General features: G+C 37.4%; 4 protein-coding genes across 4 annotated transcripts; all 4 read left to right on the top strand.

Annotated features, from left to right (window-relative positions):
- The first annotated feature begins 20,589 nt into the window (after positions 1-20,589).
- Positions 20,590-26,180, top strand: LOC143631996 (ABC transporter G family member 25-like). Its single transcript, XM_077100599.1, has 2 exons — positions 20,590-21,516; positions 25,032-26,180. The coding sequence occupies exons 1-2, from the start codon at positions 20,607-20,609 to the stop codon at positions 26,045-26,047; spliced, it is 1,926 nt and encodes a 641-aa protein (XP_076956714.1). The 5' UTR covers positions 20,590-20,606; the 3' UTR covers positions 26,048-26,180.
- A 1,754-nt stretch (positions 26,181-27,934) lies between these two features.
- On the top strand, positions 27,935-31,702 carry LOC143631992 (replication factor C subunit 2-like). Its single transcript, XM_077100595.1, has 12 exons — positions 27,935-28,016; positions 28,118-28,196; positions 28,495-28,574; positions 28,851-28,970; positions 29,079-29,148; positions 29,323-29,396; positions 29,602-29,722; positions 29,825-29,887; positions 29,966-30,025; positions 30,652-30,777; positions 30,847-30,930; positions 31,564-31,702. The coding sequence occupies exons 1-12, from the start codon at positions 27,973-27,975 to the stop codon at positions 31,666-31,668; spliced, it is 1,026 nt and encodes a 341-aa protein (XP_076956710.1). The 5' UTR covers positions 27,935-27,972; the 3' UTR covers positions 31,669-31,702.
- Positions 31,703-40,844: 9,142 nt separating this feature from the next.
- Positions 40,845-43,597, top strand: LOC143631994 (pentatricopeptide repeat-containing protein At1g77405-like). The gene is made up of 3 exons (XM_077100597.1): positions 40,845-42,322; positions 42,844-42,914; positions 43,447-43,597. The coding sequence occupies exon 1, from the start codon at positions 40,930-40,932 to the stop codon at positions 42,277-42,279; it is 1,350 nt and encodes a 449-aa protein (XP_076956712.1). The 5' UTR covers positions 40,845-40,929; the 3' UTR covers positions 42,280-42,322; positions 42,844-42,914; positions 43,447-43,597.
- Positions 43,598-47,771: 4,174 nt separating this feature from the next.
- Positions 47,772-63,269, top strand: LOC143631995 (beta-galactosidase 16-like). Its single transcript, XM_077100598.1, has 18 exons — positions 47,772-48,076; positions 59,256-59,351; positions 59,456-59,568; positions 59,654-59,720; positions 59,812-59,904; positions 60,009-60,152; positions 60,246-60,340; positions 60,432-60,540; positions 60,700-60,903; positions 60,990-61,148; positions 61,223-61,404; positions 61,595-61,686; positions 61,776-61,885; positions 61,984-62,076; positions 62,165-62,266; positions 62,346-62,491; positions 62,582-62,915; positions 62,989-63,269. Exons 1-18 carry the CDS (start codon positions 47,909-47,911, stop codon positions 63,097-63,099), a joined length of 2,418 nt encoding a protein of 805 aa, XP_076956713.1. The 5' UTR covers positions 47,772-47,908; the 3' UTR covers positions 63,100-63,269.
- The last annotated feature ends 8,820 nt before the right edge of the window (positions 63,270-72,089 follow it).

Below are 72,089 nucleotides of genomic sequence, written 5' to 3'. Positions count from 1 at the left end.
ATACGAGTCGCTTCTTCAATTCTTCAAAACTCTTTTCTCGCTCCTCATTCCAGGAATACTTTACTCCTTTCCTCAACAACTGCGTAAGGGGTGAGGCAATGACGGAAACTCCTTCTACAAATCTTCGATAGTATCCAGCCAGGCCTAAGAAACTTCGCACTTCCGTGGCAGAAGTGGGTCTAGGCCAATTTGTAATTGCCTCAATCTTGGCAGGGTCCATCTTGATCCCTTCTGCGGATACTATATGACCAAGGAATGCAACTTGGTTGAGCCAAAAGTCGCATTTTGAAAATTTTGCATACAACTTTTTTTGTCGCAACGTCCCAAGCACTTTATGTAGGTGTTCCTCGTGCTCTTCTTTACTTCTAGAATCTACCAAGATATCGTCGATGAAAACAATAACAAATTTATCCAAGAACTCGTGAAATACTCGGTTCATCAAGTCCATGAAAACTGCAGGAGCATTGGTTAGCCCAAATGGCATAACCAAAAATTCATAATGACCATAGCGAGTACGGAAAGCAGTTTTAGGAACATCCTCATTCTTGCTCTTTAGCTGATGATAACCTGACCTTAGATCAATTTTTGAGAAGAACTGAGCGCCCTGAAGTTGGTCGAAAAGGTCATCTATACGAGGCAGAGGGTACCTATTTCTAATAGTAATCTTATTCAACTCGCGGTAGTCAATACATAAACGCATGCTACCATCCTTCTTCTTTACAAACAAAACCGGTGCACCCCATGGTGAGACACTTGCTCTTATGAATCCCAATTCTAGCAATTCTTGCAATTGCTCCTTTAGTTCCTTTAACTCTAACGGAGCCATACGGTATGGTGTTTTTGAAATCGGCTCGGCGCCAGGGATTAAATCGATAGTGAACTCAATCTCACGATCAGGTGGTAGTCCTGGTAGCTCTTCCGGAAATACATCAGGGTACTCGCAAACAACAAGATGGCTATCAATGCCTTTTTGGATAACAGAGGTATCTTTAATCGAGGCTAAGAATCCAGCACAACCATGCGATATAAGCTTACGAGCTTTAAGCGCAGAAATAATCTTAAGAGTCTTATGGGGTACAATACCCTGATAGACAAGTTTAGGACAACTAAGATCACCAAATATGACACGTTTAGAATAACAATCAATAGTCACACGATGATGGGTTAACCAATCCATTCCAAGGATAACATCAAAGTCAGACATATGCATCGGAAATAGATCCGCGTTACACACGACGGATTCAATACAGATTGGACAATCTTTATAAACGTGAGTGATTACGATCGAATTCCCAATCGGAGTGGAAATAGTTAGAGTGGGATCTATCGGGGTTGGTCTAATCGGAAGGTACTTAGTAAACGACATAGAAACTATGAGTGTGTTGCACTCGTATCAAATAACACATAGATACTACGTTCACCAAGCTGAAGGGTTCCAGATACAGTACCTTGAGCATTAGCAGCATCAGTAGCAGAAAGTGCGAACACTCTTCCCCCAGTGTTTGGTGGTGCAACTTTTCCTCCAGTAATCTTCTTAGTATCCGGTTTAGGACAATCTTTAATCATATGCCCCATCTGGCCACACCTGAAACATGCACCCATAGCTTTATGACAGACGCCCCCATGTTTCTTGCCACAAATGTTACATGGAGAGCTCGTGGTCTGGTTCGGGATTCCATATTGATTCAGTGGTTGAGCTCTGATCGGTCCTGTATACGGCTGAATCTGATTCTGAGCGGGTTTCTGGTTTTGGGTTTTAGGTTGCCATGGACGTGCTTGATTGCCAAGGTTTCGATTTGCTTGAACCCTATGGTCCTGATGTTGCACAACGGTAGAGGATGATTGGACCATAGCCTGCTTGGGTTGCCCGTCTCGATCTCTTTTCTTATTTTCCCCAGCTCGAGACATGAATTCCTTTCTCTCGAATTCAAAGGTCTTAACTGCATCGCATACATTAGTAAGGTCTTTGAACTTCATAAACATGATTGACTTTCGAATGCGATCACAGACTGCCCATTTACATTTTTCTGCCTGCTCCTGTGCTAAGCCAACTGCACTCCCAATAATACCAGCCAATCTTGAGAATCGAGTCATAAACTCCGAAGCTGGGTCATCATCCCTCTGTCGTAAAACAGCATACTCCCTTACGTAGGCTTCTTTGTCAGCAATAGAGAAATACTTCTCATAAAAGAGGGTACAAAATTTAGCCCATGAAAGAGTAGCCGTATAAGTGTCTCCTCATTTGACTTGCTTATGTCCTTCCCACCAAGTTTGTGCATCATCTTCTAGTTTGTAGGTGGCTAATCTGACCTTGTACTGATCCGCAGCTCCTAATACTTCAAAGATCTTCTCAATGTGTGCTATCCAGTTTCGTGCTTCCAAAGGAGTAGCAGCATGACTAAAGGATCTGGGCTTCTGTTTTTGGAATCTCTGGAGCCACACATGGATGCCTTGAGCAGAACCATTCTCATCAATCACAGCTCCAGAATTAGGAGTAGCATTAGCGCGTCCTTCTGAACGAGTTTGTTGCATAACTGCCTACACGGTTTGTGCAACAAGGTTCGAGAGTAGTCCGGCAAAAGCTTGATTAATAGCAGAAACCATGTTTTGATCAACCGGAGTTTCATTCGAAGCTGAATCATTAGTCGCGCGAGTGGTCTTGCAGGTTTGACGACGAGGCGACATCTAAAAAGATGTCAAGAGGGTTAGAATATAAATCGGAAGGAGAGAAAACAGAGATACCTAATGAGGTTCCTAACCTATTAGGATTAAACCTAAATGTCTACCCAATCCTTATAGGTTTTAACTACCAACGCTTATATTTTCTACAGGAAATAGTCTTTGCTCTGATACCATAGCTGTAACACTCCAACCCGGATAGGCTGACGTGTCACCATGTACGGAGGTATAAAGAGACAAAAGACATAATTCCATTACTTCATTTGAGTCAAAAGTATATATTACTCAAATACTAAGTTCAAATACATGTTATTCAAATAACATAAGCTTAACACACTTCTTCATATTATTCCTAAGTTTTAAGCTTCTTTCTTGATCCCGCCCAAAGTATCCTGTGAACCTGAAGTGTAAAAAAGATTTACGGAATAAGCCGAATGCCCATTACGGATATTAAGGCTCAAAAGCAAGTAATAATTAACTGAATCACAATATATGAAAACATGTAACTGATTAAAATTATATAACTGAAATAACTGAACTGAAATATATAATACGGATGTACCCATAAGCATAACTGAGTCTGATAATATGTGACGACATACAGGGGGGCACTCCTATATGTCAATCACCCGAAATGGCGTAAGTTGGCATACCCACAACCATTTCCTGAAACTGAACTAGGATATATCCATACGCCTCCTAATAGCTATGTACCACACCTGTACTTAAGAGACGCCGTGAACTGATCTCTCCGTCACGGAAGGAGCACATAACATCGATGCCACAATGCTATGCCCGTGGAACACTCCACGGGAAGCGAGTGCTCAGGGTAATAGAGGACAAATAGGACTTAGGTTCGGGTTACCTTAGTTGGATTTCGCGATACGGTGGCAATGATGCTTCCCGAAAAGACGCGAACGGTGACGGCAATGATGCTTTCAAACAACCGATGGTACTCCGATAGTTGGTGGTGGTAAACGAAAAAATGCAAGCACGTAGCAGCGCCTTATCTCGCGGTTTGGAGGCTTGGATGAGGATTCGAGAGTGTAGAGACGATGACGGGTGGTTACGTTGAGCGGTTTTTGCGGTGGTAGCGGGCGGTTTGGCGTTTAACAAAGATGGTGAGTATGGTGGTGGGAGTTGGATAGATGTGATGGTGTTGTCGAGTTGGTGTGTCGTAAAGCTTTCTTGTCACGGGATTCCGGTAAGAAAAGAGAGCTAGAGGGAGATGTGAAGTTAGAACGATGAGGTTGTGGTGAGATGATATCCGTTTTTAAAGAGGATGCTCCATTATGAGAAGTAAAAAAAAAATCTCTTGACATTATTTGTAGTTATCATTACATGATTTGATGAATATGGCATGAATAGAAGAGATGGTATGGTGTGGTCATATCTTTCTGTTTGTAAGGTTACTGAGTTTTTTAACCAATGTGAAGGAGGGTTGATTTGTCAAAATCAGATGATTCATCCAGAATGTTCACATGTACTCATTATAAATCTGGTTTGTTTTCTTTCTTTTGGAGTGGAATATAAAAAGGAAAGAGACAAACATGAATAGTTGAAAAATTATTATATTGTCTATTCTTGTATTATTATCGTCATCATTTTTTTTTTGTTATAATTATTATTTTATTTATTAATTTATACAGATGGTTGTATATTTACTTATTTGCTTTCATTTAGCTTCACTTTAGTCATATTTGATTTTAGTTACCATTATTTTTATTATCATTGGGTTATTTCAACTTTAGAATAGAAAAATAGTTTTGAGTGACTTTTATGAAGCACTTAGAAAAGTATGTTGCATAAAAGTATTATTTTATGTAGCTATAACTCAGACTCATTATCTATATGAGTTCAATGGAACAAATTAAAGATGCTAGTACCTTCAAAAAGAAAAAGCCATTTTAAACATAACAAATATCTCACTATATAATATATATGCATTGACTCAAGCTCGTTATTATAACTATAGTTGTTTCCAAAGGATCATCTAATCACGTGTTGATACATCATTTGCGTTTATCGATCCACTTCGTTGTATATTGTTTTCTTTTCATCAAAAGTAAACGTCTCGATGACGTGCCATACAACTATTGAATGTTAATCCATACTTTAAAGGATAAGTCTATATATTGTTACTTTTGTTTCCCATCTGGCATCCACCAACAACTAAACTAAATCGACTAACAAGAAACCTAATTCAAGTCCATTTCTTTCTCTCATGTCTTCTTCTATCTTTTCTCAAAAGTTTAACAAAAAGGTAGTTTGTAAGTTTTTCTTTGGACCAATAGTTATATTAACGGAAGATTTTTTCAATTCAAGTTCATTGGGGTTGCGCCCGTATAGAGGAGAGAGACCAAGAAGTTTTACTTAATTATTTATGCATTGTTGTAAAAGTTTTAATGTATATATTTTTAATTTATTGAATAAAGAGTCAAATGTTTAGTTGAACAATATTAATTATGTTACATGAAAAGCTACAACATAGTACCTAAAATTTAATAATATAATTTTGTACGTATAATATAATATGCAGTATATGTATCAGAATTTTATATATAGTGATTTATTATGTAAAATTATATTTATATAAGTAATATGTTCAATTGGGTGAGCTAAATTAGGCTCGGAGTGAAGCCCGAGTTGATTAAACTAACTTGTTTCAAGCTTTTAGCGAGACAATCTCAGGTAATTTACGAGTAAATCAACTCGTAATTATTACACCTCAATATCTTCCTAGTAGTTGGAAAAAAGTTGTCCAACCTTTTCATATGTTACATCCATCATCATTCATCCATGTTGGAAAAGAAGTATACATAACCTAGAAGACAAAACTTCCAGCTGTTGCTTACTTGCTTACAACTAGACAAGTAGTGATCGCTTATCTAGTCTTCACGTTTGAATTTACATACGTACACACTCAAATATATTCATGAAACAAAATGTTATGCTTTCTTGAGGATCTTAGCATATATAATTAATGGCAACTATAATTGATATGTAATATTGTAAATCACTCCATTGTATCACTTGGCAAAGGGACTAATTAATTTGTCCCCAAACCTCCTTTGTAACAGGTGCCGTTAACAGTCCCACTACTTCACAAATAGCATGGTGTCAGGTTATTATTCTTGTAAGAAATGCTCTTGTAAATTATATAAATCAATATTATCAATAGCAAGATCAAGAATTTTCAAATGAGTTAACATAGCATTTTTTTAAAACCGGTTATGATCTTTAACCTATTCAAACCCTTAGGAACCGAATAGGCCCGGGCAAACGAAAAGTAGTCGTAAAAACGTTGAAGCACGTACGTCGTTTCTAAGTAATAGTTACAATGAAGTGTAGATAAAAAATACTAAAAGTACACTGTATAAATTGTAATTATAACAAAATATAAGAGTAAATAATAGAAGTATAGAAAAAATACTAAAACTTGAGGGTATTAATCGTAATAATACATGAATTCATCTGTATGGTTTGATTCTCAAGAGTATTAATGCTTTGATATCAAAATAAATGCAACATTTGCTCCACATTTTTAAAGGCAAGCTTTATTAAAACCATAATAAAATCTTGCACCCGACTAGCAAATGGTTAACCTAAGAAGTGGATTGTTAATCCGCTCAGCCCAACCAACTATAAGTCTAGCATGGCGATTGGCGACTACTACACCCACAAAGAAGACATAAATAAGCTAGTCATATAAACTTTCTTTTATGTCTCTCCGATAACTGAATACCACTCCATTATGATACCCCAAAATATTCCACAAAGCGGCATGTTTAGCTAATCCAGACACAACATTATCGTGACTCACATATTTAGATATATAGGTGCAATTGTATTACAAAATTATGAGAAAACGTTGTTAATCTTAAATATATATAAACGAAACATCTCTATTTTTTCTCAAGCCATCATATTGCTTAATTTTTAAATGGTGGTTTCTCATGCATTTGACCTGAATTCACGGGTATGGGTCTTACTAAACCCAGATAACCATTAAAAGGTTATAATATCCCATTATATTAAAAATTAATCTCACTAAATATTTGATATAAAAACCTATAAAATAGGGATATAATAAAAATTAATATCCAATTTTTTTTTAAAAATATATTATTTATAATTATAAAACAATTTTATAGTAAAAAATAAGCGGGCCATGGGTCTCATCAAACCCAGATAGCTTTTAAACAGATTATAACATCTCATTTATTTGTGAAACTCTTTTATTATCAAACCCTAAGTAAAATACAATAAAAATATATCAATATTGGAAACATAAAATGTAAAACAAACCCCGTAATCAAACCCTAATTTAATTTTTCAATATGGATTTAGTTACACGATTTTTTTTTTATTTTAATTTTAACTTAAATGAAAAGTTTCATAAAATAATATTCAAACTATAACAAATGAACATAAACGAATAAATATAAAAATTAAGTAGATAATTCATTAAATGTTTCATTAAAAAATGAACAAACCCAACATAAATTAATCAAAATAGGTTCAAGTATATTATTAACTTCTTACAATAAATAAACTAAAATCCAAAAAAATACATTCACAATATTATAAACGAAAAATTAAATAACCCCCCGTAATTACGGGGGACAAAAACTAGTTATCTTATATATTAATAGATAACAAACAAAATTAAAATGCATAATAATTCAAATAGTAAAAACTATATAATAAATACTTTTGCCAAATTTCGTATCACTAAAATCATATGCTGTAAACCGTAGGTGTTCTTTTTGAAGACGTTAATCTTGAATTTAGAAGAAAAAGATCAAACGGGTTATAGATAATTATTGGTGAATTATTTATTGAGTTTTTATATATTTTAATTAGGAATAAGATTTTATATTTATATTTATTTGGTTTCCTAGTTTGAGTCTAATTAGGAGTCTTGGTGAGCAAGTTATTAGTTTTAGTATAAATAGATGGTTAGGGGTATTGTAATTTGTGTACTTGGTTTATAATAATAAAAAGAGTCGAACAAGTTTGTTCAATCTCGAGATTGTGTGTTCGATCAAGGGCCTGATTTCCAACAATTGGTATCGGAGCTTGGCGTTGGCGGTTTTGAGAGTTGACCTTCGAGCAGCGGAGCAACCCCTATAACGTCGGGGCTGGGGAGAGACGTTTAGTTAACAACGGACGGTTTTGGTGGTAATCTACGGCAATAAAGGAGTGCCTATATATGGTGGGAACTAACTTGGGTAGTGGAGATAAAAGCTTAATTGGCTTGCATGGGAATCAAACCACCATATTAATTGATGTGAAGGTAACTTTGTCATAAGGGTATGATCGAGCAGAAGAGGGAGTTTTAAACCCGGTTTTTTGATCGTGTTTTATTGTGTCGGACACTCTTTCTAGCCATGGAGAAAAATCGCAGCGAGGAGTTCGATTTTTATGGCAGAAAAACCAACAGGTGTGTCGCGGAAGAAACAAAAGAGCAAGGGAGCTAAGGAATTCGTTTGACGACCGAAAAGACGGAATAGTGGGGGTGCTATTGTCTTTGTTGGTGGTTGATATTGGTGTGTGCATATCAAGGAAGAGTGTGACAGGGTGGTAAAATTACGATCAAATAAGGGTTGAATCTATTAGCAGAGATTTGCGGGTAGGCAGGAGGAAGAAGATTCGTCAAAGTGGGAGGCTTTGAATCTTGTCATGTCTAGCAAAGGAAGAAGAAAATGGTAAAAGTAGCAAGCTTGTTTTTTCTTTGTTCGGTGGTCAAGAACGGTGTAGTTCTAGGACAGGTAAGAGGGATTGGATTTGTCGATCATGGTATGGGTGAAACGGGTCCAATTCAAGATTAAGGGGGAGAATGAAGACGTTAATCTTGAATTTAGAAGATAAAGATCAAACGGGTTATAGATAATTCTTGGTGAATTATTTATTGAGTTCTTATATATTTTAATTAGGAATAAGATTTTATATTTATATTTATTTGGTTTCCTAGTTTGAGTCTAATTAGGAGTCTTGGTGATCAAGTTATTAGTTTTAGTATAAATAGATGGTTAGGGGTATTGTAATTTGTGTGCTTGGTTTATAATAATAAAAAGAGTCGAACAAGTTTGTTCAATCTCGAGTTTGTGTGTTCAATCAAGGGCCTGATTTCCAACTCTTTTCACCAGTTCATGCGTCATTGGTGAACAAGTCATCAAAAAGATTCGAAAAGTAACAGGTATGTAACATTATAAAGTCTCTTGTATAATTGAGAGGACCAAAATAAAATACATTATAATATCATATCAAATTAGAACATAATGATTTGGATATGCTTTTTTTGAATGATGGTTTTGTAAGAGAGGTTGTTTATACATACAAATGCAACATGTGTATAAAACAAAAATAAAATAAATAAAACACAAACTTACATAACTAGTCCCTATATAAGGCAAAATTGGACAAAATAATCATGTGTTGGTTTGTCGATTTATATCTCCAAGCCAAGAGACCAGACATTGCATATAATGTAAAAGTCCTAAGCCAGTTTGTATCCGACCCCCGCTAGAACCACATAGATGCAACTACACATGTTTTGTGATACCTAAAAACCACTCCCAAGGCATCCTCCTTCCACAATAAGGAGGAGCCACTTTAGCCGCCTACTTTGACCGGGAACCAAACACGTAGAAATGGATTACTATTTCGTTCAATAATAGTAGAATCTCAAGACAATGCCCATGTATATCGACACTAAAATGTAAATTGCGGGTTTATTCACAAAGGGGTTAGGGGCACAACAACAACGATCGTTACTTTTCAAGTTGGGCATTAAAGATCTGCATCCTCCACTTGAGGGAGAGTAAAGGATTTGGTCATTATTTTTGGTCAATACGTGCAACATATGCTCCATTATTATAGCCTTAGACTTTTCCTTTATTTTAATTTTTCCCTTACAAAGGGCTAAGTTCTGTGTATTTAATATTCTGTTCTTCACTTCTTTGTATGTTTGAGACCAGAAATTTATCATCAGAATACTTTTCAATCTATATCATCGAATTTTAAGAAAGCCAACAAGAACGCCTTCTTGTATTGCATATTGAACAAAACAAAAGGATAGTATGATTGAATAACCACCACTAATAAAGCTGGACCAACAACATAAAGGAGGAATCAAAATTTAAAGGCTATAGCCATATAAAGAAAAGTTTATAAACAAAATCAACAAAAACATTCAAATTCAGACATCCTACATAAACACACAAACATGTTGAACATTACCACACACATAACCATCATCCTAGTCCAACTTGAGCAACCATCTGAGCAGTGTTGCAAAAATCGCTAGTCGTTGGTCGGGCGGTGGGGTGAGGACTAGCGATTAATCGGGATTAGTCGAGATTAATCGGGATTAATCGGATCGAACTTTAATGTATGTTTTTCAGTTTTATACACACACACACATTTTTATATGTAATTTTCAGTTTTATACATACACAAACATATTTTGGTTTGAATCTCGCTGGAAACAACTAGTTTTTGCTGTAATCTCGCCGAAAATAGTTGATATGGGTCGGAATCTCGCCGGAAACCACTGATTTTGGTCGGAATCTCGCCGAAAGTCGTCGATTTTGGCCGGATTTGACCGTTAACCGATTAGCCCAAAATTAATCAGTGAAGTGGGGACTAGCGATTAATCGGTGACTAGTCAGGATTTTTGCAACACTGCATCTGAGTCAAGGTCGTAATTATATCTCACCCGAATGTAAGTACTGAGCACTCTAACTTGAGCAACCATGCCATCCGGCCCATCTTGTGGTTGATTTGAGGTTTAATGTTTACCTTTGTTATAATTTTATAGCACACGGTCTCTGATTTGATCTACAAATCTACAATGTTAATTTCCTTGGTAATTTCGGAATCTTTGTCGGTATTGATTCTGGCAAGGGTATTGGGTTGAATACCACTATTCACACGATCCTTGAAAGCTTATGTTCAATTAGGTTGATTCATTACTAGAAATTTGGGTGGTTTTCTCTCAAGCCTAGACGACAAAAACTTAATTAAGTTCATGTCGTATTGTTTGAGTTCATGAATGATCAAAATATTTGATATACATGAGTGTTTTAGTTCAAAACAATCTATCGTTATTTTGTTAGATTTATGATCAACATTTGAAATCCGTATATAAGCAACATAGAACACATGATTTAGTGATTTACCGATTCCACACGTTAGAAAGAAACACTGAAACCCAACTTTACCAAGACCTAATCAATGGCAACATTGGTCGATGCTAGCGGGTTGTGTTGTGGACAAAGGTGTGAAAAAGGGCAGACTTAGATTGACAAAAGAAACCACACAAACCGAAAAGGCAATATGAAGACATGCATTGCATATTGACAAGATATATAAGAAAAAAGTACTATGATTAAATAACCACCACCATAATAAGTCCCTGAAGAGGTAGGTTCCAGCAGAGCCCAGTTGGACCCGCAAGACTCACCTTGAAAAGAGACGTCTGTGCAGAAACCAACTGGATCCGCAGGACCCACCATGCTCAGAGACGTGACGTCCTTACGCGCAGTACGCAAGCTGTTCCCGCAGGAAATGCCTCCCAATGGTGAAGTACTCTGCCTGTTCCCGCAGCTGCGGATACAAGCCATCAGGGAAGGCCACCCGCGCATCAAGGCTACACGCACAAGGCACTCAGCTCTCAAATAATTCAGTTGTCACCTGAAGGAATGAGCAAAGCCGGGAACAATCCCGCACAAAGGCGGGAGGGGGAATACTCCCGCCCAAATAAGCCAATCCGTACGATACGGGAAGATCTTTTGTACTGTACCTGACGAGGTATGGGCAAAAGATCTGACCAAAGATACGACAACTCATTGACAACAGTATGGCGAGCGGCATGCTCTTGTACTGTATGTCACTATTAGCCGCTGCCTACTCACCAACTCCTGTCATACCACGTGCATAGCCGGCAGTTGGTGGAAAAGGAATAGTACACAGCAGGCCTGGTCACTGTCAGCCGCTGCCTACCCACCAACTACCAGCATGGCACGTGCGTAGGCTACAGTTGGTAGAACAGGAATACTATTCAGCCGGCTATACCTTCTTGGAAACCTACCTTCGGCTATAAATACCCCAAATGGTATGATCATCTCATCTTATCATCTTATCATCATATACTATCTTGTATCTTATATCTTATACCTGATATCTGCTCTAGCAATCTCTTAATATACACTTATATTCAAGAGCAATCTAGTCTGATTCTCACGCCGGAGGGTGGTCACAAGGAGGTACCCCCCCTTCTCAGTGACGAGCTCACGGTGTCTGTTTTGCAGGTTATCAGAAGAACCATCTTTGCCGGATCTAACCCCTCGTGGGAAACATCTATTTAACCCCCAGATTATCCGTAATCTGCCCGGGGTAACTTAGTGTTTCTTCATTGGCGCCATCCGTGCATAAAAGCTAGAACTTCATTTCTTTTCAGTTTTTTCAAACTTCTGGAAAGATGGTTAAAGAAACTCCGGTAACCACAACCCCAGCTACTGGGGAGAATACCGGCGACTACACAGTTTTTACGAACACTACCCCGGTTACCCAAGCCGGGGCAAGTGTAGTAAATTTTTCGAACACTACCCCAGTTACCCAAGCTGGGGCAAGTGCAGTAAATAATCGCTCACTGGGATTCACCGATACCCGGTTAGAGAGAGAACGAACGAGGCTCCCCCGCCAAACACTCGATGAAATTAAAGCGTGGGCGGAAGCACGTCAAAAAGAATTCCAAGCTGAGTTGGACGAACGCTTGCGTTCCGTCCAACAGGCTGACGAATTCGGAGAGTACTGGGACAATGATTCGGAGGAATCCGATAGTGACGCAAACCCTCGTCATAGGGCGAAAGGGAAGCGTAAGGAAACGGACTCCCAACCGAGAAGACATTTTGAAGAAACCTTCAAACCAAAAAACACAGGTGGAAATCCAGGTGACTTTTCGAAAACATTTACACCAACTGCTGCAAAGGCGGGAACGTCCAAATTTGCAAGGGATATTGCGGAAGCAATCGTCCCGAAAAGTGCCAAACAGATGTCCAACATCGGCACTTACGATGGTATATCTGATCCAGACGATCATTTGAACAGGTTCATAGCGGGGGCAACCGTCAGTAGTTGGACGGAACCTACGTGGTGTTACATGTTCCAAATGACGCTTGTTGGGGCAGCTAGAGCGTGGTTCGATCGTCTACCGGTCCACCACATCTACGATTGGGAAGACTTCCAGCAGAAGTTTAGCCAACACTTCAGCCAACAAAGAAAGTATACCGAAGAGCAATGGACAATCCTCAAATGCATTCGAGAGGAAGATGAATCTTTGCCAGACTTCATCACTCGCTTCAACTCAAAGAAGCTAAGTCTGGGTAATATCAGCGAAGATCTTGTTCGCGCTGCTTTCATCCAGGGCGCGAACGACCCAGAGCTCATCCGCACCTTAACGGGTAAAGATGGCATGCCATCCACATGGGATGCCATCATGACAGCAGCAAAACGCTTTGCGGAAACGGAGAAGCAACTGGGTAGAGATCTCCCCCAGAGCACAAACCTCTACACCCAGAAAACAAGAGAAGACAACGTCCTTACCGCCCGATTAAACAAAAAGCGGAAGCTAGGCATTTGGCAGTCAAGGGTAAACTTTGACACCTCATCCGGCTTGCAACATCGGTTAGGCGGAAGAGATAACGTACAGTCAAACCAGAACTCCAGATGGACGCCGCTCACCAAAAGCGTCACCGAGATATTCGCCACTGAGGAGCTCCCATGGCCAAAGGCTCCAATAATCCGACATCGTCACAATGCTGATCGGAGCAAATACTGTGACTTTCACAGGACAAAAGGCCACAACACTGAAGAATGCACAGACGTAAAGGACATGGTCGAAGCATTTGTCAGAGATGGGACGCTCGCGCACCTCGTGGCGCAATGAACGCTGAGCAGGCTGATGCGTGTAGAACCCCAGTTGGGGAAAACACGAATAAAATTACAGCTTCAATGTTGGAGACTACATACTGCGTAAACAACGAGATCCCGAACCAGGTGCATATCGGCTCGATGGCACTCACATCCCAACAACATGGAAGGGAGCTCAATTACACAGTTTGCATGTAGATCAATTCCAAATTTGTAAAGAAAAGGCCCAGAGCCACTTCTAATGGAAATGATTCTCCTTAGAACATCGACGCTGATGATTTTACATTTATACTTTTATGAACTTTCAACACTGATGCCGGTTTTCACCGCATACATAAGTGTGAAAGTCGTTGCGTGGGGAAGGCGGCAAAACCCGCATAAACCCAAAAAACTGCAACCTTCACGCAGGTCAGTTAAAGGTAAAGTTCAGTCATCCCACTAAATGAAAGTGCCGGTTTATCCGCATGAATCATGATAGAGGAAACTGAACACTAACCTATTAACAACCGCGCGTCGAACGGTTAATTTATTCAACACTGATGCCGGTTTTCACCGCATACATAAGTGTGAAAGTCGTTGCGTGGGGAAGGCGGCAAAACCCGCATAAACCCAAAAAACGGCAAACCTTCACGCAGGTCAGTCATAGGTAAACTTTGGTCATCCAACTAAATGAAAGTGCCGGTCGTAACCGCACAAATCATGGGAGGAAACCGAACCTATTGACAACCGCGCGTCGAACGGTTAACTTATTTAAAATACTTTAGAAAATTTCTAACAGAAGGATGAAAAAAACCGCCACGCAGGTTAGATGTAGGTAAAGTTTAGCCATCCTACTAAGTGCAAGTGACGGTCCTACCCGCACAATCACGAAAGAGGAAGCAAAACTTCAACCTATTATCTACCACGTTCAAAGGTTAACTTATCCTAAACACTTAGAAATTTCTAAAAAGATGAGGAAAACCTCCACGCAGGTCAGATGTAGGTAAAGTTTAGCCATCCTACTAAGTGCAAGTGACGGTTCTACCCGCACAATCACGAAGGAGGAAGCAAAACTTCAACCTATTATCTACCACGTTCAAAGGTTAACTTATTCTAAACACTTGGAAAATTGCTAATTTAAACTAAAGTATGCAAGTCATATAACGTTTATAAAGCAAGGAATCCAGTGAAAATAGCGGTCTTACCCGCACAAAGATTTATATTTCATAATATTCATTACAAGAATGGCCGGGTAACTACCCGCCTACAAGAATATAAATCTATACAAGCTAAATATATCCTAGCAGTGGGAAGGGATCTTCAGGATCAAGCTTCAGGGCCACTTCCACTTGGACCAGCACCATCAGTAGAGCGTGGCGGTTCAAGGAAAGCTTTAAGGATAGCTAGCCCATCATCAGCAGCAGCAACTTCGTTCACCTTCTCCACCACCGGATGCCGGAAGGCGGCATACTGATTCACTGCTTGGTCGTATACAGCTTCAGTATCCACATCAAATAAAGGGAAGTTGGAAGGCGGGATGCCTTTCTCAACGAACCCTAGACCAAGCAGGAAGCCGGCCTTTTCCCCATCCTCATGAGAAGCGTTGAGGGTTGCGCTCATAGCATCGTCATAAGACGTATCCGCGAAGACCCGATGCACAACCTACAAGAGAATACAAGTATCAAAACCTTTTCTATTTACAAAGAAAAGCGTGAAGACATGAAGCTAAACATACCTGAGACAACGCTTCTCGAAGAAGCCATTCCTTGGCAACCAGAGCCTCCTGGAGGGCAGCTTGAGCTTCGTTACGGGCGCGTTCGGCTTCACTTTTGTTGAGGTTGGCAAGCAACACTTCTTTAGCCGCAGCCTCTTCGACGCCCTTTAGCTTCCGCTCAGTGTGGTCAAGCACCCCCCTCTGGTCCAAGATCTCTTGGAGCTTCTTCGCGTCCTCCATCGCCAAGGCATCATGAGCCTGTTGGAGCGCCTCTAATTTAGCTTTAAGTTCCTCATTCTCGAGGCGTAGAGGCTCAGCAACAGCTTCAGCCTTGGTGGCCCTTTCAGTTGCGTTCCTAGCAGTTTCCTTAGCCAGCCGAAGCTGTTCGTTAACAGCTTGGGCAGCCTTGGAACGGGCCTCGAGACGGGCCTGAACTTCAACTTCAAGGGCCTTGAACGCCTTCTCCTTCTCCGCAGCGGCCGCGGAGAGCCTCCTATTCTCCTCCCGGACAGCCCGCGCCTGAGCTACTTCTTGAATGCGAGCTGCTTTTAACTTGTCGTTTTCACGACAAAGCAGCTCGACGCGCGGCTGCATCCGGGCCAGGAGAACCCGAAGCTCATTGGTTAGCCTACCCTTCTGGTAGCTAGCCATGGCTTCCCCCAACGCACCACTGGGAGCTGCGTGACGAGCCCACTCCACGCACTCCACAGGTGTGCGAAGGGTTGTTCCTCGGCGGATGTTCCATCGTGGAACATACACTTCATTGGAATCCGACACTGCAAAAAACAAAAAGGCAGTTAGAAAAAGATGATAAAAAAAAAAAAAAAATAGGCCAAAAGAACCCTACGCACCTGTAGGGTCAATAACAGGCCGATAGCCGCCAAACCCATCACCTGAACCTAAGGGAAATCCGTCCAAGAGGTCAGGTAGATGGGAAGGAGGCAGAGGTTGGCGAGAAGCCCCATGCATACCTGAAGGATCGGCCGTCGTTGCCGATGACGGAGGAGGCATGGTGAAGGCCGCCGCGGTCGCCGCTGCGGAGTTCGCAGCAAAAGTAACCGCCGGCTCAGTGAAAGATGCGGTAAAAATGGCACTGACAGCCGGCGGTGATGTCGTCATAGCTGGAACAGTTGGCTCAACGGAGTGAGCAACTGAACCAGCGGAAGCAGGCGCAGCCGCCTGGGTCGTCGCCTCAGGTAGGCTGACCAGGCCTACCGTCATGGGCGGGGAAGTACTCCTCCCCGCTCCACCCTGGAATGCGTCAACATCCACGCCTGCACAAAGAAGATTAAGTATTAATGATGGAAAGCTATGAAGTTAAAAATAAAGTTTGTACTTACGGGTTTTCTTGAGCCTAAAAGTGCTGACAGGCGGGGATGAACCCGATGGAGCCGGCCTCTTCACGCCGCTCACCGTTGTCATCCTGGGCTCTCCGGAGGTGACAGTCGTCGCAGCCTCCGGAGCGGTGGTCTTATCACCACCGGGGTTCCCCGCCACCTCCTCGCTCTCGGCCTCTGAGTCAGACCGAGGCACCGGATCGGCAGTGGAGGCCACCTTCTCCTTCCCCTTCCCGCCGGCAGCCTTCTTCTTCCGCACCAACGGAGGACCATCTGCGGATTCCTCATCAGAACATAAGATTAGAGGAATTCCAGCAGAGGTTTCAGCATTGAGGGGTCGAGGGTTGAATAACGCCTTACCTGGCCGCCTGGCGCTCAGGATCTCGTGGCCTAGCGGGTAGACCTCCACGAACCGATCCGCCGTTTGTTCTAGGATGGGCAACTCGTTCTCATCTAGAGCACGAGTACCCATCCGAGCGGGACTGTCAGCCTCCCGCGGATACAGGAGCGACTGCAAGTCGTTCCCCTCTGAAATAAAAGAAAAGCAGTTAGAAGACAAACCTATATAAACAAAGTAAACAGAGCATACCGTAAGGAACAGAGTTCAAACCGTATTGGAGGACGATCGGGATCTTTTGCGCATCCACATCCTTCCACACCCGGCTCATCCCGAGCATCACCATCCCGGACTCCGCAAACCGGTAAACCGGAGATTGGACTCGGGAAATCTTTGAAAACCATTCCGCCTCCTGGTAGTTGGAGGCGTGAAGGCTGGGGAGAGCTTGCCCATTCTTAAATTTCATGGCAAGAGGGATGGCGCGAGCGGAGATGAAAAAGAACTCCCGCTTCCACGAACGAAGACTGCGCTCGGTTGCGCAAATCTTCAAACCCTTTATACGGGTTATCAGAGTATACCACCCCTGGATGCACCTCCAAGAGTAGAAGGTCATCAGGCGGTCGACGAAGGGCTCAATGCCCAGAATCCGGCACACCCACTCGAAGTGGCGAATCTTCGCGATCGCCATCGGGTGCACCTCGGTCAGGTGTACACCGTGCCTCTCTAGGACACGGTACACAAACTTTGTCAATGGGAACCTAAGATTCCCATAGACAAAGAATGCAGCATATACCCCGATCTTGCCTCTGGGGGCATCATACACCGTCTGATGGGGTTCAGGAAACTCAGGCTCGAGAGACTCGAGCATGAACTTCCTGACGATGTACTGATATAGATCGACAGGCAGAGCACACTGGCACTCGCCAGCAGTACTCTTGTCATCGGCGTACACCCCAGCCTCCTGGGCTGTAGCCTCAAGATCGTGAGACGACATCTTGCAGATATGAAAGAAGAAAACGATTTCAAGAGAATGCTCGACTGAAAAGATGAGTATTCGCCGGAAATCGTTTTGAAGATGAAGAGAAAAGTGAAAGTGTGGATTACAAAGAACCCTCTCCCCCTTTATATACTAATCGCAATTAATGCGATGAATTTAATGCGGAAGAGAGAGAAATCGCATGTGCAATGAAACTATGACACGTGGCAAAAAGCAAGCTGGCAACAGCTGTTGAAAGGACGCGTACCATTAATTTCGCGGCCACGCGCCCGAAAAATCGCGCCCACGCGCCTGAAAAAGCGTCTGGAATGACCAGGTACTGTCACGTCACCATAACTTCCTGCACGTCCTGACACAGTCAGAAGAAACCGTCGCACGACGTTTCAGCAGTTTGGACTGTTCTTATCCTTTCACCAACTCTTCGAATTTCAAAAAATTTCAAAAAGATTCAAAAGTAAGCGGGAAAATACCCCTTACCTTGGCAACCAAGTAACTGTAAGACAGGTGCGGGTACAGTGTTAAGGCAAAACCCTTCACATACTTAGCACCTGCAGGGAATTGAAGCCAAGAATACCTCGGCAACCAAGTAACTATAAGACGGGTGCGGGTACAGTGTTAAGGCAAAACCCTTCACATACTTAGCACCCGCAGGGAATTGACGCTAGGAATACCTTGGAAGTAAAGTAACCGTAAGACGAGTGCGGGTACAGTGTTAAGGCAAAACCCTTCATATACCTAGCGCTCCGCAGGGAATTGAAACCAAGAAGGATCTTCTGGGCAATGCTTGTGGAAACGGGAATAACATCCCCGCATAGCGGGAACGTCGAGAACTACATTGTTTGAAGCTCCAGGATGGAATTGGTGGTTTTAACATAATTGATCACTATGTTCAAAACTACCAAAACCTCATGGAGAATCCACACAAGTGAGACTCAACGCTCCTGACTTGCGAGGAGGTTACAGACCTACCCGCATCATACCCAAAGATCAAGCAGGAAAGTCGGGAATTTCTGCAAGTGACAAGGACTTCCGCGGGAAGAATCCCCATGGAAAACCTTAAAACTAAACCCTTTTCAAAACCCTTTGCTTAAGTCCAAAAGTTCACCTCACTTTATTAAACATTCATGAGAAGAACATTGGACTGGGGGGACTTGAAGAGGTAGGTCCCAGCAGAGCCCAGTTGGACCCGCAAGACTCACCTTGAAAAGAGACGTCTGCGCAGAAACCAACTGGATCCGCAGGACCCACCATGCTCAGAGACGTGACGTCCTTACGCGCAGTACGCAAGCTGTTCCCGCAGGAAATGCCTCCCAATGGTGAAGTACTCTGCCTGTTCCCGCAGCTGCGGATACAAGCCATCAGGGAAGGCCACCCGCGCAGCAAGGCTACACGCACAAGGCACTCAGCTCTCAAATAATTCAGTTGTCACCTGAAGGAATGAGCAAAGCCGGGAACAATCCCGCACAAAGGCGGGAGGGGGAATACTCCCGCCCAAATAAGCCAGTCCGTACGATACGGGAAGATCTTTTGTACTGTACCTGACGAGGTATGGGCAAAAGATCTGACCAAAGATACGACAGCTCATTGACAACAGTATGGCGAGCGACATGCTCTTGTACTGTATGTCACTATTAGCCGCTGCCTACTCACCAACTCCTGTCATACCACGTGCATAGCCGGCAGTTGGTGGAAAAGGAATAGTACACAGCAGGCCTGGTCACTGTCAGCCGCTGCCTACCCACCAACTACCAGCATGGCACGTGCGTAGGCTACAGTTGGTAGAACAGGAATACTATTCAGCCGGCTATACCTTCTTGGAAACCTACCTTCGGCTATAAATACCCCAAATGGTATGATCATCTCATCTTATCATCTTATCATCATATACTATCTTGTATCTTATATCTTATACCTGATATCTGCTCTAGCAATCTCTTAATATGCACTTATATTCAAGAGCAATCTAGTCTGATTCTCACGCCGGAGGGTGGTCACAAGGAGGTACCCCCCCCTTCTCAGTGACGAGCTCACGGTGTCTGTTTTGCAGGTTATCAGAAGAACCATCTTTGCCGGATCTAACCCCTCGTGGGAAACATCTATTTAACCCCCAGATTATCCGTAATCTGCCCGGGGTAACTTAGTGTTTCTTCAGTCCCTGACAAGAACATAAAGGTGGAATCAAAATTTTGAGGTTAGCCATAAAAGGTGAAAAGTTTATAAAAAGACGAACAAAACATTCACATATAGACATCCTATATAAACCCAAACATGTTGAACACTACCACAAACATAACCATCATAGTCCAACTTGTCGAATTTGAGACTAACATGATAACAAACGTATAAAGCCAAAACAAAACATATATAAAATGTAAAAGAAGATGTAAAAATAAAAACTAAAAGCTAAAAGAAACGATATATAATTGGTGGCTTGGGGCAGTTGGTTCCTAACTTTTATACTAAAAGGAGAATGAAACCACCCTTACACCTACACTTGCCACGTACCCTCACTCCCAACGTGTCACCATCTTTTGACGTCCACTGTCAACATCCACCATTATCTTCCATAAATACTCACTTCTTCCACTTTGGTTTCTGCCAATATTATTATTATCAATAATAAACATGACTCTTAACCAACCCACCGATCCGCTTAAACTCCGATCTTCACCACCGATCCACCTTCAATTCATTGATATATGTTACAAAGTAAAGACCGTAAGTAATAATAACAATGGTGTTATTCAAAGCTTGTTCGAACGAGCTACAAGTACGGGTACTGATACTGGTCATGTTAATATTATCCAAGAACGAAATATCTTGCATGGGATAACTGGGATGGTCCACCCTGGTGAGCTTCTGGCCGTTCTAGGGCCGTCAGGAAGTGGGAAGTCCACGCTTCTCAACGCGCTAGCTGGGAGACTCCCAGAGCAGTACTTTACTGGGAAAGTACTTGCTAACAGCCGGAAGCTAAATAAAGCAGTTCTTAAAAGAACTGGCTTTGTGACGCAGGATGACGTGCTTTTCCCGCACCTTACTGTGCGGGAAACTTTAATATTCTGCGCGCTCCTGCGTCTCCCGAGGAGTTTATCTCGGCGGGAGAAGATCGCGGTTGCGGATTCGGTTATTTCCGAGGTGGGATTGTGTAAATGCGCAAACACCATAATTGGAAATACTTTTATTCGCGGGGTGTCGGGTGGCGAACGCAAGCGCGTGAGCATCGCTCATGAGTTATTGGTGAACCCTAGTTTGTTAATCCTGGACGAACCAACGTCCGGGTTAGACTCGACGGCTGCGCACCGGCTGATCACCACTTTGGGTGGGCTGGCCCACCAGAATGGAAAGACAGTGGTGACGTCGGTGCACCAGCCGTCGAGTAGGGTGTTTCAAATGTTCGATTCGGTACTGGTATTGTCCGAAGGACGATGCATTTATTTCGGAAAGGGGTCAGAGGCGATGAGATACTTCGAGTCGGTGGATTTTCGGCCGTCATTTCCGGTGAATCCTGCTGATTTTCTGCTTGATCTTGCAAACGGTATGTTTCTATTGCATATTTGACTTTTTGTTTAAAGTTTGTTGACTTGATGACTATGTCTAGTCAAGAACATTTATTGTGTCGTCCAAACCTCAAACAATCGTTGGTGCACATCAAGTGAAAAGAAATGGCCACTTGATTAGTACAGCCAAAAATATGTATCTATCAATATTATTGTTACGACTTATGCCCCCTAAATTCTTGACGTGATGCGTCATACTCAAAATTTAAGTTATTATTAATTCAAGGTGTACTATACGTACAGTGCCAAATCTTTATACAGGCAGTGTAGAAAGTGTGAAAAGGTTATACGGGTTCTATGGCCATCATTAGTTGTGTATTCTATCATGTCGGTCACTCTTGTGTCTTTGTGACACATTATACACCTTGTATGATTGAGACGAATACCAACTCATACGCTCATGAGATATAATACAACATCGTATAAGTTATAATCTTAATTAGTTAATTTGTACAATATGACTTGTTAGTGGTGTGTGGTGATGCATATATTCTTGTACCCTTAATACAATTATGACCGATCAAATCAGTAAACGCTGAAGTAAATCCGGTTCAGCTGGATAATTTAATGTGAGGAGATTAATTGAGTAAGAAGGTTTGGTTGAGTTAGTAGGTTTAACTGTTTAATTTTAAGGGCTTGATAGCTCAACAATTCGTATTATAAAGGGGTACAAATGAGCCGAGCCCGAGCCGCTTACTATATATTAATTAATTTTTATATATTTCAAAAAATTATAATTTTGTAATTATAGTTGATATATAACATAATATATATTATTTAGAATTTTTTTCATAACGTATTATATATTTTCACGAGACGGTCTCGAGTAGACTATGAGCAGCTCGACTCGTTTTCACTACTTTGAAACTCAAAGATGAACATGGAAACTGAATAATCACTTAAAATGTACTATGTATTTACGTATATGGTATTATTATATGTTACAAAGGTCTTTATAATTTTGTGAAAAATAATAAAAAAATAAGTATTTATAAAATAATAAAACTGATCGCACCAATTAGATCCGATCCAACTAATTAGGCATTTAGGCTAGTTTGAACTTTGATTTGTCACTTTCAAAAACTCTATATATCAAATTAACTTGTAATAGATTAAAACTAGTGAAAATATTGGATCCTGACCCCAATATTTGTCGTGTCTATTGTCTAATATGAAACATCATAAAATGATTAAAAAATATCGCTAAATCTGATCAAGTACTTTTAAGTTTTAATAATCATTTCTATAATTCTACATGTGAAAACATTTGGAGATGAGTATTTTATTATAATATATATATTTTTTAATCTTAACGTTTTTTTATGATTTATCATGCATAAAGAAACCAAAATTTATTCAGAGTATTTATAATTCATAATTTAAATGAATCTCAAACTTTTTGTGTACCTAGATACTTACTTACTTAGAGCTGGCCGATCCATATTGTCACCCAAATGTCTCATCAATATCAATATCAATAACATTAATGCATAAATACGATATCTATATTTGATTTTTATAATTACATAGTTATTGAGAAGAATATAATGAGTCTAAACTCTAGAAAACCAACTTGCCATAAGTGCCCTCACACTAAAAGGCTGTGATAGATACATATACATGCACATGAAACTTTGTTAATACTTTTATAAAATCGGTTGGAATTTTATTTGAATTGCTACTCTTATTAAAATATATTGTAACGAATTAAATCAGTAAAAGTTGTACTTACATTTAGTTAGTGGTAAGGCGGTGGTGGAGGCATTTAACTATACTTTTGTTGGTAAATATCTAGTAAAATTAGTTTAGAAAATGAATCATATGTCACTTTAATTATTGTAAGGGTGGTGTGAGCCTATGATATTCTCAAATAACGGATATTAAAATATAATACACGTTATGGACTGGCATTTTAGTTTATTTTAGACATCTAAATTGAATAAATATTTGATATTTAACCCAAAAGAAAATGGTAATAATAATACATTTTTATATTTATATGATGGTGGTTACATTCAATAGCTCTGTCATTACAGTTCGAAAAAAAAATAGCTCTGTCATTATTAGAAGAAAAAAAAAATCAGTTACATAAAAGTTAGATCCTTAAAAAGTAGATGTGTGTAACGACTATTTATAATCCAATAGACTTGTCAAATAAACGGTATCTGACCGTCGTCACGAACTTCACTCTATCTCTCTCCTCTCCCATGGATTGCATACTTTTCTCTAACCACCCTTCTATGGAAAAGGCTAAGGCCTTGCCATGAACGATTTGTGGATAAACCGAATAATCATACGGGTTGATGAACGACCCTATTTTAAACCCTTTAATAGTAGATAAAGGGAAAAGGTGATCACTTAATAATATGTTTACTTTCCTAAACAAACACTATATAACTCTTATATTCCAATACATTTTTATTGGAATAATTTAATTTTACATGGTTTCCAAATTCTATTTTTGGTGCTAGTGGGTGTATTATCTTGTAGCTTGCCACATGGCAGTATTGAAACATGACACGGGTGTCTGGCCCCGGAAGATAGTCCACTTGGATATATTAATATCAACTTGTCGGTTCGCAAAGCATCAAGGTTTTTAGGTTATCGGTAAAGATTAAAATTTTTAAAACACTAACGGGTTGGAAATCAAGTATTTAAGATGATAAAAATTCACTGTTATAAATAACTGAGATTTATAGCTTGAAATATCGTGTTTGGGTCCATCCTTCCTATAGTTAATATTAATAGCTTTAGATTACGTCATGTTTGTAAGTTATTTTCTTTTTTTAACGACAACTTTATATCATCTGAAAGACTTGAACCAATGATTTTCAACACTTTGGTGTTCAAAAGTTTTTCTTTTATTAGTGGACCACCAACCTTATTTCCCATACGGTTGTAAGTAGAGTAACATATTTCACACTTTTTTTTTGAATCATTTAATCGTAGTTTGATTTCTTTTTTTGTTAATTTGTAAAATTACTTGATACATTTAACAACATTTTTGTTTTTTTATTATAAATCGATACATTTAGAGAAAAAGTTTTCTAAATCAAATTCTATACGTTTCTGTCAGAAAGGCCATTTTAACTTGCCACTATGATGATTTGGAAAGGGCATCTTTTCCACAAAAGGAACTATTGAAGCAATAATAATAGGACATGTCACTGTTATAGTGATTAATAATTTTTATATTTTATAGTTTGTAGTGGGGAATAAAGTTTTCTGGTACCTTTATCCATTTTATAAAACTTTATGATTATTCCACGATTTTTATTATTTTCTGTTATATTATAATGTAGAATAATAACTTTGATCTAAATATCACACGTTAAAATTGTTTAGATCTTAGTGATACTATTAATATAACATGTTATTTTACTTAAACTTTAGAGAAAAATTTATATAAACAGTCGCGTAATTAAACCAGTTTTATGTATTACGATGATTGAAAACTTTGTGCCACCTGTAACTTTGATTTAATTTGTGACAGGCGTGTGGCAGCAAGACAATGTAACTGAAAAAGAGATGCCAAACATAAAGCAGGCTTTGATATCGTCTTACAACAATTTGCTAGCATCGAAAGTAAGAGACGCGTGTTTGGATACAGTTTCGAAAGGGCATGCGCTTACGCCTGTGAAGAGTCGAGAGCCAAAGGAGTACAGGACGAAATGCACAAACGGTGTCACCACATGGTTCAACCAGTTCTCCGTTCTCATCCAAAGAAGCCTCAAGGAAAGAAAACACGAGACCTTCAACCCACTCCGCATCTTCCAAGTAATCGCAGCCTCGTTGCTTGCCGGTTTCATGTGGTGGCATTCAGATTATAGGGATGTCCAAGACCGACTCGGTCTCTTGTTCTTCTTTTCCATATTTTGGGGCGTGTTTCCATCGTTCAATGCAGTGTTCGCGTTCCCACAAGACCGAGCAGTCTTCATGAAAGAAAAGGCTTCCGGAATGTACTCGCTATCCTCATATTTCATGGCCCGAATAGTCGGAGACGCGCCCATGGAACTCATTTTACCAACCATGTTTCTTTCAATAACCTACTGGATGTGTGGGCTAAAACCTGAACTTGGTGCCTTCCTATTAACCTTGTTGGTCTTGCTAGCATATGTTCTTGTTTCTCAAGGACTCGGGTTCGCAGTTGGTGCGATTATAATGGATGCTAAGCAAGCATCTACGGTAGTAACCGTGACAATGCTTGCATTTGTTCTAACCGGAGGGTATTACGTGCATAAAGTGCCTAGTTTCATTGCTTGGATGAAATACATATCTTCAACATTTTACAGCTACAGGTTACTCATCTATGCGCAATATGGACAAGGGCGAGACATATGGTATTTGTTGGGTTGTTTTCAGTATCACGATAAACATGCAAGCTGCAAGTTTATTGAAGACGATATTGAAGGTCAAGTGTCTATTGCTTCGTGCATAGTTGTTTTGCTTGTTATGTTCTTTGGTTATAGATTATTGGCGTACCTAGCCCTAAGGCGAATCATGGCATGAGTCGAGTCTTAGTGTAACTATGTTTTGTAACAGACAGCGCACGATAGTAGGAAAACGCACACAAGATGTTGCGATTAACGCATTCAAGTTATAGATACCTAAATAAATGTAAAGTCTTCTATTTTTCATCTCATTTGACAACGGAAAGAACTAATAATTTTTTTGTTGTTGCGCGCGTAGTAGGTTGTAGTTTACATAACTTAGATACCGAACTTTGTAACACATCACACACATCGCAACAAAATTGTGTTGTCTAACAGACATCGACTTGTGTGGTTGAATGACACGATTGTGTGTTTATCGTTGTGGTTTGAGTAATGATGAGACATAAGATTCCTTATTTAAAAAGCGTTTTTCCTGCAAAATAGACATGTTAAGAACTTCCTCTCGTCATTTGCCTGCTCATATTTTGGTCGTATCAAATCTAGGCCCACGCAGTTTGATATCACGATTAACTTTTGGGATTTGAAAAACCAATACTTTGTCAATCCGTTCACACTGACTGTTATATATGGCGAAGACCAATACTTGTATCCCATAACTAAGTACAAAACAATAAAATCAAAGGATCTATTATATATGGCGAAAACCAATACTTTATTGTTATATCCCAAAACTAAGTATTGAAAAACCAATACTTTGTCTTGTGGTGATGGATATGAAATCTTGCATCTAGTGAACACATCTATATAGTTCTGGGATAACCTCTCGACAATGTTAAGTCAAAGGTCTTTATTTGTATCATACCTATTTTTTGTTTAAAAAGACACCCCCCCCCTCGCCCGGGGGGGGGGGGGGAGGGGGTTGTGGAACGGGACTTATGATTTTCCAAATTCCTCTCATTATCATATTCTCATTTTTATTTATTCAAATAAAGTGAGTTTAAAATGAACCAATCATAAACCGAAATAACAAACACTAAACCTCCTACTTTTCATAACTAAAAACCCAAAGCTAATTTAGCTTAACCAACATGCCCGAAGTTTCACATAACCAACACCTTCAATTGTAGCCCAGTCAGAGGTAACTGACCCACACACATCCACAATTTAAGCATCAGGCAGAGCGTGACGCAACAAAACCCTAAATAAATAGATACGAAACATGACACGAATGTGTATATCACACATAGGATAATGTCACGTATCACTTACATTTTATATTTATGTATAACAAGACGAATTTACTCAGGGTTACAAAGTATAATACACGAATAAATATGACATGCAACATATATCATAACTATGATAAAGGTATTTTAGTAACTTTTAGCTAAATTACGGTTTCCGTCTACGTGTAAGGTTAATTGCAGATCGTATCATTTTGGTATTAACGGTAGGGGTGAGCAATAACCGCATCGTTTACCGACACCGAAATGAAAACTGACGAAACCGAACCAGAAAAACCGAAAACCGAATTAACCAAACCGAACCGAACTCTTCATTTTCTTTTTCATATTTTCAAGTCTTTTTTCCTCTATTTCATGTATATATATGTATAAATTGTTTATACTATCATTTTAATGTATTTATATCTCCATTTCATGTAATAATATCTCAAATTTATATATTTATACCTTCATTTAATGTAATTATACCTTCATTTCGTATATTTAAGCATTCATTTCATGTATTTTTATGCAAAATTTTAGTCCAAGTTTGATATAGGTTATTAACCGAAATTAACCGAACCGAACCGATAACCGATTGGTTCGGTTGGGTTAATATTAATAACCGAACCGAACCGAACCGTGCACAGCCCTGATTAACGGAAAAACGTCAACAATTACACGATTAGCAAGTAATGTAATCCAAACACCGTAACTTGTTTTAGCCTGTATATATATAAAGAACCACCACACCAGTTAATGGTCTGACTTTCGTTCCTCAAAAACACAAGAGAAGCGCGGGAAAAAAGCAGAGAAGATGGCGCCATTGATGCAGAGCTCTCAACCTTGGGTCGAGAAATAGTAATCATTCTTCTTCTTATTATTATTATCCTCTGTTTATTGATTTCATTTGATGTTTCATGAGTTTAAATGTATGTAACATAAAATCATGACAATTTCAGTCGACCGAGGCGAGTAAATGAAGTTGCTCATCAAGATGAGGTCGTTAGAGTCCTTACCAACACGCTCGAGACCACTAATGTAACGTTAATCTGCTTCTATTATTGAATTCAAATTTTTAGGGTTTTGTTTTACTAGTTTATTGTTATAAGCTTATTGCTTCGATTTTGTTTCGAATTCGCATTTGAAGTAAGTTAAATATTGTTTGTTTTAACATGAGATGGATATAAGATACAAAATTTGGACAAAATTGTTTCATGAAGAGTCTCAATTTGCAAATTTGCCCAAATTTTGTGATTGGAATGAAGTTTGAATTATCGGGAGGGTGAGGTGAATGGTAATGCTCACTGTTTCTTGATTGAATTGCCTTTTGATGCAGTGTCCTCATATGTTGTTTTATGGCCCTCCTGGAACCGGAAAGACTACCACTGCTCTTGCAATTGCTCATCAGCTTTACGGGTAATAGTGGCTGCATATATTCTCATGTCTTGTGAATTTTTATTTTTATTTGTTTTAGCCTATGATTTAAAATGTGACCGTACCTGTTGTCATGTTCTAATACATTCTGAAGAGATTGAGTTAACTTTGATGGTAAACCGGTTGAGTTAAAACACGACAGTTTGTTTTAGAGGCGGTGTTGATTTGATTGCTTTAAATCATTATTGTGCTGCACATACTTGTATGATTGAACTACTTTCTAATTTGCTGTTGTCAATGTCTCATTTTATTTTACAGTCCTGAACTCTACAAGTCTAGGGTTCTTGAGCTCAATGCTAGTGATGATCGTGGAATCAATGTAGTTCGAACTAAAATTAAGAATTTTGCTGCAGTTGCTGTTGGTTCTGCTCAGCAAGGGTATATAATCCACCCCTTCTCATAAATAATTATAACCCTCCAAGGTCCTTTTGAGTTAGTTTGACGTGCTGTTTTCTTGAATGGCATTTGTTTCTTTTTGTGATGTAGGGGTTATCCTTGCCCGCCTTTTAAAATTATCATTCTTGATGAGGCAGATTCAATGACTGAAGATGCACAGGCAAGTTCTCTCCTTTTTTTTCCAATACTACATACACTTGAATACCTTCTATATATGATAGTTATATAACTAGTCTAATAACATCTATGCATATCTTATTTCATGAAAAAAGGGATTGGTGTTTTAGTTCTTATATAGACAGATCTTAACAGGTAATATGTTTTCGTATTGCAGAATGCTTTACGTCGTACTATGGAGACCTACTCAAAAGTAACAAGGTTCTTTTTTATATGCAATTACATTAGCAGGTCAGTGCTCAAAATTTTCTATAATAATACTTGCTTCTGTGTTAGTGATATATATCTAGAAAGATAATACCTTTCTCTACTTTTGTAGATTCTTTTTTAAATTTACTTGTTTGAATTTAATGAACACTCCTATTTTTATGCAATTCTTTATACTTTCTTGTTCACACATCTTCAATCTTTCAATTTTGTTTCATCCCTGGTGCAGGATCATAGAACCTCTTGCTTCTAGATGTGCCAAATTCAGGTTCAAACCACTCTCAGAAGACATCATGAGCACTCGAATACTGCATATATGTGCCGAGGAAGGCCTTAACTTGGACTCAGAGGTGCTGACCTGGTCAACTCTGCAGTTTCTACATTTTATTGTTGTTGAAAGTGGCCTTTTGAGTTTGAACAAATCTAATTGGTTTGATTGTGATTGCTTTTAGGCTCTCTCAACCTTAAGTTCAATATCTCAAGGAGATCTTCGTCGTGCTATAACGTTCTTGCAGGTAATAATAATTCTCATTTTTTGCATCTAATTTGTCCAATTATTTATGACATCTGTCTTGTGTTTTGATGTTTCACAGGGAGCTGCTCGCCTGTTTGGATCTTCAATTTCTTCCAGGAATTTGATTAGCGTTTCTGGGGTAACAAGATATTTTTAAATAATTAAACGAACATGGTGCTCTTGTTAGTGTTCGTATGTTAAGAAAATGAAGTTGTTCTTGTTCGCTTATATTCGTTCGTTAATAGAATAAACAAACGATTCACGAACGTAAATGAACATACACAAGCAAATATAACTGAACATAGATGAACATATATAAACAAACATAACTGAGCAAATACCAATTAAAAGTAAATGTGAATTTTAAATTCAATAAATTAGACTAAATTGTAATGAGTGATATTTTAAATTCAATAAAACTAGACTAAAAGACTAAATTGTAACAGGCCTGACAATTAATGTATACACACACGGACATACTTAAAACAAACGTAAACTAACGAATGTAAATGAACATCCACGAACATAAGTGAACGAATGGACATAAACGAACTTCATGCCAAATTGTTCTCTGAACATTCGGTTCGTTTACAGGTGTAAACATGATACATTTTGTGATTTCCTAATTTGACCTGCCAAATCAGAGAACAGTGTGGTGTGTGACTTGTTTAATGCTGGTTTTCATTCTAAGTTCCTTTCATAATGAAGCATCTTTCAAATCCTTTTCTAATTATTTATCAAATACTGAGATTTGGATTTTATCAGGTCATTCCACGTGAAGTTGTTGAGGCTCTTCTTGCAGCTTGTAAAAGTGGATCATTTGACAATGCAAACAAAGAGGTCAATAATGTTATTGCAGAGGGGTATCCAGTCAGCCAGATGCTTTCCCAGGTAAATGTTTTCTTAATCTATAATATTATGTCACATTGTGTCTTAAATAGTTATTTGATGTGATTGCAGTTGTTTGACATGGTTGTTGGATCTGAAGATGCATCTGATGAACAAAAAGCAAGAATATGCAAGAAGCTTGGTGAATCAGATAAGGTACTCATCATATCTAACCACTAGTTAATGTATTACTTGCGGTTTTTTTAACCTCCTCCGAAACCTTTTTACTGTATTTTTTTTTCAAAATCAAAATAATAATTAATGCTTAGATCATGATTAGTGATTGGGGCTAAGACTTATTATCATGGGTGTCCCACTTATAACACATTCATACATTCATCTCTAATGGGACATGAAAGTTGATATTTACCAATGATTCAGACCATTACGGGACAAGTGGTAGGGTCAGACTTTCAACATGAAAGGGGTCGACTATATATTTAAAATGAATATAAACTTTGGAGAAATAATAACACTCTTCAAGTAAAAGAAAAGGGTTGGTGTAAAGTAACGCACTCCTGTTAAAAGGACGGCAACGATTGACTGCAGATTTTTGTAGTCTTTTTGACTAATAATCAAAATTTGAAAATATACATTAACAAAAGAACATTGAGAATATGTTAATGGAAGTCAAATGTTACAATTACAAAAGGATAAATCGGCATATTTAGATTGAAATTTTTATCAACTCGAATATCGGATTTGCCCTTAAAAGTCAGTTGCATGTAATTTGTTTGCACTTGTTAAACAATATAAATATGCAAAGTTGATTGTTCTTGTATTATGCAGTGTCTTGTTGATGGGGCAGATGAGTACTTGCAACTGCTGGATGCATGCAGCTCTATGATCAAAGCATTTACAAACATGCCTGAAGTATTTTCCAATGAGATGTAATGTTTGTTCATCATTTTACTATGAGCCTGCCCTCCGGGTACTTTTGGTTTTTGACCGCCTAATGCTTTAGCCTAATCATTTAATGCATAAAATCTTCTAAAGTACCATATTTTAATGAGTTGGTTTGAACCAACCAAAAAAGCGTTTTCACAATGCATAAAACCTTCTAAAATGTCATATATTGAAGGCATTTATAATATCTTTAATTTATCTATCAGGCTAATTTTATGCCAACTAGTACATGAACCCTAAAGCCATCTTCTCCACAAAAGACCATCCCTTTACGTATTTTTTGTTTTTCAAAATAAACTAGAAATTTAAGTTTGATATAATATCAAACTTAAATTTCACCCATTTTTCTCGATCGTAACGATAATAATCTATTACTCAGTTAGTTGCATCACAAACGGTTAACACAGTCATTGACTCTTAACTTCAAAAGCATAAAGGGTAAGGAATAATAATATTGATCGGGAAGAGTTTATTCAACTAAAATAACCCAAATCCCATTTTTACTTTGTACATTCAAAAAGGAATCATCATCAACTAAAATTTTGAAGAAAATAGTTTGCCCGCCAGGTGTTCGACAAAATGCCTCAATGAAATAATATTTGTTTTTGGTGTTTTGAGGAGGGGAGGGCAACGGGTGGTTGCTCTCCTCCTTCCTCTTTCTCAAACTCAACTCAAGTTTTGTTTTATTATTATTTTTCTTGGTGTGGTACGTGGCTATCGGGGTGTTTTGTGGGTTGGGGGGGTGGTATGACCGGGGCTATTGAGGAGGTTTTTTGGCCGTGTCCGTTTAGAGGCTTCCACTGTTGTCCGGATGGATTACCGGGGTCCAAGGGGGTTCGATTGGCCGCACATATTAAGCGGCTTCATTTGTCATCGGATGACAAGAAAGAGACCTTACGGGAGGCGATCTCGACAAATTTGGATTTGTTTATTTCGGTTGGTGAGGCTTTAAAGGTCTTGCGTAGGTGGATGTATGGAGCGTGTATGGAGTCACATGCTCTCCGTCGGGGGTGCCATCATGATGACGGGTCGGTCTGGTACAAGTGTGTCATGGGAGATGTGGAGGAATATATAGTGGGGATTGCGAAGCCACATGTTGGGAGGGAAGCTGTCGCGGTGGGAAGGGTGGAGGTGGATGTAGCTCTCCTTGAGCGTGTCTTCACTCTTCCTATTACGACTGTTAAAAACATTCCTCATAGTTGTCGTATGGCTTTTTCCCAAGCCTTAGTGGATGCTCTGGGTAAGGTGGCGGCTATGCCAGAGTCTGTTGAGGCGTGGGTGAAACTGTTGTTACCACGTTGCACCTTACGAGTTTTCAGACCTTCTAATCGTCAGCAACGCATGTCTGGCAATAGAAAGTCTGAGCAATGCCGAATTATTCAACGCTCGCTATCCGCTTGGGGTGACCGTGACGGTTTCTTTGAGCTCCTTATATCGCTTTTTAACCAACCCCTAGGAGATGCCCCGGGTGGTGATGCGTTTGTACCCAAGTCTGACAACGCCGGGTTGGGCGCCAATGTTAAACAATGTTTGCGAAAAGTTGCGGACGGGCATTTCACTGCTGCGGTCAAGGTATTATACTCTTCAGGGGTTGCACCTTTCGGTAAGGATACTTTGAACTCTTTGTTGTCTAAGCATCCCATCATGGCACCTCCGATTATACCTGCTTCCTTGCTTTCTGAGTCTCCCCTTGTCGTGGACGTTGATAATGTGCTTGGGTGCATTAAGTCTTTCCCTAAAGGGACTTTGTGTGGGCGGGACGGTTTGTGAGCCCAACACATTTTAGATGCGTTGTGCGGAGAGGGGTCTCTGATTGCGGATGGTTTGCTCAAGGCTATCTCTGCGGTGGTTAATTTATTTTTGGAGGGAAGGTGTCTTAAGGTGTTGGCAGAGTTTGTTGCGTCTGCCCCACTTTCGCCGTTGCTTAAACAATGGGATTAGACCTATTGCCGTTGGGGCCATTTGGAGGCGGTTGGTCTCTATGGTGGCTATGAGGGGTGTCGGGAAGGAGATGGCTAAATACCTCGGTGACTTTCAGTTTGGGGTGGGAGTCCCCAGTGGGGCAGAGGCCGTGCTTCATAGCGCGAACAGGTTTCTAAATCAGTTTCATTCGGATGGGTCATTGGCTATGCTTACTATTGATTTCTCCAATGCCTTCAACTTAGTAGATAGGACGACCCTTCTACATGAGGTCCGGAGTCGATGTCCTTCCATTTCTCTTTGGGTGGATTTTTTATATGGGCAGTCGGCTAGGTTATATGTGGGTGATACTTTCATTAAATCCACCACTGGGGTTCAACAGGGGGACCCTCTTGGGCCTCTCCTTTTTGCCTTAGCTTTGCACCCATTTGTTCACCAAATCAGAGATCGGTGCAAGCTTCTCTTTCATGCTTGGTACTTGGATGATGGCACGATTATCGGGGATACTAGAGAGGTAGCCAAAGCATTAGATATTATCAGGTCTGAGGGGCCTCGTTTGGGTCTTGAATTAAACGTTAAGAAAACAGAGTTATTTTAGCCAACATGCAATGGGGTGAAGGCACATGAGGGGTTGTTTCCTTGCGGGATTGAAAGGCCGGTTCTTGGCGTGAAACTCCTTGGTGGTGCTGTAAGCCAGGATGCGGGGTTTATCAGCAGTTTGGCTATGAAAAGGGCATCTAGCGCTGTGGAACTGATGAGCTGTCTCCCAAGACTTCGGGATCCTCAATGCGAGCTTCTTTTGCTTCGCTCATGTATGGGACTCGCCAAGCTTTTGTTCGGTTTGAGAACGTGCCAACCTATGTATGTGGGGGAAGCTGTTTCTATATTTGACAATGGTCTTCGAAGGGCGATTGAGGACATCGTGGTTTGTGGAGGTCCGTTCTTTGGGGATCTCCAATGGAGGTTGGCATCACTTCCGACCCGTTATGGAGGGTTGGGTCTCTGTTCGGCCGAGGATGTATCTACATATGCTTTTGTGGCTTCGAGAGCACAATCGTGGTGTTTGCAAGACCATATTCTTCGGGGTTGTGATATTTATGGGTTGGACTCTGATTATGGGTGTGCGATGGATCGTTTACGTACTTCACTTCCAGATTTTGATCTTAGCGGGTTCTCTAATAAGGACACCGCCCCCCTAAAGCCCAACATGTTGTAGCGAGTGCCTTATTTAGTGGAATCGTCAAGAGTTTAGAAGTGAAGTTTGATCTATCCCCTCGCCAAAAGGCGGTGTTTGAATGCCTTCGGGCTCCTCGGGCTCAGGATTTTTTAAACGGCCATCCCCATTGAAGGATTAGGCCAACGTATGTCGGGTTTGGAGTATCGGGCTATTCTTAAGTACCGGTTAATGATCCCTATGTTCCCGACAGATGAACCATGCCCAATTTTTCGCAAGGTCTGTTTGGATTCTTTTGGTGACCATGCGGTGCATTGCAAAGAATTGCCTGGCTTTAAATACAGACATGATCTGGTTAGGGATGTTATGTGTGATGTTCTTAAACGGGCAGGGAATTCTGCTAAAAAGGAGACCCCTGTTAACTTTCTCACGGATCCTCTTGCAGGGAGGTCTACTTTACGACCAGCTGATATTCTTGTGTTCGGGTGGGCAGGGAGGAAACACGCCCGTGTGGATCTTACAGGAGTGTCTCCTCTTGTTGGGCTCAGGGACCGTGGGTTTGTTGTGGGTCAGGCTGCGTTGAAGGCTGAATCGGGCAAATTTGTTAAACACGAGAAAGCTTGTTTAGATAATCAACATGTCTTTCTACCATTTGCCTTTGATACATTTGGTTTTCTGGCTCCAGAGGCTGTGAAATTTTTGAGTAAGGTTCAGTGCGTCGTACACGGAACCTCTTCAGCTTCTAGGTCCCAAAGCTTCGTTTTTAGCAGGATTGGCTTTGCTATTCAAAAGGGGGTTGCGGCGCAGCTTGTTGCCCGTTTGTCTGCCACTTTATTGTAATCGTTTTATAGTAAATTTCTATAAATATTTTTAAATGATTGAAAAAAAAAATTTATAATGAAAATAATATTCTACTTTGGCACATTATTTTTTAGATGCAATTTAAAACTTACATTAAGGTGATCAACTTATAAAGTGTAAACAAAGAGTAGAGTGGCAATCACGTGTAAAGCAGGAGCGAATGGTTAAGATGATACACCAACACTATGCTTTCACACGTTCATCAAATTACCTACCGAAGTCACCTCACATTACTATTTTGCAATTTAATATATACTAATATAATAAATAAATTGCAACTTACACTTTGAAATTTGTAGTTCAATGCACATGTATAAGAAGCTAACAAGTCTATCTCATGAATAGGTTATCGTTGTGAGATATCCTCTACTTGCTGTTTAGTATTTATATTATTTGCACACGTGTTAAAAGCTAACGAGCCTATCTTATGAACAGTATGTTGTGAGATGGCCGCTACTTGCTAATGGTTACCCAAAACCGGCTTTTTGTGTCACCGTTTTTTACCGTACACATTTACTTGCCTTTTTTTTCCTTATATTACCAATTTTAATACTTTACAAACTAAACAATTTCATATAAATAAAGGATGTGCCCTCTATATTTTTATCACACATTATGTTATATTGGTGATGATTGATAAAAGTGAGAAACCAAAACATAAATCATTAAAAGGCATTAGTCGGATTCACACTGATACTTCAACATCTCCCATATGAACGCGTATAAACATATATCACACACAAAGGATATATGCGGATCGCCCTCTATATTTATCACACATTATGTTAAATGGGTGATGATTGATAAAAATGAGACAAATCCACATAGTAAAACCAAAAATTAAATCATTAAAAGGCATAAGTCAGACTGGTACTGACACTTCAACATCTCCCATATGAACGCATATAAACATACATCACACAAAGGATGTTTGCAAATCGAGAGGTATTTGAGATTGAATTGTTAAAAATTGTTAAAAGTATGTATCGATTTGAGCTAGCCTAGCTCAAACCTATATATAAAGTAAGTTTGATGGATAAATTCAAGTTCGAACTTCATAAGCTTGGTTCATGAGTCTAAATGAGCCTATTTGTTTCTATACATACATAATATATAGAATAAAATATTAAATATATAATTATACAAAAAGCATATGCTAAGCTAATCTCATAGCTAGTGATTCAAGCAACTTGCTAAACACATTAGAAAAGATGTAACTAGCAATGACAAGGTCTTCAAGATCAGAATGAGCTTCTTGCTATGATTTTGTGCAGATTTACCTGTCTAAAACACACATCACACACGCTTAGTGATTGAAGGGAGGGTTAAGTACCCCCCCAAAGGCAAAAACTTAACATAACAATACAAGATTCGAAATTAAGGTTAGCATACGTTAACTTATCCAAGTATGTTATTATATTGTTCTTAGTTTTTCATGGAACTCGTGTCTAGTTAAAATGAGTTTGTAATTTAGGGGGTGTTTGTTTTTTAGAAAAGCTCTTCCTAACCTCTTTTGTATGCGTCGAGTAGATGTTTAGGTCTGTTGCGTGTTTGTTTTTCGAAAAACCTTTCTTTAAAAAAGGTTTGTGCGCCCTCTTCTTGAAACAGACATGGCCATGTGCTTCTAAGATCTTCTAACCTCTTCTAAAACCTAAGACCTGAAACATTTTTATCTATCTGCTTATATCCTTCAAACCCTAGCTCCTCCACCGTTGCTCCTCCACCTCTCCCTGCCTCCGCCACACCCTCCACCAGCCACCATACGCCTCCAACGTCCACCCCCTGCTTAGTGGGGGTCACCTTGTGCCTCTGACAACCATACCACACCTCCATGTATGTTAAGTTGATGTTTGTAGAAATTGATTTGTTAAATGTTCGTAGAAATTGATGTGTTAAATTATTATTAGTTCTTAGAAATTGATTCGTTGAATTATTACTAGTTTTTAGAAATTGATTTATTGAATTAATTTTAGTTTATTTTTTAGAAATTCATCATCATCATCATCATCATCGTACTCAGTATATCCCACAAATAGCAATGCTATGGTAGGATCTGAGGAGGGTAAGATGTAGACAGCCTTACCTCTATCCCATAGGCACATAGCACTCAAGTAGTTTTCAATAAGGCACATAGGCACATAGAGAGGCTGCTTCCGGTGAGACCCCCGGCTCGATAGTAGTTTTGTATCAAGCCTTGGACATAAGACACATAGCACTCAATCATCGGGACACCGGCTGATTGGTGCATGTGCCCTTGTCTTTCGGCTATCAACGCCACCACATGATCCCTGATTAACCTTCCCCCACTTTTAACGTTATTTTCACGAGATTAGTAAAATAACGTCAAAATTAGTGCAATTTTACTTTTGCCCACCCGACGGTTCACACATATATACATTATATATACATTATTTTTTAAAAATTGATTTTTAGAAATTGTTTTGTTGAATTATTATTAGTTTTTTTTTTCAATTATTAGTTTGCATAATTGTTCAATTGTTATTAGTTTTTTGTATAAATTGATTATTTGAATTGTTATTAGTTTTGTTCAATTATTAGTTTGCATAATTGTTCAATTGTTATTAGTTTTTTGTATAAATTGATTATTTGAATTGTTATTAGTTTTGTTCAATTATTAGTTTGCATAATTATCTATTTTAGCAATCTGTAAACGTTATAAAACAAACAGTCTTCTTTTTGTAGACTGCAGAGGTTGTTCACCTTTTCTGCTACAAATGCTTGCATATGTAGTCCGCATATTATAAACATTTTATCTCTGAAAAAACAAATAACACATTAATATTCATTAACTTGAACACGTGAATTCCATTTTATTTTAAGGATTTCATGCCACTCCATTTAAATTAGGATAGGGATTGAACGAGGCGAGACGAGGTTGGCTCGTTACAAGCTCTTTTTCTGAAGCATGGGTTTTAAGTCGTCTTTTCAAGTTTGAGTTCGGCCCATTTATTATTTATTAAATAACTTGTATAAATTTATTTTTATATATTTTAACACTATTTTTAATATATAGCATAACATATACTATTTAGTTATTTTTATTACAATTTTATATACAAAAATATAATTATATAATCATGCATTAAATATATTGAGTAAAAATACATAAATAATATGTTCATTTAGGCTCACAAAGAAACTCAATCTCAAGCGTGGGCTCATTTAGGTACTCACCTAGCTCAACCCACAACCCAATTTAAACCCCTAACCAATAAATTGTGTCGTCTCACATTTCCATCTAGGGACGAGCTTATTACCGAACCGGAACTTATCCCGAAGTTCCCCATCTTGATACCAGTACCGAAAATGCTCGGTTTAGTACCCCCAATGTTTAGTAAATACCAGTACCGATCCCGATCTTAAAATCTTGATACTAGTACCCTCAGGGGTGGTTAACGGTTCGTTAATGATTTATTCGATTTGTTCGGTTATAAGATTTTTGTACTCGTAATCAAAAATCGAATCTAATTGAATTCGAAAAGGAGGTAATCGAACCAAATTCAATTCCGTTATGTTTCAGTTAAAACCAAACAAATCGATTCAAACCGTATTAATGAATTCATCCAAAACAACAACTGTCCTTGAATTTAATTGCTGTTTATGTTCCATATCCGAACAGTTGTTAAAGGCCATAATAAACAAACACAACATGTTAAAACCAAAAGTTAACGACCATAATAAAACATCTAAATCGTTAAACAATCAACTATAGAAAACCATCCTAACCATAAAAGTATTAAACGTAATAGAATATAGAAGATTTGGTAGCCGTGCTAGCGTTTGTACTATGGAATTGTCGATGATTAATAGAAGATAAAATATTTAGTATTGTAATTGTTATCTAGATCAAATATGGATATGAATATTGTGCTACATGTTAGGCCTACTTGTATACTCTAACGCCCAACACAAATTCAGATCACTCCCCACTTAAATTAAATTTGTTAGAAAGGGTCATGGATTATGCTTTTTCATAGGTTATAATGCAATAAACAATATATTAAATTAACAATTAATATGAGCAAAATGGAGTTAAATGAATTAAATCATTTCCTTTGGGTGAGATGGAGTGAAAGAGAGAAATGAGTGGTGTAGTGCTTGTGTGAAGCTAAGATGAGTTAGAGTATAACTCATGACAATATGAATGGACTTAAAGAATAAGTGATCACCTTCAAAATAATTATTATATATAATAATTTACAAGTTTGGTGCCGCAAAGCCCCTATTGGACCACTTTGCGGCACCCGATTGGTAATATTTTTGTTTTGTTTTGTTTTTTTTCTTTTTTAAGTTTCGGTTCGTAATGAATATAATTAAAATCTACTTAATGTAAATTTTGTTTTTGTTTCATTTTATTATTTTGTTTTAGTTACGGTATTGTGTGGAACGCGACTGAAACCGACCGAATTCGCGTAGACTCACTGAGTTTTGTTTTACTTCCAGTACCGTAATGTAAACCGACCAAATACTGATTTTTGTTTTTTAGTTCCAGTACCGTAACGAACATGACGAAATGCTGACTAAATTCGCATAGACTCAGCCGTCTCAATGCTTGGGATCGGTAACGGTCGACTTTTACCGACTGATACCACGCCACTGGTCCACCCCAATTTTTATAATCGTTTTGTTTTAGTTCCGATTAAATAACGCATGTTACTCGAAAGCTACCAAATTCACGTGTATCAGCCGCATGGAAAAACACTAGTCATATTCATCGAATTTATCGGACTAATCGCGTAAAAAAATAAATTTATCGGACTAAATCGAATTCTGAATTTGGTATTTTCTACTGAAGACGTTCACTCCGCCATTGACAGACAGCTGCGTTGGGCATTTATCAACGAAACCTAAAAGTTGTTTAATAGTTGTGAAGAACGAAAGAGGATCTTGATTCATCAATTTGAAGGTAGTCATTTTGTTCTCCAATAAGTTTTAGTTTTACTTTAATTTTTGCATTTGCAATCCACCACTGCTGCGTATGCTTTGATTGTTGATTTTTAATTTTAAATTAGGAAGTTAAATGAGATGACTCCACAATATCTGTTTATTCATTTCATATATTATAAGGAGCATTTCAGTTCCTCTTTTATGTCTACAAGTTTAATTGTGTGTTAGGTTTTATGTTCATCTGTGTTATTAGGGATATGCAGTACTTTGAACAATGTTAATTACTACTGTATTATTATGTTTTAGCATTTTCTGTCTGTTGATGATCTTTGCAGTACTCATCAAGATCCTAACTCCACCTAGTTTCTACCAACACTAACATCATAATGGCTTCAAACTATGCATACGGTCGTCATGTCAACCAAATCCTCGCTGCAATCATCCAAAACCGTCAATTCGACTCGCACCTTGCTAATTCATCCTCTTTAACCAACCAACCATGGCCAACAGACCTTGTCACCGAGGTACTAAGATCCATACCCCGGTACTTCTTCCAATCCACAAGATCCATCGGCCGTCAAACCGGTTTTCGACACCGAACCCCTCTCAAACAACGAAACCTTCCCGAAGAATCGATCAAAGTCCGCAAAGGCGTGCTTGTTCTCGGTCCAGCTGCTTACAGAGACCCACAAAAGGTAAGATTAGGGGTACATAAAGCCCTCGAGTTTTATTACTGGATTGAGTCTGAATTAGGGTTCAGTCATAATGAAATGACTTGTAGAGAGATGGGTATTGTTTTAGTTAAAGCGAATAGATTGAAAGATCTTTACAGTTTCTTGAAAGATATGTCGAGAAGAAGTGGCGGCGGGCTCGTTACGACCGCGACCATGACCTGTTTGATAAAAGTCCTGGGAGAACAAGGGCTTGCAGATGAAGCGTTGTCTGCGTTTTATCGAATGAAGCAGTTTCACTGTAGACCAGATGTTTGCTCGTATAATACGGTAATCTATGCGTTATGTAAAGTCGGTAATTATAAGATGGCAAAGTTTTTGTTTGAGCAAATGGAGCTGCCCGGGTTTAGGTGCCCGCCCGACACTTTCACGTATACGATTTTGATCAGTTCGTATTGTAAACATAGCCTGCAAACCGGGTGTAAGAAGGCTATTAGAAGAAGAATGTGGGAAGCTAATCACTTATTCCGGTTGATGTTGTTCAAGGGTTTTATGCCTGATGTTGTGACTTATAATTGTTTGATTGACGGTTGTTGTAAGACTTATAGGATTGAGCGGGCTTTGGAACTGTTTGATGATATGGTTAAACGTGGTTGTTTACCGAACCGTGTGACGTACAATTCTTTCGTAAGGTATTATTGTGCAACTAATGAGATTGATAAGGCGATAGAAATGTTGCATAGGATGCAAGAATTGAATCATGGGTTACCGACTACAAGTTCGTATACTCCTATTATTCATGCGTTTTGTGAAGCGGGAAACGTGTTAGAGGCGTGGAATATTCTTGTTGAACTGGTGGATAGAGGGTCAATACCTAGGGAATATACTTACAAATTGGTTCATGAAGTGGTGAAATCTGCAGGGCGAATGGATTTGTTAGATAATGAGATTTGTGGAAGAATTGAAGACGGGATTAAGGTTAGATATAAGCAAGTGATGAAATTGAAACCGGCTATGTCTGCAAAGGCCCGTTTTTCTGTGGGAGATGACTGTGATGTGGAATAACATGGAACTCTGATGAATGAAAGCTTTTCTTTGTCTATCAAAGGTAACACGAGTCTATTATGTTTTCAGATTTTGGATTTGGATTAAGGCTTTGAATAACCATCAAGTCGTCAATCCAAATCCAAAATCTGACCCAAAATACTTTCTATTCAGCTGATGACTTGATGGTTATCAGTAGGTTTTTCTATGCTCTGGGTGGACCTGCCCCCAAACATTTATTGCTCAAGATTTTTATTTTTTATATAAACAAGGTACCAAATATGATTATGAAAACTGTATTATTCAAACATTGTTTTCGTATGAAATGATATATGATATTTTATGCACAAAAGTTACATTTTTTTTTACTTTTTTATTGTTGGGGTGTATCATAGAGTGGTCTTATTTGGGTCATAGTTCAAATACACAGCTAGCAAATGGCAATGGAGTATTTGGCATAGCATTATGGGTCGGGGTATGTTCGGGTCAGCAAATGTTTATGCAAATTATTTACAACCAAGATACGATAGTGAAAAAAACATTGTGCTCACGTCATATATGCTCTGCAATTTGGTGGAATGACAGGCTGCTATGGACCATGATTGGATTAAAACAGGGAATGACAGGCCCATCTGCATAAATATATATTCATTTAGGTTAGTTTCTAACTTATCTATCAGAACTAGAGGTGGAATAATGGACTCTTTAAGCATATAGTTAGCATGTCAAATAAAATTACAAAACTACATTGTTACCATAATAAGCTACTCTTTGGATAAAATGAATGAGGAGCTACCCATTCGGCCTGTTTTCTTATAACTTTTTTATTTTCTCTGTTTCATCCATTTGACCTTTTATGGATAAAACATAACCCATCCAATGGCATCCATAAGTAAACGGATCAACGCATATCAAAATATTTCTTGAATGTGTCTTAAACATGCTCGGTCAATGGTTAATATGTTTTTCTTTGCCCGAAACTCATCACATCAGTTGGGGTCTCAAGAAACAGTTGCTCAATGTCTAAAGTCGAATATCATGCTCTTGCACGGGTTCTGGAAATTCGTTGGATTATGAATATGCTGATAATTATACATGTTAATGATGCATATGGTCCCTGATTTTGAATGCTTTTAGTTGTGAAGTACTTTGAATCAACGCTTATTTGGTTCATCATTCAATTTGCAGGTTTTGTTGTCTAATGGATGGAAATTGAAGATGACTGAAAACATCCGTGGAAAGTCAGCAAGCAAAAGTGAAAATTTGAATTTTGGAGATTAAACGGTCGTTTAGGCTTTGCTTGGTCGTTTAAACCTTATCCCGATCTTATATTATAAAGTCGGATGTCAAATGACCGTTTACGTGCATCTTAAACGAACGATTAGTCAGAACGCTTTACTTCAGTGCTAAACGACCGATTACTTAAAACAATTCGTTTAAATCGTTTCATTTGCAAAGGAGACCATTTTTGGGAGCAAAAAGCAAAAATCCAAATTTTTTCTTGAAGTTCAAAAGTCTTCACATTACTTCATAAAGGTGATGACTATCAATTCATATCATCATTTCGGCTTGATACATTCTTGTTTAAGTTATGTTTCATCTCGTTTTCAAAGTTGTTTAGGTGTTTTTTGTAGCTAGTATGAGCTTAAACTCGTGATTAACTTATTAGATTAGATGAATCCCAGCTAAACTTTGAAAGATGTTAACGAGTTTAAGTTGTTTGAGAAACCTCTTCATTAATTACGTGTGGTGGTTTAACATGATTAAGTGTTTGACACCGTGGGTATCTTGGCCGTATCATGTTGGAAAACTGATGTGTTAAAATATTTATTCATGAATACGTATGTATGTTCATGGTGTTTGACTAGGAACCGCGGATGGGGATTTTTAACATTCTAGGATTGTCAATCAACCATTACGTTTATTTTGGGTTCCTCGTAACATTGTGTATGTGTGATTATAGTTTAGTTGCATAAATTTGTAGCTCATATATTCGTGGATTGCCATTACGCGATTCAAGATGGTTAATTGGTTAGTACGTGTTTATCGTTTTATTAACTTTCTAAAGGATTGTGGGATTAGGTAACCATGACAGGAGCTTAGTCCGTTTATATTCAACATAATAATTGTATCATTTGAAATGGTGAGGTCACATTACATAGGGTGAGGTAAAACGGTATTAATCGGTTGGCAAAATGATATGCTGGTGAAGGTTACATCCATGGTCCGCCAACCAGAAATAAAATCAGCATTCCAATTTAATTCAATTAATTCTACAATTAAATCTATTTATTCAAATTAATGCAATTAACTCCATGATTAAATCTATTTTTTCCAATTAATAACCACCTTGTCAAATGTCATTCTTTCTTTTAAGTTTCTGTTTTATTTTAAAACAAAAAAAAATCATTTAAGTTCACATATTATTAAATGCATTTAAGTTTTATAATACTAAGTACTTCAAATAAATTAAATCATTAATAACTGTATTTATTAATTATTACTATATATAATTAAAGAGTTTGGTGCCGCAAGTGGCCTACTAGGCCACTTGGCGGCACCGTATTAGTCGGTGATTTTTTTAGTTCAGTTCCAAAATAAACGTAATCGAAAACGACGAAACGTTAATTTTTTTTGTTTTAGTTATGGTACCAAAACAAATTTGAAAGAAACCGACCGAGTTCGCGCAGACTCGCCGCCTTATATAAAGCCCATGACCGACAGCGCTGCCGACCCCCCCCCCCCCCCCAATTGGTCGTTGGTTCACCTCAATTTTTATATTTTTTTCGTATTTTAGTTCCGGTACCGTAAGGTACGTAATCAAAACCGATCGAATTCGTGTCAAGTTACCGCCTCAATGCTCAAGACCGACAACGCTTGAGTTTACCACCGCCCAGGTTTGCCAAACAAATAAACATTGTCTTAATTATTTTGTTTTCTTATATGTTAACGCTTTTATATGTTAATTTGAGAATTAATTTTTTGGGTTATAACCCTCAAATTTTACCAATGGTGTCTATAACAAACGCAACAGCGACCGAATTCATGTTAACTCATGTCATAACGTTCTAGTTTACCAATGCCCGGGTTTCAACGATGGGGTTTTGCCAGCTGCCCGACGCAACGTGCCGGGTAGAAAAACTCGTTAACAGCTAAAGGGTAATGGTAAAGGTAGTTACGTGCATCCTACCTTCTTACCATACGCCACCCGCAAAAAATTGCTTCGAAACTTGTTATATTCCCTTCTTTAAAAATTTATTTTTTTATTATGTTTTATTTGAAAATATTCAAATTGTTTTTGAAAATAAAAACAACTTTTAATAAGAAAAAACTTATATAAAAACCGGTTTAATTATTTAATAGCAAATCTCTGACTAGTGTTTTCATTTTATATAAAATGTATTTAAAAAAAATGATCATATAAGGTTTTTATAAATACGATAAAAAAAAGCTTTTTGTCACACTTCCTCTACACCACCTAGTGACCTCTTGGTTCGAGTTTATGTAATTAATGTCACAAGAGGAAAGAAGCACACATATTGATCAAACTGAATATTATTTTATTTTATTTTTTATTAAGAAATGATACGAAAATTGCTAGAAAAATGTAAACTATCTCTAAAATATATTTCTAAAAGACACTCTCTTAAAAGAAAAAGAAAACCGTTCTTTAGAACAATTAGGAAATTTTTTTACAAAAACTTAAATAAAATACAAAAACTGAAAAAAAATGTTTGAATTATATTATATAAAACTTGAAGGAGAATGTACTTTTATTTATTTATTATAGTTAAGTGACACAACACGGCCGAGCTTACCCCAATAATATCTCAAGTGAGACATCCAAATAAGAAACAAAATGATATCGGTATAAAAAGTAATTCTTAATTCGATACTGACTGAAAAGATATACCCATGACTTAGTGTCTTAGAGCATTCTCAACCAATTCTTTAAAGTTGTCAAACTCATATAATATAGGGTAAATTTTAAGAAAACCATCAAAATCATCACTTCAATCCATTCCTTATTATATGGATGAACAAGACAAAAGAGAAAAAAATAATAAATAATTAATTTATGGATATGAATAGGGAATAGAATGTGAAAGAATTTTGAAAAATGATAAATAAATTTACGGAATGATGTTTTTAGCTAAATTATAGGGATAATATACGGAATGGGTTGGGAATGCTCTTAGCGGTGCAGTGGTATGGTGTTTGCTTCTTTAAAAACAAGGTGACAAGCTCAAATCCTTACAAGTGCATATTTTCAAACTTAAATTACACTAAAAATCAATACATTTTTAATTAAATAATACTTTTTATACATGTTTTTTTTCTTGCACTCACATTAATCACTTCAAAGAATATTAAAAATTTAATAGAATGAAACAGTGTATGCTTCAACATTTATTTATTTTTACAATATTAGTTTATTTAATTAAATTTAGGCTTCTATTTTAGTTGATTTCTTAATTTTAACTTGAATTTTGTTTATTTGGTATTAATTGGTATACTGTAAGGTAGTAAAGTGTAGTAATTTCTCAATAACTCATTGAAAACACATGAGATCACCATAATTATGGTCCATCATTATATCAAGTGATATGAGAATATACACATTATATATTTGCAACATAAAAAGATCATTCATTCTATATTTACATATATATTAACAGCTTTGGTTTGGAGATTTGATTTTGTGTGTGATTATCTTCTGTTTTGGTCCCATGAACCTAGTCAAACAACACATATAAATAACCAAAACAATTCTCGAAGAACTGCAGGATGCTTTTGACGAACCTCGTCCTTGGATTCGAATATATCATCTTCAGTTCGAGCATTCGCTTTTCATCACCATTGTATTAGCTTTCCATCACATTTGTATGTACTTGTAGTCACCACAACATTATGTTTAGTGACATTGAAAAACGTTTTTTATGTTTAGTTGATGAAGTATGGGGGTGGTTTGTAATTGCCAAGTGGGGCCAATAAACATAGCAAAAAATAAAAGTTGGTTTTAACAATAATGAGTATTTTGGTCATTTTGAAGTAAAAAAGAACAAACATATTAAAGAAAAGAATTATGATTTACGTTTCTCTAATCCTTATATGGAATTGAGGATCATTATCCCTTCCACAATTCATGTGACATGCTTTGCTTTCTCGCTTGATACACATCACGTGTAGGTAATGTTCTTGGCCTCACGTGATCCTACATCGTCTTGGTTAGAAAAAATGCCATATATTTTAGTTTTATTTTATTATATACATTTCAAAAACAAATATTGCTAACATCAAACTGTTGTTTTCTTATCCAACTAATATTAATTGATCAACTCTTGAAACCAAAAAAGTTGTAAGTATACTTGTACAAACTCAAATTTTGTATTTTACAACCTTATACTAAAACAGTATATGCACATATGATAAAAAATAATATTAATATGTTCACACATAAATAATGAGCATAATAACCCACCAACCTATAAAAACCATGTTTACCGTGCAATGCAACAAATATGTTGTTTGTCATCTTTAACAACTCCGCCATCTCTTTCCATTTCATTTCACATCAATCTAATTCCAATGTATAATACTGCTTCTCAATTTCCTCTATCTCACTTTGTTTTAGACAGAGAATTAAGAGATGGTGTGGTTCGGGTGGTGTGTTATTCTACTAGCGGTGGTAAGTGGTGGCGGAAACATAGCGGTGGAGGGAGCAAATGTGAGTTATGACGGGAGGTCACTTATCATCGATGGGCAACGCAAGATTTTGTTTTCGGGTTCAATTCATTATCCTAGAAGCACTCCTGATGTAAGTACATATCTATTTCTCTTTTGTTTTATTGTTATAGGGATAGTGCTTTGGTACACCAATTAGGATGCATACACGTTATGTTGTATAAATGGCCGTTTACCTTAGTGTAAACGATAATTCACGTGGGTGTAGTGGTGTATGAAAACCGTAACCCCTTGTTAAATCATCTCTTCTCTACCTCTCACATGGTTGGAGGTTTTATTATATTATTATTATTATTATAAATAAATAATCGAATATGATCAAGAGTTTTATAATAAAACATTTTTGAAATTCTATGTACACTAAAATTATGTCTGAACCGGAATTCTTCCTATTATCTTCATGTGGTCCGGTCTTTGTTTACCTCGTTCTATACTTTTGGTTTCAAAACCGGATTGGTGGTCCGGTATATTTTCTTTTTAGTGTTTCCGGTCAGCTAGGTCGATTTATGAATGTTCATATAACCTACTGAAGTTATGATCATGAAATACTTGTAGTAGGTACAAATAATATATAGGTAAAAAGCTACTAAAGAAAACACGATATTCCTTTTGGGAAAAGCATATAATAAAAGATTTATCCCGTTAAGATATGAAATATATATATATATATATATATTTTATATATAAATGGAAGACTCTATACATGTTTGACTCGTGAATAACCGCTATTAATAATATTCCTTTTGTTTTAAAGACTGCCATTTTAGCCCAATATATTTTTTATTCACACAGAAACTTAAAAAATAATTGAATATAATTAAAAATTTTAAACGTATATAGAATACATAGCGGGTAAATATTTGCACAGGAGCTGACCAACAACGTTTTCTGTCCGTATATGTTGTGACAGTTGTGGTGCCAACAAATCACAAGATTGCCAACTGTGCCTAGTGTATTCAGACGATCTTTTCCATGCCTTCCTTTTGTTTTTTCTGTTTGTAGTGTATATATATAATAATACATAAATATAATAGAAGGATAATATACAAAGTGTTGTTGTGAAACAAGCCTAATAGCTAAACATGTGAGAAAGAGATGTAGGGAGAAAGATGGAGATTTTATTAATATAGTGTTTTACAATAAGATACGATGATATGTATATATAGGAAAAGATAACTTGGAGAATAAGCCTAATCTATATTAGGTATTGATAACCATAATAATATATATTTATAACACTTCCCCTTGGTTATCAACTCAATACGCTTGGATATGCTGCCTCATTAAAAACCTTGCTAGGAAAACCCAGTGGGACAAAACCATAGATAAGGGAAAAAGAGTGCAGCGCGTATTGTCTCCCCCTGATTAATATATCCGTCAAAATGGTAAATATCGATCTTTTATGAAAGTTGCCCAAAACTTTTGTAGTCAATCATTTGCGTCTTCGTCACTTGACATTTGAATCTTTAAGTTGAATAATGTTGTATGATCTTCACATGAAAACTTCTATTGCTTAATCTAGTAAACACTATGACCTTGATGTGTTTCTCTGCATAAACAAGACCAACCAAACTTGTTTTGATGGGTTAGTAAAATATAAACACATATCTTTCATACCTGAAATATATGTTTTAACTCATTCGGATGTCTCCTAGCATGACACAAGCTGATAAACATAAACAAGAAAATAATAATCCTATATAGATAACTGAAGAGGTATGTACCCGCCTCAACACCAATCAAGGCGGGTCAACCCACAAGATAAAGACATTAAGGCACAAAGCCAAAACCTAGGCGCATGGCGCATGCATCATATGCTCGCGCATCACATATGCGCGCAGCGCATCAACGCGCGGCGCATATCACATGCTCTTGCGCATCACATATGCTCGCGCGTCGCATATGCGCCCGGCGCACCATCGCGCGGCGCATATCACACGCTCGTCCATATCACACTTGCGCATGAAATATCTGCGCGTGAGAATAAAAAGAAGACTTCGCGCATCCTCAGGATGGGCGCATATCACACGTGCACATAATCAACCTCGTCCTTATCCAAATCAGGATTAGGGCAACCTTGATTGTGCACGTCAGACAATCTTCCAGAAGGCATCTTTTTAAGGAGTAAGAATATGCTGATGTTGACAACGGCCAAATGAAAGGTCGACAACTCAGCATGACACATGTGCTACCACGTGATTACAACCAACGAGAAAGCGCCAGGTGTCCCAGAGGGCACGTGGCGCAGTGCGATTGGAGGAGGCCAACGAGGTTGAGCCCAACCAGTAAAAACCCTAGCACTATAAATACAGCATCAACTCCACTTTGATGACACATTCATTCACACTCAATCATTGACAGTTACAAGCAGTGATATCACATTCAATCATATTGAATCATATTCACTCACAGTCAGTTACAAAAAAGACACAGTCACATCATCAAGGGTATTCAGCGATTCAGCAATACTCTTGAGATTGACTTACCTACAAACATTATTATTATTCTCCAAAAGATACTGATTCTCACGCCGGAGGGTTACCCCAAAGAGGACCCCTCTGTCCCTTTCTGAGGGGTAAGTAACGGCGCTGTTCATTTTGTAGGTGGAAGAACTCGGATCCAGAAGAACCATCGGTGAAATAGTTTAATCACACCCGAGGAAAGTAGATCTGCTACCAGTGAGTAGATCCACGTTTCTTCATTGGCGCCATCCACTGTTACAAACGGCAATCAGATCTCATCCAGATCTAAAAAATTCAATCACCATGGTTTCTGGAGTTCGTAACGTTGATCAAGCTCTGGAGGATATAGAACGTGAGGGTGTTAACGACGGACAGCAGGTTCTGAGGGTTCCGCGTGATTATACGCGTACCACCAGCAACCGTCCCTTCGTCACAACCCCTCACGGCCAGACTGAAACTCCTCCAGACGATCACACGTTACAAAATATGGCCGGCGCGAAGCTGAAGGGACCAATGGGTCCAGAAGATGAAGCAGACGATCCGAATGAATGGCTCATAAATGAGCAGCGGCGTCTGATGGAAAAGTACACTGAAATGATCAAACAGAAGAAGCTAGCCGACCAAACACAAAGGCAAGCGAGGGAGAAGCAGCCCACAAAAAGGCCGCGCGCGCCGGAAGAAGGGCATTCTGTTCACACTGCACACACAGAGTTCAGTGATGAAGAGGTGCATAGCATGAGAAAGACAAGGGATACTCATGCAGGAGGCTCGCAGCTCCGCGCGCCTGTGAACATGGCGCCAGGAGCCAGAGCAGATCCGGATCTGCACATGCCATACAGCCCACCGGTCAGAGGGCAAGTGGACGTAACCACACCCTACAGACCAGCCATCCTGGTAAAACACTCAAAGTTTACTGCGCGCATCGCGCAGGCTCCCATCCAGCACAAGACCAAGATGCCAAGTGGTCTGGGGAAATATGATGGCACGACAGATCCAGATGACTTTTTGCAAGGTTTCTATAACACGGGAAACCTAGAGAGCTGGACGATGCCAACATGGTGTCATATGTTTGCCCGCTGCCTCACGGGCGCAGCGCGAGTATGGTTCGAGAGCTTGCCGACAGGGCAAATTGATGGGTTCGAGGAACTATTAGAAAAGTTCCAGGCCCACTTCGTACAGCAGCGCAGGCACACGCGCGATCCTGATGACATCATGCACTGCATCCGCAGGAATGATGAAACGATTGAAGATTACATCACTCGTCGACTTTTTAACCCATGCGCCAGTTGGGTTCTTGAGGACATCCTCATCCACAGGCGCAGAAGTGATAGAGCGCATGGTCATACGGATGGGGATCACACCGGCCTTAATGTAAAAAAACCTCTCAGACCAGTCATGAAGGCTCTTGAATGAAACAGTGGAGCACTTCACCTTCTGACTGCGAGGAATAAAAGAGATCCAATTGTCTTGGATCTTGGCCTTATAAAAATATTGAAAGCGCCGAGGAGTGGGTTCCTCGCGCTGGGATTTGCACATGAACTCAAAGTGAGTCACGCGCACGAGTCCAAACGGATGGACTTGGGATATGTGAATCCCATAGAACTTCAACAGTGCACCCACAAACCTTGTCATCGGGAGACGAAGGTTGCAGTGGGTGAAAAAGTGGCTATATAGGGATATATAGCCGGCAGGCGGGTCCGCCGCCGTTTGCCCGGACCTAGGCAACATGCAGCCAAACAGGGTGGGAAACCCCTGAGAGGCGATGAGGTTGTCGAGATCGGCCTGCTTCAATTTGCAGGGGATTTCATTCCACCTTTTGGTGGCCTTGGTCCTCCCTACTTCCTCCGATGTGGTTTCAACAACCTTCTTCCCCTTTCCTTTTTGCTTCAATGTCGACATCACCACAGATTTCACACGGCGTCTTCGAGAGGCAACGGAGGTGATTGAAGGGCTAGACGAGTATGAACTATCAGACATACAACTGTAATAGCCGATAATCGAGGATTCGAATCGATGTAAACACTCAAATCAGAATGTGAAAGCAGGAATTCGAATTTGAACAACAATAAAGATGAGGATACAAAATTTTCTAGGGGCCTGCTTTTATAGGACCAGGAGAGAGAAATGTGGCAGCTGATCGGATTCCACGCGCCCCCACTCGCAGGTGCAAGCCAACGAAGGAATGACACGTGTCCCTAACAGCTGTGTGAGGGGACATAAAATTGTAACCGACCTGCCACGGCACAGTGACGCGCCCCCACTCGCAGGTACTAACCAATGCGAGTGCAACACGTGTTCAGGACAGCTGTGAGGGGACGTGAAAGCCAACTGTAGCACCTCGAGCACACGAAACCTCTGACACGTTTACGGCGCACGTCACCACCAACCAACCACGTGTTTGGACCTTTGGTTTTCAACAAAGTGGATAGAACTTCGCGCGATGATGGAAACAACCAGGAAAACGACAAAACCCCCTATAAAAGGACAATTCAGTGAGTCTAATATCTATCTCACCACGCTCGCGCGAGATAAGACACACATTAGACTGGGGGGGCTTGAAGAGGTATGTACCCGCCTCAACACCAATCAAGGCGGGTCAACCCACAAGATAAAGACATTAAGGCACAAAGCCAAAACCTAGGCGCATGGCGCATGCATCATATGCTCGCGCATCACATATGCGCGCAGCGCATCAACGCGCGGCGCATATCACATGCTCTTGCGCATCACATATGCTCGCGCGTCGCATATGCGCCCGGCGCACCATCGCGCGGCGCATATCACACGCTCGTCCATATCACACTTGCGCATGAAATATCTGCGCGTGAGAATAAAAAGAAGACTTCGCGCATCCTCAGGATGGGCGCATATCACACGTGCACATAATCAACCTCGTCCTTATCCAAATCAGGATTAGGGCAACCTTGATTGTGCACGTCAGACAATCTTCCAGAAGGCATCTTTTTAAGGAGTAAGAATATGCTGATGTTGACAACGGCCAAATGAAAGGTCGACAACTCAGCATGACACATGTGCTACCACGTGATTACAACCAACGAGAAAGCGCCAGGTGTCCCAGAGGGCACGTGGCGCAGTGCGATTGGAGGAGGCCAACGAGGTTGAGCCCAACCAGTAAAAACCCTAGCACTATAAATACAGCATCAACTCCACTTTGATGACACATTCATTCACACTCAATCATTGACAGTTACAAGCAGTGATATCACATTCAATCATATTGAATCATATTCACTCACAGTCAGTTACAAAAAAGACACAGTCACATCATCAAGGGTATTCAGCGATTCAGCAATACTCTTGAGATTGACTTACCTACAAACATTATTATTCTTCTCCAAAAGATACTGATTCTCACGCCGGAGGGTTACCCCAAAGAGGACCCCTCTGTCCCTTTCTGAGGGGTAAGTAACGGCGCTGTTCATTTTGTAGGTGGAAGAACTCGGATCCAGAAGAACCATCGGTGAAATAGTTTAATCACACCCGAGGAAAGTAGATCTGCTACCAGTGAGTAGATCCACGTTTCTTCAATAACAGTATGACATAATACATATATGCATTACGATATTTCCAATAATATTTTATATTCATATAGGAAATGATAATAGAGTCATTGTTTGACATCCTTTAACGTGCTAAAATGATTAAATTTGTCCATGGTAAAATGTCTCAACATTTCTTAGATCTTCGACGGATTTATAAACATATAATCACACATATACTCGAACTATAAGTCGAGCAATAATCATACCTTGTCAAGGTCTTTGAAAAATAATTTTCTCTTTAAAAGCTCATAAGTTTCTCTCGATGATGTGTACATCATCAGTGTATGATTTTAATGAACTTTTAAGAGTGAAATTTTGATAAAAAGTATGGCTATTTATATCCAACTTATCTCCCTCTTTATTAAAATATCTCTTGATTTGTATAAAGCTCAATCCGATTAATCCATACTTAATAGGCATAAATCCATGCATTTACCAATCCATCAGGAACTTCTTTCAAACTTGACAAATTATGCATGTGTATTCATTTTTCTAGGATTTTTGATGCATAAAGTTGCTCATTTAAAAACATCAATTTTGTATCACATATCATCCATATTGTACCATTTCTTTGTTTATTGAGATATTGTACTCATAATATAGATGTTATTCTATGTGTATGCTTATTGATGCACAAGAATTCCATCATTAAGATGTATTAGTTAACATTTCAGGTATTCAACTACCTCAGGAAACTCTTTAGGAGTTCTATTTATGTTCAACTTTCAATAACCGTAACATATTCAAATATGACTCTATACACAAAAAATCATTGTGTTCTCGAGAACTTACTTTACATGATTTGTTAATTCAAATCGTTCAAAAACTTTCTTGTAAACTTTCAGTATCAACTGAATCACAATATTTATTGGACGCATATCAATTCTCTCTTTATATTACCAGACTTTTTAGTTATCGGAAAGTCATTGCTTCCACCATTGGAGAATGTGTCTACTCAATCCTCATAATTAATCATGGGTCTTTGCAAAAAATTTTGTGCCATCAATTTTGCTTTATATCACTTGATGAATTTTCATAACTCATATACAAGACCCGTTTGTATCTAACACATTTTACAACTTTAGTTGTACGGACTGTTGGTCCAACAAACTTTCAGTTATTTATAGAATTCAACTCTGTTCTGTTTGCGTATTTCCACTTTTGCCAATCATTTTTTTATAGGAAGATTTAGAATCTTGATCCTCATCATCATTTCAAGCGCTAACTATATATATAAATAAAATTATAACGACGTCGACTTTTATTTCGGTTCCATATATCATTGTAGACATGATACAATATAATTTATTGAGAGCTCTTTGTTTTCAGGTACCTAAGGTTCTTCAAGAACCATGATGTCTAATCTCTTTCAAGAGACCTTTTACTGCACCTCGACTTGACCATCTTTATTACTTGCTCCAAATTTCGAGGAAATTTTACCTTTGGAACCGATCAGTCTACCACGCTACACGCGTGCATTAGACTATTATCAATATGCGTTTGTCCTTCTGGGACATTTATTAATTGGAGCATTAGCAGTTCGTATAGGTGTCTTAGCTAGACACTCTCTTTTGATTAGTGAATCATCCGGTAAGTCATTCGTTGATCTTTATTCATGAATTATCCTTTGAACTTTTAATTCATATAATTTAGTTTGAGGATCAATGATAATTCATTCCAACTAAATTTGTTTTCCAACTGCTTTAAATCCCCCCCTAATGTTGGGAATGTTGATTCACTAAAGTGAAAACTAATGAGCCATAAGCAAATATCTCATTAATGGCTCTAAGTATTTAATCATATATAATATTTAATACCGACATATATTCCCAACTTCCTTTGTGTTCTCATCTTTGTGTCTTGTGGTGGATTAATTTCAGTATATAACACATACGGAAAATTAGATGAGAAATATTTGGTTACTAACAAAAAACCAATTGCAATGGGGAGGAAGTATCATAACTTGTTGGCTTGATGTGAATTAATTTAAAGACAGTAACATTATATGTACTCAAATACAAACATGAACCTTTGCTCTCGTGATGATTGCCTTTGCAACGAATTATAGACGTTGAGTAATCGTCTTTAACAATACAATTTATGTAAGAACATAATATGTTATGAATTTCAACACTTATTCCAATGATCATTATTAACTTGGGAATCAAATTCATTATTATAACCGAATGTAAATATACCAATCTGGAATAATATGCTTGCTATCTTATTAGTTAAGCCACAGATCATGCAAACATGAAGTTGCGATTTTGATAACCATTTAGAGGATGCATCGATTTTCAAAACACTAAATGGTATCATGTTAGGATATGTGTATCCTTTTCTCAATTCCATAACATCTAGGGATTCACACCCTCCTTCAGTTGGTAAATAAATGATTTCACTTGAGAGCAAACTTTGCATGTTCAATTATCACGAAGAATCAAATGGTTCTTCAATATATTTCACATCATCGACTCGGTGTGGTCTAACCGGTCATGCCATTATATAATCATGATTCATAAACTTCAGGTTTACGATCATATATGTATTATGCTTCTTTAATACAATGCTATAAACATGAGAGAATATTGTATTACCGTTTCAAGCGATCATGTGATTTCACATGTATATTTCCATACTTTGTTCTCATATGTGATTAATCCATTTGCCACTTCTGGTGGTCAATCTCATTATTAGCATGGATATCATTAAAATTCTCATGATCGATCTCATTATTAAAATGAGCATCCTTACAATCTTTTCAATATGCTCATGATCACAATAAACAATGTATAGTCTCATTCACTTTTGAGAACTAAGTAAAACCAAACAAGTTTCATGACAACATTACTTTCATATGAAGTTATCTCAAACACTTCTTATTATTTTAATAATATTGTTACTTTAGGAGTATAATGAAGACGTGACAATAAAAATAGTCTTAATCAACTCTTTCTCATAAGTAATATTCTTTTCACGTAACATTGTATGAGAACTAATTACATGACCAAATGAGGCTAATACTTTATACCGTTAATAATGAAATTTAGAAAGTATGACACCTAGGGTGTCATATCAAAACTTATATGTATTCTTTTATGAGATTAATAATAATAAAACATATAACTTGGTCTTTTATTTGCTTTATCCGATACTATATATGCATATATAAGTGTAAGATGGTAAAATAGGCTAGCTATATTTCCAATAATAAATTAAGCATCTTAGATAGACAATGTATATTTATTAAGTAAAATGACACGACTTCAAAATTCATGAAATAATTACAAAGTGTGATTCAAGCTAATGAATACACGTATATTCATACTAGCATTTAACTAATTTTTTTTACACCAATCATGTGGATCATATAACAATTGGCCCATACAAATAGTAGACTTATATTTATAAGTTTTCATGAATAAAATAGTACAACAAAACTGAAAAGTAACAATGTGTGTATACAGCCCATGTATCTAAGCATATATGTGTGCACATGTAGATAGAAAAAGGTAATAATCACATGTTCCCGTAACATATACATGGAAAACTTTCATGTAACTAACCAATGAACAATCAAAATTAAATCCATAATAAATTAAATTCATAAGTAATCACATTGAATGACCTAGTGAAACTTCATCTTAATATATTGGAATTTTTGCATACCTCATCAATGATATCGTCTATGGACTATGGTATAGTGAAAACAAACTAATTCCAAAATCAAAGTATTTTTAAATAAAAGTCCACACTTAATACAACGTAATAGTTAGACTAGAGAACATTCATCTAGATATTGCATAGAAGATATATATGCACCATAAGATGAAAGTATCAATAATATTTAATTATTGTATACAATTAAAAACTAAAAAATGTATAACATATTTTAGTTTATACAGAAATAACTTCCTAAAATAGGTATCACATTTTTCTTTTCACATCAAAGAAAATAATTTGCTAAACAACATGATTATTTATCAACAATAATTATTTGAACATAATATATAAGACGAGTTATCATATGAAGAATTTAATATTGATGTATATATTTAGCCAATTCGAGAGGCATGGTTAGTTAAATTATTTTATATATTGAAATCAAATCAAATTCTAAAACTTAAGGTTGGAACTTATATAATTACCATATTTATTAATATGTGATATTAATTAATTATAAAAAACGTATTCTTTACGGAAAAAAAAACTTATAGCATATCAAAACCCCAAACTTCCACTTGAGTTTATCTCCCTCGTTAAATAACCAAAGAAAAAATAAAAGGATCATACAATATAATAAAATCTTTAATTAATCTTTCATCTTGGCATGCATATAGTACACATTATTATTCCTCTTAACTGTATGGTTAATAAATCATAAATTAAGAAACAAATTAATATAGGGGTGTGATATTGAGGGATGAAAATTTAAACGAATAGCATCTATACAGGTCATAAATTTTCAATTAAAAGCTTAGATATATTATTATACTAACAAATCAAATCTTAATTCATTAATTTACTTACTGATCAAAATATGAACGTCGATTTAACCCAAATTTGTATAAATTAAATAATAGGTTATTCTAATAGATTTAAAATAAGAACAAGACGAATCTCTAGCATCTCGACTTACAACATAGTTTACGCTTGAGAGAAAGGGAACACATATATAACATACTTACCTTATGATGTGCGATCCAACTTAAAAAGCAATTCGTGCTGATAACGTGTTTTGAAACAAGCCTAATAGCCAAACATGTGAGAAAGAGATGTAGGGAGAAAGATGGAGATTTCATTAATATAGTGTGTCTTACAATAAGATACAATGATATGTATATATAGGAAAAGATAACTTGGAGAATAAGCCTAATCTATATTAGGTATTAATAACCATAATAATATATATTTATAACACAAAGTGATTAATTAATGGTTGAGATATTTAAGGTGTGACACATGTATGGAAAAATTTATGTGAACCTATCAAGTTAATTGACAACTGAACACTATATGTTTAGCTAAATGTGTATACTGGTTCAACCCGACCGAGACTGATTTCTGAATCTATTTAGATTAAATTCTAGTCATATCTTGTCTTGCTAGAAATTCACAATTTTAATACCCTACATGTTTTTAACTTTTTATAGTTCCAAAAAAAAGGTATAGGGACATTTAACAGAACTTAATGGTTGACTATATATACATGTGAAATCATTGGCAGATGTGGGCATCTTTGATAGATAAAGCCAAGCAAGGTGGTCTAGATGTCATACAGACCTATGTGTTTTGGAACCTCCATGAGCCACAACCTGGCCAGGTCTCTTGCTAACTCACACCCTTGTGATTGTAACATGTTACCTAATCATATACATGAACATAGATGTTTATGATTAACAATCTATTTTTTGGATTAACTTGCAGTATGATTTTACTGGTAGAAATGACATAGTAGGTTTCATTAAGCAAGTCCAACAACAAGGCCTTTATTTAAGTCTTCGAATTGGTCCATTCATCGAGGCCGAATGGAGTTATGGGTATGCAATTAATATTTATAAGTATATCACATATATAGTTTTCGGGACGAAAACCTTAACCATTGACTATGAATATACCTTTCAGAGGTTTACCATTTTGGTTACATGATGTTCCTGGCATTGTCTTCCGAACGAACAACGAACCATTCAAGGTGATCACATCACTTTTGACCCTCAAAGTCAAAGTCAAAACAAACTTAAAAGAGTAATCCGAATTATAATAAAAGTTGTTCATTTTTGTAGCTTTACATGCAAAACTTCACAACCAAAATTGTGGACATGATGAAGGCAGAGAACCTGTTTGCTTCACAAGGAGGCCCAATTATTCTTTCACAGGTTTACAAGTTTAATGCTTAAAATGAGTTGAACTAAAACATTAATGAAAAGAAAACATGTGAAAATATCAAAATATAATCTTATATGCATGATAAATGATATAGATTGAGAATGAGTACCAAAACATCGAAGGAGCGTTTCATGATGACGGATCACGATATGTGAACTGGACCGCGCAAATGGCGGTGGGTCAAAACACGGGTGAACCATGGATGATGTGCAAGCAAGACGACGCCCCGGATCCTGTGGTAATTATTCTCTTAACCATACTTTTTAAACAGTAAAAACTCCTTTAATTACCCTTTGACTTTGAAAGCCAAACATAACATATGTAATTGTAGATCAACACTTGCAATGGGATGAGATGTGCTGAAACATGGAAAGGACCAAACTCACCAAATAAGCCTTCCATGTGGACTGAAAATTGGACTTCTTTGTAAATGCTAATTACCTTCTTATTAAACAAAAGTCAAAATTCAAAAGGTCAGCTTTACTAATTGTTAATTAACTTATTGGTGTTCTTGAAGCGTGCAAGGATACGGAGAAGATCCATATCTGAGATCAGCCCAGGATTTGGCCTTTCATACAACGATGTTCATTATAAAGATGAATGGAAGCTTTGTAAATTATTATATGGTAATGTTACTAATATATCATGGAAAATTCACATAGATAACTATTTTGAACCATTAAATTGACCAATGTGCTTGAGAAAAACATGGGATCCGCCATTGACATGTGTATAAAGGTTATTTAAGTAAACATGCTTGAACTATACCTTTTGTTTTATGACAGTACCATGGAGGAACAAACTTTGGCCGGTCGACAGCCTCGTTTATTATTACAGGCTATTATGATCAAGCTCCTCTTGATGAGTATGGTATAATCAGACAACCAAAATACGGTCATCTCAAGGATATGCATGCAGCGTTGAAACTATGTTCACAGACATTGCTTTATGGAAACTTAGCAATTGAACACATTGGTGATAATCAAGATGTATGCACATATGTTTTATGTCACATTTTATGTTTATAGTGCCTGTATAAGTTATAACAATCGCGGTTTTACATTTAATCGTCTAGACGTACGTCTACACTGGAAATTCGGGCGAATGTGTTGCATTTCTTGTTAATAACAGTAGTAAAGGTGTTATGGCGTTTAATAATACTTCGTACACTTTGCCATCGAAGTCGGTTAGCATCTTACCTGATTGCAAAAGTGTGGTCTTCAATACTGCCACGGTATGTTTTTTGGATTCTAACAAATTTGTTTGGGAATCTGTGTTATGAGATTAATGTTTTAATAAATGTAATAGGTGAACACACAAGTTAGTACGCGATCAATGCAACCGATCATAAGATTCGACTCGCCTCAACAATGGCAGGTCTTTAGTGAAGGCGTACCTCAATTCGACCAGACCTCATTGAGGTCGGATACATTGCTAGAACAAATGAACACTACGAAAGACACATCGAATTATCTTTGGTACACAATGGGGTAAGGCTAACTAATGCTCATTTTGATTTGATTAACCAGTAAAATGAGAAGCACTAAAATAAACAATTTACAATCCATTTTACTAAAATAGTGTTGATTGAAAATAATCATAACGGTGAAATCGTTTATTCTTGTGATTTTCCCTAGTAATTAAATAACAAACACAAATGTATTGTCTGTGAACATATAGGATGGAGCCAAACTCCTCAGAAGCTCAATATATGCTCAAAGTGACCTCTCTTGGACATGCTTTACATGCTTATGTTAATGGAGCTCTTGTGGGTATGGATCTTGAATTAATATTTGTATCTTGTGATCATATATTCATATGCTTATTGTGATTAATAATCTTGTCTATTAATTTGTGTTAGGTTCTGAACACGGATCTCGTAAAGTTACAAACTTCACGTTCGAAAACACCATTCCTCTCCCAACTGGAATCAATAACATTTCCTTGCTAAGTATAATGGTTGGAATGCCGGTAGGTTTCATAAACATTTATAGTCAAATTATTAGTACCTAAACATAAAGGGGACAAACTATGATACTGATTTTTGGTTGAATGATCGAGTTGTGAAGGATTCAGGAGCATTTATGGAGCGTCGAAGCGCAGGGTTACGTGAGGTATTGATTCATGAACTCAACTTCACAAACTCACAATGGGGATATCAAGTAAGCCATTCCAGCTAGCAAAATACTAACTTGTTAAATTTTCTTTTGGAAAAATCACCCTCTAATACGCTTTCGTTAATCCATAAAGATCGGATTGCTTGGGGAGAAGCTATCAATTTACACAGACGAAGGGTCGAGTAATGTCTCATGGAGCCAATACCAAAACCCTGGCACTCTAACTTGGTATAAGGTGATCACTATTAACATAAACTTCCAACATATTTTTAGTGTTCTTTTACTAGTAGTGATCATTGTTTTGTACTTAACAGACAACGTTTGACGCGCCTGAGGGCACCGAGCCGATTGCATTGAACTTTGGTTCAATGGGGAAAGGAGAAGCTTGGATCAACGGCCAAAGTATCGGAAGATATTGGGTCTCCTTTAAGACCCCTGATGGATCTCCTTCACAAACATGGTTTGAAATATCAAATATGCATCCAATATTTGTTTATATCACATGTTTGTTCATTTGTGACAAACAAAAGTTTTGGTCTATGTTTGGCAGGTACAATGTACCACGATTGTTCCTTAAACCAACGGGAAATCTACTAGTTTTGTTCGAGGAAGAAAATGCAAATCCGTTAGGCATTTCACTAGATACTATTTCGATCAACAAAGTTTGTGCGCACGTATCAGATATACATCCTCCTAGGGTAAATTCATGGAAAGTACGTGAACACTATCGACTGAGACCAAGACCTAGAGTTCACCTGCGATGTCCTGGAAAACGAATCATCTCCAAGATTGTATTTGCAAGTCACGGTAACCCTTCAGGCAACTGCGAAAACTACTCAGTTGGGAAATGTCACTCCTCTAATTCTCAACAAATCGTTGAAAAGGTGAGTTAGCTTCTTCTGTGATAAATTGTTACTGGTGTTGTAGTCATTTTACTAAACGCTTTTAATGTTTCAGGCTTGTTTAGGGAAAAGGCAGTGTTCGATTTCTCATATGACAAAATATTTTGGCGTAGATCCATGTCCAGGCACGCCCAAGACGCTTTTAGTGGATGCGCGATGTGAATAAGAACAAGTAGTTTACTTGGTTTGCACACAACATAGGAAGTAATAAACGCACAACAAGTGATATAATTTACATGCTATTTAACATACTCATATTCATTTATTATACTTTGATATATGTTTATTTTGATTGTACATGGATAATAATTTCCAATACAAACAATATGGAATGAGAAAGACAACTTTGGTTATATGTTAAATTAAGTTAGTGTCTCGTGTAACACACTGGGAAAACATCAAATATACATATATGAATTTTATATAAGAAACATTATAATTTTATAAATAATAATTTATTATAATGAGAGTCAAGTTATTCTATAAAGGAAAATAAAAATGAGAAATATTTTTAACCACACAAAAAAAACCCTTAAAAAATTAAAAAAAAATATATCAAAAAAATCATAACTCAAAATCTAATAAAAAAGTAAAAACACAAAATGTTTGCACCGTCTTTGTCGTTCTCATAAAAAAAGGTAAGTGAAAAAAGTCGTTGTGCCTTTTTGTTTATCATTGTGTTTTGTGTTCATTTTCGTCGTTAATTGTGTCTTTTTTTTTTCTTTATATTGTGTTATATTACTCAACAGTGTGCTATATTTTGTTCGGCATTGTGTTATATTTTGCGATCTATTGCGTCTTTTTTTAGTTATAATTGTGTATTTTGTTCATTTTCGTCATTGTGTCTTTGATCTTGGGCATTGTGTCTTTTCGTCAATTTTTTTTGAACGGGAATGGTGGCGGAAACATTTTAGTTTTTTAAATTTTTTCATTTTATTTATATTTTGAGTTATGATATTTTATATTATTTTTTTAATTTAATTTTAAGGGTTTTTTGTGTGGTCACAAATCTTTCTCACGCTTCTCATTTGTGTCCGCCTTTGTATTTTAACTTTACTCTTCATAATGAATATTAATGAATGGCAATTGCATGTTTCCTAAAATACATAGATTAGTAAGAATAATTTGTATTAGTATTTTAAAAGAAATCAAAATGGAACGTTTTAAATATATATCTATTAAGGAAAATAGAAATTTAGCATCAAATCATCTTAGTTGAGTTGATAAGCCACAAAACTTCAAAAACAATGTAGTGAGCTCGATTCATATAAACAATGTTTTCCTTTTGACAATTTTAATCAACCTAAAACAGATAATGAAGTGAATTTTGTTGGAAACATGTACACTTGGCATCCTATAAGGAGAGTCTAGTTGAATGTCATGTGGGCAATAGGTCTTCTTTTAACAGTATAGTTACATTAGATTACAAAATTATTTACCGCTTTATAGCCGTTTCTAACGTTCATCTTCCAACGGGTATCACAACCCGCATCCCCATATTACAACTGGTATCTACAATGGTTGCGACAACGCGCATCTACTCATGATGAAGAACACCGGGGGGGGGGGGGGGATGATGCCCCAACCTTCCTTACATTATAAGATATCAAAGTTGTCTTTGCATTAAATATATTATCTTTGCATTAAATACATTCATTAAAAATATATTCACTATAAAAATAAAGAAAATAAGATACCATATTTGCCTATTTAAAAGAATTGAACATTCCCAATCCTCAAAACAAATCCATTTCAAAAATCCACCGCGAAGCGTTGCTGTGTTTGAGTGTAAATATGGCTAAATTTACATACTCTTGTTTGATGCTACTCATGATTGTAATTACAGATTTGTTAGTTAGTTCTCTTAAAAAATGAAGTTTAAACTACTAACTCTCTATTTATATAATACATATATATAGGTTTAAGTTCAAGAAAGAAATCAAATTATTGCAAGAAATGAGATAAATGAATATGAGCCACTAGTTTTATTTTAGGTTTTAAATATTTAAAAATATAAAAAAAATATGTAAATGAAACAATAAATATCATTTCTCTCTTGAACCCTCCCATATATATATATATATATATATATATGTTCTCTGTATGTCAAGACAAACAAATTTAAAATAACAAAACAAATATGTTTGTTTTTCAGTTGGAATTTAAGTGGTCAACGCTAAAATACATAAATGCACGGATATCTTGTACGATCACGGTTTTACAATCGAGGATTGTATGAAAAAATGTATCGCGAAACACCCTACTGGATTTTCCATTTGTGTAGATCATAATCCTCCAACTCCTGGGGATCTCTTTTGTCTTTGCAATTACAATTGTTGATGACATCTAAATGATCCAATTAGTTTGCAAGTTAAAACATTTGAGATTTTATAAACTAATGCCTCCTATGAACATGATATGAATTATTTTTAACAATAATTAGTGAGATCTTGTCAATGCAATTGCATTTATGATACACTACGATTGACCCGTGTGCGGTGGAAATATAGACAACGTTAATTAAACACATGTATATATGTGTGTGTGTATATTTATATTTTAGTAAATATAATAATAATTTGTGTAGGCCTGTGATCAAATTAAAAGTAATTATTGGTACTACATGAGGGGAAATATAAGAATCGTAAAACAAAGATATATTTAAAGATGTATACAAGTTGTATGATTATTGTTACTTCACATAAAATGTGGATGGTTTGTATATTATGATTTTAAGAGTAACCAATTATTTGATTTGTATAATTGAAAACTATTGAAATATTGAAAACAATCACAGGACAAAGCGTGAAACGACAAGCATGAAAATAATCATAACTAAAGGAATTGATAAACAAATCAAATCAAGAACAAAACAAATCAGATCTTGATGTATAAAAATTTATACATCTTTTCAGCACTAAAATATCTCCAAATAAGCGTAATATCAACAACTATATTAGAATAAATAACTACTAATGTTTATAATTCCTATCTTTAGAAAACTATAACCTTAAAAAATAAACGAGCTGATATACGAAGAAAAACGAAAAAACTTGTGAAAACAGACTCAACACATCCCATGGTGATGGCATGACCATGTCAAAAACATGGAAGAAAAGACAAAAATTAAGAAGACACAACATGACCATGTTGTCATCAACACACCCCATGTTGGAAGTATAATAAGAAAATAAAAAATAGAAGATTCTGAAACTCAACATGGACATCGTGACACCTCAACACGCCCGTGTTGATAGTACAAGAGAAAAGACAAAACTAGACACTTCTAGACTCACCACGGCCGTGTTTAAAGCTCAACACGGCCGCGTTCTCTCTCCTATTGTACCATCGAACAACGAGCATTTAATACAATAAGACAAAGTGATCAATACAACTGTGTCCAACTCAACACGAGCCGTGTTAAGTGCCCATATCAGCCTATAAAATTGAATGCTTATCCACCACATTCAACACATTCAATAACGTTAAATCCACCTCCTTTCACCACCATAAATAAGGAAATTATCACATCTATCCAACCTTTGAAGATCAAGGAGATTAAGCTCTTGGAAGAAGTCATTAGCATCAAAGATTACTCATCCAAATTGGTTAGATTGTTCTATTTGATCATGTTTGTATATGTTTCTTTGATGTATAACATTATGCTTACTATTGGCTATACTTTCATAGTATCATCTTGGTTTGTAATATATCTTAATTAAGTTTAATATTATTGGTTAAATATGTGATCGGTTTATAATAATAAGTAAAGGTTATGTTGTCACACCCCCCTTCTAGGCCTAAGAGTATGATCACTAGTTGGTACCATGTTTGTAAATAAATCAGAGTTGCAGTTATTAGCGGAAGACTTTATAAAACATAAGGATCGATATTATAAATATTTACATTACAAAAGAACGAGTCGAAAGTCTCGTTTAGTAATTATTTGTTTATATGTTTTACAAAAAAATTATATTTCAATATTTAAACAAAATTATCCGAGCAATCGGATTCCTGAGCTTCTTCGTTTCCACAAGCTCTAATCTTGATTACCTGCAAAATGTTATAAAAATACGTCAGCAACGAATGCTGGTGAATATGCTGACGCAAAAATATTTTCTTTACTTAACTACCCCTCGAGACCACGTAAGCCTTGGCCCACCTTGGCTTAGGAATAATCATGTTAAACAATCATTAAAAACTCGAGTCTCTACACTAGGTCACCTCAGCAAAACACTGCAGCGTTTCGACGTACTTAGGTACCATAAATATACACAAGGTCATTCTCACTCGAACATACTTTGGTTTGGCCCATCGTAGCTGGAGGTCGTGACCAGGCGTGGTGCGATGTGCCCACCGCATACCACATATGTAAGGATCCAGACAAACGTATACCACAGCCTGAGGGCTAGGTTTATACTCTTATTTACAATGTTTTTAGAGACACGTAGACTCATGCAAAATTTTACACATAACACGTTTGTTTGTTTGAAAACAAGTTTGTAAAAGTGGGGCGTATTCACCTTTCAAATGGGATCGGCTTCCAACACCGTCCGTTGAGTCTTTCTTGCTATCTCGCACCTATAGTACGAGTATAACCTTTGTTAGTCGGATACATGATCCGTCTTAAGACCTTTAGTCTTATTTATCTCGATGAACCTTTAGTTCGATATCTCATTTTACTTTAAAACCTTTAGTTGAAAAGTAATATTAATAAACCTTTAGTTTATTCATAAAACCCGACGTTTCTTCTTCATTAAGAAACGTGTTTTTCTTTCTTTATTATTTAAGTATACTCATTACACTTAAATAATATATTTCATAACAAAGAATAATCTTATATACTTATATATATTCATATATATATATATATTATCTTTCTTTTTTTCATTTCCTTTGTTATATCTTTCTTTGTTTATCGAGAATAACATCGACTTGGGGTATTAAGCCTTTATAATATTTTATTATTATTTTGGTCGGGCATTATGCCTACCTTGCTTGGCTTAGAAATACCCTTTATACTCGGGCAACACTTCGACTCTATCCTTCTTATCAACACCCACTTGATCACCCTTTGACACGCTTATCGAGACACCAGCACGTACTTCGAGGTAGTTAACGGGACGTCGGGGCAACACCTTCTTCTTGTTTGGAATGTCGGCAGGGAGTGGTACGTATATCGGGATAATAGGCACGAAAAACAAGGTAACGGGGCACGGATTTCGAGAGGGATCGATGGCACGTATTTCGAGTTATAGAGAGAGTAGTGAGAGAGTAATATGTGTGTTTTGGGATGTAAGGGATGAAATCCCGTAGCCCTCCTATTTATAGCCAAAACTGGATCCCATCGCGGTACGCGATGGGTCACTTGGCAGGCCTATCGCGTACCGCGATATAGGCCTGCTGAGTCACACAGTAGACCTACCACGTGTGACACGTGGCAGGCACCGCGCCACGTGGCACACGTGTCACTGTGTGTTAGACACCCCATCCCGGTACGCGATGGGGCTCTCTTTTGATCCATCGCGTAGCACGATGGGTCAGGAATTTCAGATTTTACATTTCAGCCCTTGGAGTTTGGAAATTGACATAATTGGTCTATACTTTGGAATTTTGACATTTTTGGCCCGATATTTACGTGATGTTACATATGTCATAATTATAACTTGACGAGGAATGTTAAATTACTCTTAAAAGATACCACAAGTGCCGAGCTTGTCGATAAGCCGAGGAATTGCCACTCTTGTGAGGCCTTGGTAAATAAACTTTAAAAGAGACACCAAGTACCGAGCTTGATGGTAAGACGGAGAACTGCCATTCTTGTAAGGGTTTAGTTGAAAAAAAACATAAATCATAATATGAACATGGACCAAATGAAGTATTAGTAGTAATTGATCATTTTAAAATAGGAATGATTGACAATGTTATGAAAACGGATTATTGATGTTCTTCCATTAAAATCGGTTAATTATTTGTGAAGTGAGTGTGCAACATAACCAATTTTAAACAACTCTTGGATGGTTATCACATGAGTTCTATAATTGTCCAAGAGTTGTGTGGGTTAATACTTAGTAACTCAAGGTTGATCCTTTACACTTAGCTAATCCTAATTGGTAAGTACAATACAAAGGTTATATTCACTAAAATATCAAGGGCAATTCACTTAGTAATTTAAGGGATTGTCTCATCTTTAAAGTAAGTTATCTTATAAATACTTATTATAGACAACTTGATTACATAAAATGATGTTTTAGTGGAGATCATGAAGTTTTGCATACCTCTTTATTTAATTATCATGGAATAGCATGACTTAGTAATAAGGTGTTATTACCATATTTAATCACCATACCAAGCTCATATCACATGCTTACTAATTAATTGTTAAACCAATTTAAAAGGAGTTTAAACCAAGATGATGCACCTTTATCCTTGATCATCTCTTTATAAAATATAAAAACAAAATATTGTCTTTAAATTAGGCTTTTAAATTTCTTTTAAAACTTACTTATCAAACAAACACCACCATGATTTTTACTCCCGATTAAAATAAATACAACGATTTAGTAGTAAAAATCAAACAAGTGTGTCCTTGGATCGATACCTTTAAGAGAAAAAGAGGGTGAATTATGCGGTTAGATAATCGTCTATCGTGGGTCCTGGGGAATTAGATCAAAAGGCATACAAATATTAATTACAGACATTAATTATGGAATTCTTCTCTTACTTGTAAGAATATTGACTAAAGAACACAAAGCCAATGTTCAAATTCGTTTTAGAAGCTCACTGGGATCGTTGACTAGTGAGTTCGGCTCAACGTATGAGTTACTCGAGTTGAATTAGTCGATGTACCAAATCATCTAGATTTTGTATATGATCAAGCTACCAACAGCTCAAATTCGACGCTAACATGTTACGAGCAAGCTACCTATAGCTCAAACATATGTATAGCCAACAAGCTATAGTTTGAGACAGAGCTAAATTACACAGACCGACACAATTATAGTCCACAAACTATTTAAGCAACACTACTCTCAAATTAGTGTTGTAGTAACTGCTAGTCGCTGGTCAGTTGATGGGGTGGGGACTAGTGATTAATCGACGCCTAGTTGAGATTTTTACAACTATTCTTAAGTTTAAACTTAGTTATATATTTAACAAGACTTTAGCTATAATGAAATAAGAATTAATTACAAAAATGGTCTTCATGATTAGAACAAGTTCAAGACATCACCCTTTTTGCATCGTAAACCAGTGGCAGATGTACCTTAATACAAGGGGCAGCCTCTGCTACCCCTCAACTTCTCGTCGGTAGTGTAAAAAAATATTTTAGGGCGTATACGTGTTTCGTTACCCCTGAAAAAAATAACGTTACCCCTATGCGTTTTAAGCACAGCCGATTCAAAATTCAATCCAACTAAAGCCCAAACAAATGTGTAAAGCCGAAACCAATAAAACTCATTAACCTTTAAAATAAGACAAAATGGAAAAAAACGTCCTTTATGTTTGCACGGTTTTTCAATGGACGTCATTTGGCAAACTTAATGACAGAAAAAATCCTTTATTTTCAAAAAAACGTTGCACGGTTCGTTCTTTTCACTAACGAGGGTTAGTTTTTCTCGTTAAATCCAGTCATGTGCACCTCATGTGAGGGCAATTTAGTTTTTTTACCCCCTCAGGGGTTATTTGAGTAATTGATTTAAAATTTTGGGCTTTAAATAAATAAAACTTTTTTTCTTTTTAACCTTCATCTTCTTCCCCAAATATTCATAACCCACCATTAACACCACAACCAAAAACCAGTCACCACCCATCATCATCATCATCCCATTCAACCTCCCACCACCCTGTTCAAACTCTCTCTCCATCTCCATCTCACCACCAACTAAACAACCCCCATCACCTACCTAACCTAACACACCACCTTATTATCTTAGTCCTCTCCTAACACCACTGATCACCACCCCTACCCCACATATCAACGCAATCTCCTCACTAAACCGCCGTCACCACCACCGCTATGGCTGCCACATCAAGACAACCAACATGTCTCCTTCTCCCCCTATCCAACAATCCTTAAACAACAAAACCTTAATTTATAATTTTCCCCATATTTCATCTCCCAATTTCATCTTAGATTGATTTTCATTTGAAATTGATTATTAGAAACTTCATTCATTCTATCAATAATTGCTTTAATATTAAACGAACCTTTCTCAAAGTGGTTGATGAATGGAACCGTTTTCAGAGCGGTTGGTGGTGTTTGCCGCAAATTAATAGGAGACGATGTTGTTGTTGGAGATGACAGCGGTGGGGTAGTCGGTGATCGGAGAAGGGTAGAGCATTAAATGTCAATCTCCGACCATTACTCTCACCTGGAACAATCATATCTGAAACCCCATTATCATATCCAAAAAACCCTTTTTTAACCACTCATAGTTATCATATCTGAAACAGGTTGATATGGTGGAGAGACAAACGGTGATGGTTGCGGAGATGGTGGTGGTGGTAGCTGCCGGAGGGTAGAGGTTGGGGTAGGGGAATATAGTATTGGTTGCAAATATTGTGATTAACAGAGGTTGTAGGTGGGATTTGGGTTATTTAGCATTGGTTTTAGGCGGTGGTTGGTGGCAGTGATGGCAACCCGACGGTGGTGGTGGGCACAAAATGATGGTGTTTTGGCTCTTTGAACTCTTCACACAGGAGGATTGTTTAGAGAGAAAGATAATTTTAAAATTTAACATATATCATTTTTTATATTAAATACGGGGAAATGAATCACGGATTAGAAAAGTCACTATTGCCCTCAAATGAGGTTAATTTGGTCATATTTAGCAAGAAAAATTAACAAGGTTAGTGTCAAAGGACGTAACTTGATAGAATTTTTAAGCATAAAGGATGTTTTCTGCCATTTGTTTTTTCAAAGGACGTCCATTGAAAAAGCGTGCAAACATAAAGGACTAGTTTTGCCATTTTGTCTTAAAATAATATATATACACTTGTTGGATGATATTTTAGGCCTCACAAATGTTTTATCAAAACATCTTTAAAATAAAATCAAGACTTGTTCGAAGCGTCTAAGATGATAAGTGGGACAAACCGGGCATTGACTAAGACAAAACGGGTTTGACAAGATCTTGGCTAGAGTGACATCTTTTT

This window comes from Bidens hawaiensis, unplaced genomic scaffold (assembly GCF_021521415.1).
Source record: "Bidens hawaiensis isolate Kalapana, Puna unplaced genomic scaffold, B.hawaiensis_p1.1 tig00006332_1, whole genome shotgun sequence".
Taxonomy (NCBI): Eukaryota; Viridiplantae; Streptophyta; class Magnoliopsida; order Asterales; family Asteraceae; genus Bidens; species Bidens hawaiensis.
The sequence above is the reverse complement of the archived record's forward strand: the minus strand, read 5'-3'. Positions and strand labels throughout refer to the sequence as shown.

Coding starts and splice junctions, on each gene's coding strand:
- LOC143631996 (XM_077100599.1), top strand. CDS start 20,607: ATGACTCTTAACCAACCCACCGATCCGCTTAAACTCCGATCTTCACCA. Junction 21,517..25,031: donor TCTGCTTGATCTTGCAAACG/GTATGTTTCTAT, acceptor AATTTGTGACAG/GCGTGTGGCAGCAAGACAAT.
- LOC143631992 (XM_077100595.1), top strand. CDS start 27,973: ATGGCGCCATTGATGCAGAGCTCTCAACCTTGGGTCGAGAAATA. Junction 29,397..29,601: donor ATATGCAATTACATTAGCAG/GTCAGTGCTCAA, acceptor TCCCTGGTGCAG/GATCATAGAACCTCTTGCTT. Junction 30,931..31,563: donor AGCTTGGTGAATCAGATAAG/GTACTCATCATA, acceptor TGTATTATGCAG/TGTCTTGTTGATGGGGCAGA.
- LOC143631994 (XM_077100597.1), top strand. CDS start 40,930: ATGGCTTCAAACTATGCATACGGTCGTCATGTCAACCAAATCCTCGCT.
- LOC143631995 (XM_077100598.1), top strand. CDS start 47,909: ATGGTGTGGTTCGGGTGGTGTGTTATTCTACTAGCGGTGGTAAGTGGT. Junction 60,153..60,245: donor ACGACGCCCCGGATCCTGTG/GTAATTATTCTC, acceptor ATGTAATTGTAG/ATCAACACTTGCAATGGGAT. Junction 61,405..61,594: donor TATCTTTGGTACACAATGGG/GTAAGGCTAACT, acceptor GTGAACATATAG/GATGGAGCCAAACTCCTCAG.